Source organism: Vigna umbellata, chromosome 8 (genome assembly GCF_029865625.1).
Source record: "Vigna umbellata cultivar VRB3 chromosome 8, Vumbellata_1.0, whole genome shotgun sequence".
Taxonomy (NCBI): domain Eukaryota; kingdom Viridiplantae; phylum Streptophyta; class Magnoliopsida; order Fabales; family Fabaceae; genus Vigna; species Vigna umbellata.
This window is the reverse complement of record NC_142172.1, coordinates 22,749,484-22,821,572: the sequence shown is the minus strand read 5'-3', so window position 1 is coordinate 22,821,572 and position 72,089 is coordinate 22,749,484. Positions and strand designations below refer to the sequence as shown.

General features: G+C 33.7%; 6 protein-coding genes across 6 annotated transcripts; 3 read left to right on the top strand and 3 right to left on the bottom strand.

Moving 5' to 3' along the window:
- Positions 1-7,591: 7,591 nt before the first annotated feature.
- Positions 7,592-16,144, bottom strand: LOC124819507 (transcription initiation factor TFIID subunit 13). Its single transcript, XM_047291039.2, has 7 exons — positions 16,024-16,144; positions 11,548-12,040; positions 9,410-9,619; positions 9,290-9,327; positions 9,079-9,138; positions 8,918-8,992; positions 7,592-7,887 (listed from the first exon to the last, which is right to left on the bottom strand). The coding sequence occupies exons 3-7, from the start codon at positions 9,510-9,512 to the stop codon at positions 7,753-7,755; spliced, it is 411 nt and encodes a 136-aa protein (XP_047146995.1). The 5' UTR covers positions 9,513-9,619; positions 11,548-12,040; positions 16,024-16,144; the 3' UTR covers positions 7,592-7,752.
- Positions 16,145-38,438: 22,294 nt separating this feature from the next.
- On the top strand, positions 38,439-41,994 carry LOC124842393 (phospholipase A1 PLIP2, chloroplastic-like). The gene is made up of 5 exons (XM_047318866.2): positions 38,439-39,340; positions 39,905-40,390; positions 40,569-40,628; positions 40,778-41,194; positions 41,287-41,994. Exons 1-5 carry the CDS (start codon positions 38,756-38,758, stop codon positions 41,863-41,865), a joined length of 2,127 nt encoding a protein of 708 aa, XP_047174822.2. The 5' UTR covers positions 38,439-38,755; the 3' UTR covers positions 41,866-41,994.
- Positions 41,995-49,809: 7,815 nt separating this feature from the next.
- On the bottom strand, positions 49,810-50,712 carry LOC148194286 (uncharacterized). The gene has a single exon (XM_088097170.1). The coding sequence runs from the start codon at positions 50,710-50,712 to the stop codon at positions 49,810-49,812; it is 903 nt and encodes a 300-aa protein (XP_087953296.1).
- Positions 50,713-54,090: 3,378 nt separating this feature from the next.
- LOC148194285 (proteasome subunit alpha type-5-like) lies at positions 54,091-59,436 on the top strand. Its single transcript, XM_088096427.1, has 9 exons — positions 54,091-54,227; positions 54,339-54,420; positions 54,534-54,614; positions 55,150-55,263; positions 55,339-55,440; positions 55,824-55,882; positions 58,100-58,202; positions 58,951-59,016; positions 59,119-59,436. The coding sequence occupies exons 1-9, from the start codon at positions 54,214-54,216 to the stop codon at positions 59,209-59,211; spliced, it is 714 nt and encodes a 237-aa protein (XP_087952553.1). The 5' UTR covers positions 54,091-54,213; the 3' UTR covers positions 59,212-59,436.
- Positions 59,437-60,598: 1,162 nt separating this feature from the next.
- LOC124842412 (uncharacterized) lies at positions 60,599-62,846 on the bottom strand. The gene is made up of 3 exons (XM_047318888.2): positions 62,558-62,846; positions 62,134-62,353; positions 60,599-61,010 (listed from the first exon to the last, which is right to left on the bottom strand). The coding sequence occupies exons 1-3, from the start codon at positions 62,746-62,748 to the stop codon at positions 60,795-60,797; spliced, it is 627 nt and encodes a 208-aa protein (XP_047174844.1). The 5' UTR covers positions 62,749-62,846; the 3' UTR covers positions 60,599-60,794.
- Positions 62,847-67,282: 4,436 nt separating this feature from the next.
- On the top strand, positions 67,283-70,838 carry LOC148194284 (phospholipase A1 PLIP2, chloroplastic-like). The gene is made up of 5 exons (XM_088097783.1): positions 67,283-68,184; positions 68,749-69,234; positions 69,413-69,472; positions 69,622-70,038; positions 70,131-70,838. The coding sequence occupies exons 1-5, from the start codon at positions 67,600-67,602 to the stop codon at positions 70,707-70,709; spliced, it is 2,127 nt and encodes a 708-aa protein (XP_087953909.1). The 5' UTR covers positions 67,283-67,599; the 3' UTR covers positions 70,710-70,838.
- The last annotated feature ends 1,251 nt before the right edge of the window (positions 70,839-72,089 follow it).

The window sequence follows — 72,089 nt, the reverse complement described above, 5'->3', positions numbered from 1 at the left end:
CTAAACTTTGACTATTCGGATTTGAAAATAGAAGTCTGTACTTGGAGAAATAAATCCTATAAGTTTGAGTAAATTAGTTACCCCTGTAATTACTAAGTTGTCTCAGTAAAATATAGAATTCTGACCTATTTGACCGTTAGATCAACCTCAAAATTTGATATAGAATCCCTAAGACATATTAATACACTGTGACCGATCGGATTTGAAATTGAAGGTCTATGCTTAGAGAAAGAAATTTCGAAAGTTTGAAATATTTGATGAACAATGTGATTCTGTTCTTAAGTTATAATGGTAACAATTTCATATATATTCCATTTACCGTTAGATTGAGCCCAAACTTTAGTATGGAGTTCATAAGACATATTAGGTGATCTTGACCGTTCAGATTTGGAATTAGATGTCTGTGCTTAGAGGAATTCATTCCGTATTTTGAGTTTAACCGAGAATCACTTAAATTTCTGTCTCTGAGTTACCTCGGTAAAACCTTCATATCTACTTAGTTAACCGTTAGATTAACCTGAAACTTTAGTATGAGGTTTCTAACAGATAGGAACATACTTCGACCGTTCGGATTTTAGATCGGAGGTACCGATTTAGAGATATTAATTTTGTAACTTCTCAGGGATCTCAATATTGCTTAATTTATGTTTTTGGATCATTTATAAAAAAATTGATGATTTCCGCCTCATTAACTGTTGGATTGGACTGAAAAGCTTACCATATGATCTAAACATGTTGTTGATTATTTTGATTGGTTCAGATCGTCGATAAATAATATGTTGAAAAAGGTAATTTGGTTAATTTGTGCTACTTTGGTAAGTAGGCATAATTGAAACTGAGATATGTTGATTGGTTATTATGTGCTTGTTGAGCATGATTGGTTTGGTATTAGTGGTTGAGATGACATGTGATTGGTTATGAATGATATGTTAGGAAAATGTAATTTTGTTAATTTATGCTACATTGGTAAGTAGACAGAAGGGAATTGAGAAAAGTTCACCGGTTCTCTTATGTTTGTTGAATATGATTAGTTTTGGATGGGTTGTGGTTGATTATGAATAATTTGTTGAAATAATGTAAATGATGTTGGTTTGCGCTACCTTGGTAAGTAGGCGAGTAGATGTTGGGTCTGCGTTACTTTGGTAAGTAAGCAGGGTGATTTGCGCTACTTTGATAAGTAGGCAGGATGAGATGATGAATGAAGAGATAAAGAGAATGATATAAATCGGGCTACTTTGATAAGTAGGCAGATTAACTATGTGAGTATTGTCTTGCTGCGCTACTTTGGTAAGTAGGCAGAAGATCTTGTTTTATGCTACTTTGGTAAGTAGGCGAATTAATTATACCGTACTGCTTTGGTAAGTAGACAATAATGTCTTGCTGTGCTGCTTTGATAAGTAGACAATATTGTCTTGCGGTGCTACTTTGATAAGTAGAGAGAATAACTTGGTTTGTACTACTTTGGTAAGTAGGTCGGATGAGGTGAAGTTGTAACACTTTGATAAGTGGAATAGTAAAATTGTTGAGCAATGATATTGTGATAATATGTTGAGTGGGTGTGCTTAACTGTATTGAATACTGTGGATGTATTATTAACGGATTGTGAATGGATTGTATGCTTGTTTCAGTTAGCTCACCCTATTGTTTGTGTTTGTGTATGTGAATGCAATGATCGTATAATGTGTCATATTATACGGGAGCATAAACTATTTCAGATGAATTAGCATATGGTTCTAGACTTGCTTAGAAGATGAGAGATCTGTGAAAAAAAAAAAAAAAAAGAGACATGGGGGATTTCTAAATAAATATATTTTGAAATTTCAAACTGTGTGGAATTTTAAATTTAAGAAGTTTATGAACTGTGTGAAATTTTATTTTAGAAGACTTGTGTTGTAATACAACACTTAATATTTTGTTGGTGTTGAAAATTGTTAAAGAAAAGTAATATATGCATTTTTGTGGAAAAATAAATTGTAACGCCTAAATCGGGGTGTTACACTATTGGGTATCAGAGCAATGGTTTTCGAAAATTCATATCTCTTTTGTAAGTAATCTTTTGGTAAATAGTCTTTGTTTAAATAAATAATTTTCGAGGACGAAAATAATTGTTGTTGGGGAGATTGTAAGATCCTTGAAAATATTTGTAAGTTAGATACTAGATAAAAAATAAAAAAATAAAAAAAAAATAAAATTATTTTTGGAAAGGATAAGTGTTACACGTAGCTTTGAGATCAGAATTCACCAATTTGCAAATAAAAAATTATTTTTGTAGTAGTAAAATGAATAAAAAATGAATAGTACAAATGAATAGTAAAAATGAATAGTACAAATGAATAGTAAAATTTTTTACTATAAATAGCCAAGGGGGGAGGCTGAAAATTTACACCAAAGAACTTAGAAAAATGTTGAGAGAAGAGAGTTGGAAGAATTTCTAACTGCAAAGGGGATATTCTGGAAGTTTTCAGAGAGCGAGGAGATTAAGTCTGTAATAGAGGTAAGGGAAGCCACTCTTATACTTTGCTTTTCTCTAATCCTAAATCTTGAATATGTAGTATTTTGTTGCTGTATGGTCTTGAATTTTGAATGAGAACATTTATTTGTTTCTTTTGTATTTTTGGAAGGACGAGAAGTTGTCTAACCGGCTCTGCCAGATTCAACTTCTTGTTTCCCCAAAACTTTGGTTGTTTCTTATATCTTTATATTGTATTTTTGGAAGGACGAGAAGTTGTCTAACCGGCTCTGCCAGATTCAACTTCTTGTTTCCCCAAAGCTTTTGTTGTTTTTTTTTTTTTTATATCTTTATATTGTATTTTTGGAAGGATGTGAAGTTGTCTAACCGGCTCTGCCAGATTCAACTTCTTGTTTCCCCAGAAATTTTATTGTTTTATCTATTCTTTTTATTTCATCTTTGTGGAAGGATGAGAAGTTGTCTAACCGGCTCTGCCAGATTCAACTTCTTGTTTCCCCTGAATTTTTATATTAATATTATTTTGATGGTAAGGGCAACTAATTATTTTTGTATGAATTTATAAATATACGAATGTTGAACTGGTGTTCTCTTGCGAAACTGTTTTATGACTTTTATTATATTGGGTGTTATAACTGAAACTGTTAAATTATTGTACATGTTCTGATGTGATGAATTTATTGAATGAGTTTGTTGGCTGAAATTGATCTTGTTAGAAGGTCTGGAGTAAGGGTTCTGTAATAGCTTATATATGAGTATTAAATAGATATACAGATACTGTTTGAGGTTGTTGTGAGAGGAAGTAAAAATATTAAAATTAGGCATTTTAGATTTAGAGCATAAGACAACAAGGTAGATAAATTAAATAAATAAATTGATTAATTATTGAGGGCCTCCCTTTGTTGGTAGGATAGAGGAACCTTAAAAACCTGAGTTGGCACATCCCTGATCATAGAGCAGCCCTGGTCTGGTTCAGTCAGTTGTGACTAGTCATATGTGCTGGCGTCGAAGGTGAGTTTGATGCGTTCAGACATCTGGGTCCTCTCCGGTGACCAATTGGGGTAAAGAAAAATCTCTACTAGGATGAAAATAAAATAAAACAAGTTGATTGTAGATGCATAATATTATCATGGTAAAAATTTCATATATATTTTATTTATCATTACATTGAGCCCAGACTTTAATATGTAGTTCCTACGATATGTTGATATATTTTGGTTGATCCATGATCTTTGTTTGGTGAAAATATGTTGAGTTATACTCGTTATGGGCAAAATGAGTTTATAATATGAAGCATGATATATGGCAATATGTTTAATTTATTGATACCAAAACGGGTTATTATGAATTCATGATTAAAGAATGAACATGATTGAGTTAGGTGGATAAGAGGGTATGAATTGTTGGTTTTATGAAATGTTGGAGTGGATATGAGAAATCATTACTTATGAAATGATGTTTACTACCGGGAGTAGTATGTTCGAGTTATACCATGAGAGTTTGGTATGAGCAATGTAACACCTGAGGTTTATGAAAGCAGGCAGAAAGTGGTCTGACCATAAGGCTTTGACATAAACATATGATTCGTAAGTTATATAGAAGCAGGCAGAGAGGGGTCTGACCATAAGGCTTCAGAAAGTAAGACATAGTATATAAGTGAGGCTTAAGGAAGCAGGCAGAGAGCGGTCTGACCATAAGGCTTCATGAGTAAGCATGGTACACTTGTAAGATTTATGGAAATGGAAAAGATGATTTTGATAATGATGAATTAATGACATCGGAATAATGATATTTTATCAATTGCAGAAATACATGATTATAATATTTTTATTACAAGTTTAATGATTTTATGATATGGTTGGCTTACCCTTATTTGTTTGTACTATGATCATATAACTCATGTTATATGTGATTAGATAATGTTGCAGATGCGGTTGAAAAAGCTTAGAGATGAGAGAGATGCGGGGAAAAACTTTCAGGGATTTTTGTAAAAAGAATAAATTTGTATTGGGAAGATTATGTTGTGTAAAACTTATAAGTTGAAATTTCAATGGTGAAGACTATATTGTTTAAAGTTTGTAAGTTTGGTACTGTACTTTGGAGTAATTGAAATAAAGTTTGATTGTTTATATGAGATATCAAATTAATTTAGTCTCTACTATTAGTAATACCCTTTAAAATATTAGGGTGTTACATTTACTAGGAAAACCGAACGGTCAAAGACCGTTCAGTAACGCTCTTACGTTATCATAGGGAAAGTTCATATTCAAATTCATTTGCATTCCAATTCATTTCTCAATATACAACTTCATAATTCCATACGTCCATATTATAGTACATTTCTTATTCCTCATACAATCCATATCATGTAAGTTTCATATATTTCATACATTATACATAACTCAGCCATATTTCATTTTCACTCATTAAATCAACGAACGTTCATTCAATCCAATCATATCAACCATCATGCATCAAAATCATTCAGTCAAATAACGAACGTTCATACAATACCACAACATACAAATTAAATTAAATAAGCTTCCCTTACCTGGATACGTGATTGAACTGCCTAAGAGTAGGTTTTTGGTTCGCCCGACTACAGCTTTCTACCCTCAATGATCACTTAACTCTTCCAACTTAAACTGAACAACATCAGAATCACAAATAACTTAGACTACGCCCCTGCATGCAACCAGAACTTGGTTTGCATGTAACAAAAGATGAACGACTAAGGACAGATACGCTTACCCGCTTAAACTTGAAACTCGTTCGGTTCAAGATGAAGCTTAGGACGTCGGGAACGCTCCTACGGTGCCTGAACGTTGATCGGAGCAGAGAAAAGATGAGTTAACTTAGAGATAAGGGAGGGTTTTCTAGAGAGAAGAAGGAGAAATGGAAGATCAGAGTTTGGAAAGGAGAAGGTGCATGCAGAAGAGAGTGGGTACGAGTTTTCAGAAAATCACTTTTGTTTTCCCCCGTCCAAACGGACGTCCGCTCTCCTGCTGACACCTGCCTTCCACTATATGATTTTCGAAACTTCGCTGGTTGACACCTGACGTCCGCTCAGAGGGGTTTTGGGTGCATTTTTAATGAGATTAGACATGTGGGGTTTGGGTGGGTTTTTCCGAGGTCTGACACAATACATATTTATTAACAAATTGTTTTCACTTTTAGTTTTATCTTTTTATGATTTCTAATTATTTATTCATTTAATGAAATAAAATTTAAAGAAATACATTTTACTTTTTTCTTAAAATCATGTTATTTAAAATATAATATATATTTATTAACAATACAAATTGTTTATATTATTGTCTAAAGAATTATTTTATTAATCAATTGTTTATAGTATTTTTTTATTTTAAATTTTTTATATGATTTCTAGTTACTTAATAATTTAATAAATTATTAAATAATAATTTTATTTTCAAATTATCAATATTTTTATACTATTTTTTTTATTTTTAATTGTATCCTTTTATAATTTCAAATTACATGTAATAAAATTAAACTAAGAAAAAAAAATTCTTATATCTATTAAAATAATATTATTTAAAAAATTAACACATACTAATTATTTATAGAAATTATTTATATTGTCATAAAAAATTGTTATGTAATAATTCTTTTTTACAAAATATTATCAATAAAAAATTATGTTTATCATTTTTATATTAAATTACGATATTGTTAAATATTCTTCATACATTTGTAAAAATTAAACTAATATCAATTAATAAAAGATTACCATGAATATATATATATATATATATATATATATATATATATATATATATATATATATATATATATATATATATATATATATATAATTTCGTATAAAATTTTAAATAATTATATTTATGATAAAATAAATTAAAATATTATACTTAATAATTTTTAAAATAAACATTTATGTAAAAAAACCATACTTCTTAATATTATAATTTTTTTTATATTTATAACTTTAAATTATTAGAACATACATTTTATTAAGATCGAATAAAAATATAAAAGTTAAAAAATTAGTTATCTTAAAATATATTTCTAATTTATTTATATTATTATTAAATGAATTTAAAAACAAATATTATAAGTATATTGATTCAACGAATCTAATAATAAATATTAGAAATATAACAAAAAGTATTATATAAAATAATTTATATTTAAATTATTAAATATTTTATATTATTTTTTTACTTTTAATTCTTCTCTTTTATGTTTTTTAACTTACATTTTCCACTTTTAATTATTTATTATTTAGTAAAATAAAATTTAAACAAAATATACTTTTTTTTATTTTTTTAAAATAATATCATTTAAGAAACAACATATATTTATTGATAATAAAAATTGTTTATACTGTCATATAAAAATATTCATGTAATAATTTAATTTTACAAAAAAATTATCAAGAAAAAGGATATTTGGGTTTTAAGGTTTTCAATATGTACGTAAAAATTGTATGTTCTAGCAAATTTGTAGCTATTTTGCTACGAATCAACTACATTTCTTATTTACTGATAGTTTTATTAAAAATGATTTTTTAACATATTACATAATATTAATCTATGTTTTGTTAATAATAACTTTAACAACTAAATTTTAATATAAATATAAATTTTATTCCAATTAAAAAAAATCAAATGTATAAACAATATTAAATAATATATTCATTTTAAATATTTTTTTTTTTGATAAAAAATTTATACTTAATCTTATAAAAAATAATTAACAAAATGTTAATTAACAATATAAAATAAAATAATGTTAAAAATCACTTTTAATAAAAATATTTACATTTCTACAAATAATAAGTTATCTTAATTTAGAAAAATAATAATAATCCGCTTTAAAAAAACATTGAGACTAAATTAAATAAAACAAATCAACATAATAACACTACTTTATCACATATCATGCTAAAAACCCGTGACAAGTATTTTTATAAAAAAAGAAAAAGATTAAAAAAACTAAAAAAGATTAAAAATTGAAAATAAAAATTTAAAAAACAAATGCTATTAGTAATTTGTTTTCAAAAATGACCTTCTTAGCCTTTCCCAAATTAGACACAATTAAAACTTTTTTAATAATAGGGATCAACTTGACACACGTAGAGACCATATGAATAATTAAGTCAATATTATGCAGATTAAATTTAATTTGTGCAAGAAGATATTCGATCATGGGTTAGGAGGCATTAATTTAAAATCTACATCATCAGAAAAACTAAACATATTACAACCAACATTAGTGCATTTTTCAGTAATATCCGTTACTCATCCTTCCACTGCCTCGTCCACCTCAAAAACTTTCCTCAGTTTCTCTTCGTCTGATTCAAAAACCTTTCTTGCTTGTTTCAGTTCTTCATTCATAGACAGTAGTTCTGTACAGCGGTTAAGTTTCGGCAAATCCTGCAGTATATAGTTATGGATATTAGACAAACAATAAATATGATAGTAGTGTGATCTCTGGCGTTTATAATGTACATCATATTAACTTATGACAGCCTAAAGCCATGTTAGCTATAATCTACTCTACGAGGGCAGAAACTTTTAGGCTTTTCTTTGTTTGAACTGCGTTCTTGGCTGTATAAGACAATTTCAAATTTCTTAACTACTATCTCCGAAATGAGGTCATCCAGAAGGTTGAGGTCATTTTTTCCTTCACTTGTTAACAAATAATTAGGAGGTAGGTAGTCTTCACCAGTTTTTTATAATATCACGCTGCTTTTGCTCGACTTAATGAAAAGTGAGGTAACGTTCATGCAGGAAGCGTTTCTGCCAGTGCATGTTTAAGCCTTTGAGGAACCACAATTAGCCTCTGCTAATGTCAGTAGGGTGCTACTTCTACAATGTATGGTACTAACTGACTCTGTTAACTAAGCTTAAAATGACACATGTAGGTCTAATGCCAATTATTAATTGGTCCCATCGCCACAAAACCAAGTCTATAATTACATTCATCAGTGGCTCTCTGCAGACTCGTATTTATAAGTTGATCACTAGTCTAAAATGTTGGGAGTTGGTTGTATATAGACATCAAAATGTCAGACTCCTTAGCTCTACAGGTTAATAAAATGCTAATAGTGGTAATGTTAATTGTTCACATGCTGATAAAGGTAGATTGGAAAGTATGATTGCTAGATAGCTATTGTATTGTGAAATTCTGATTCTCAATAAATTAAGAAATAAACACTTATAAAAAGACGGATAAATTAAGGAGGGTGTTCTAATACATTCAAGTGTTGTAGAGAATTTTTCCGTTAGTTTAAGCAGGATTCCTGTTTAATTCATTTGTTGAGTTTTGTGTTTCTCTTTGAATACATAAGATTTTAACATAAATATATGCCTCTAGAAGAATGATAGTTATATTAGAATTCAAGTTTCCCAGTAACATTAAATCTTTCATAATAATTATTTGCCATATTTTAACAAAGAGTACCTTGCGAATCAAATAGAGAAAATCCTCAACTGATAGCTTCCCCCTTTGAGATCCGATATCTTGGGCTTTATGAACCTTGGCAGACAAATTAAGTATAAGGACAACCATGTTTACTAGATCACTCAGACGGAATTGAACAATTCAAAAGTTAAGAGTATTACCAGTTCTGTGACATATTCCACAACAATGTCCTCCATAAGAGCCACACTTTCAGGAAGCGGCTAATTGAAACAGCAAAAAAAATTATAGACATAATTCTTTAAATTATAAGAAAAAAATATAGTTAACGTTACATAACAAAGACAGTACAATGCAAATTATGTGTGCGTGGGCACATGAGCCGAAGGATAAGGGTTAACGCTTAACACTCACATTAGGATCATCTCCAAAGCCATACATCATGTGCTGCACTAATGTATCCAAAAAGAGAATATTATTACGAATGAGAGGAAACTAGACTAAAATGTTAAAAACTTAGAACAAAATTCTCACATTCTTTTTGGAAAACTCCTCTTTTGCGCTTGGATGAAGTTTCTGATGGTTGTGAGGAAGCTGCTCTTGGTTTTGATGAGGTTCCAGCAGCAGAGCTGCTCATTGCTATAGGTCAATGCTTATACTGTTATCTTCAGGGTATCTGGAGTTAATGAATAGGAGAGGTTGAAGATACTTTTGGATCTTTCAATGCAGTTTGTAGGTTCTATCCTGCAAACAGAATACCAGAGAATAAAAAACACAAATAATGAGAGGAATCAAATTAAGGAAAGAATGAGAGACATTGGTCTTAGCAACTGCACACCCCTCAAATGAACTTCCAACTGTCCCAGGCTAACCCCCACCCAACCTACCCCACTCCGTGTAACATCCCAATCTTCTGGGTGTCACTAAACCGCATCAAAGTTTGAAAGGCAAATGAAAAAAAACACACTTTTGTTCAAATGAACTTCCAACTGTCCCAGGCTAACCCCCACCCAACCTACCCCACTCCGTGTAACATCCCAATCTTCTGGGTGTCACTAAACCGCATCAAAGTTTGAAAGGCAAATGAAAAAAAACACACTTTTGTTCTCCTCCGAATTCGAAGTCACACCCTTCAGTAACATACACAAAGCAAAGCACACAGGCCACTAGACCAATCTCTTTTCTTGATATTATATCCATTTTATTTCTATTTAGACCATCTTATTTGGCACATTCCCATTTTAACTTAATAATTTCTTATTTTATTTTATTATTATTATTTATTTATTTATAAATTTATTTATTTATTTATTTTATTTTTTTATGATACCTAGGCATATTAAAACCTCAGGGTCTTACACTTAACGCAGCTACAACAGCCCAAGGACACTGCCTACATTGAACCCAATCTGTGCTAAACCAACTAGATTCAAAAATCTGCATAGTTAACTACGGAACATATACAACATTGTCCTAGAATGTAACCCTATTATTGGTCCATTTTCTGGTGCTTAATCTGGTCAGCTTGAAACAGAGAAAAACAGCCATTGGATATTTGCCTATTTGAACCGTAAAAGTGCTAATCTGTACATTTCCAACTGCAAAGTTCACCTCTGTAAAAATACTATATTGGGTCTTTTTCTTTTCTTTTCTTTTTCCAAGGTCAAACTGCATAGGGTGGTGAGCTGCAAATATAAGCCTAAAAGCCTACTATGTTGGTTCACTACCATGTCATACTAGACAGAGTTGAACGCTGCAGTATCAGTTCTAGAAGCTCACTACATTGTGCCACTTTAATACCAATGTGAGCGAGGTTGCAAGCTGTAGAAAACCAGCAGGACACACCTAAATGTTGGACCATCTTGGACTACCCTGTGAAGCTAAACTAGGCACTTAGTTCTGCAACAAAGAACCTTGAACATGACAATTTACTGGAGTTATCTTGGACAAATAACAATGCCAAAGAGCCACTCAAATCCTGTTGCAATGGACTCAATTGATACAATTCAGACATAGTCTACCCCTGCACCAAATTCATCTCCAAACTCAGGAAGACATCTCGGTATGTCGGTATGTCATGCTCATTATGGATTCATGTAATTCCCTAAGGAATTTCAACTATGTGGACATAGTCTAAATCAGATTTTTTTTAAGAATTTACAAAAGCTAAAAACAATATTTTTTTTAATCGTTGAACTCAACTCTGACTCGAGAAGACATCTCGGTCATGCACGCCCACCTTGGGGTCGATTAATTCCAAAAATGAATTACAGTGTGCAGAGCTACGAGTTCAACTCATTTTCAAACCAACACACATAAGAAATGCTCGCACGTCATCGATCAAGAACACAAAATTAAAGGAAAAAAATCAAGATAACAGAGTCACCAAACATACAACACATAACATCAAGAACAATAGTATTATTAACGAGAAACAAGAATTACAAGAACAATTACTGAACAGAAACGAGCAAGAATACGAGAACTCAAATCGTCTGAAAATGCACTAGAACCCTAAGCTCTCACGTTTGCTCTATTTACTCCTAAAAATGTAAAAATGAGAAAATTTGTGTCTAGTGTCCGTGTAAAGTCTCTTATTTACATGGTAAAAACCCTTTTTATAGAGTGGAAAACAAAGAAAATGAAAGAGTAAAAAGGAAAGAAGAACTTGCTCGTGACGCGTTGTGCTTCCCAATCAGACGGCTACCGTTTATATGCTTCCTTGCTTTACTCTGACCGTCGATCCTATCCAAGTGGCAGCTCCGGTCAGCTCTTCTTCTCCACTGGTCAGTGACGTTTGGAGCACTAGGCAAGTGCTGGAGCTCCTCTTCCTCTCTTTGCCCTAGCTCGAGTATTTTGCAATTGAAAATGAGAGTAGGAGACCCCTAAGGCAACTGCTGTCAAGACGCACCAAAATGACGTCGTTCCACTTAATTTCATTCCAAACCACTTTCAGACCTCAAAACGGCAGCGTCCCAGTAGAACCTAATATTCAGCCAGTGGCCCAAACTTCAATCTGCAGTAGCGACCCAGTTCTTAAATCAGCATCAGCTCCAAATGGCAGCAATGCACAGCAGCGGCCCATTCTTCTTCAATCAACATCAGCCCGTGCTTGCTGCAGCAGCAGCGTTCCAGGGGTCTAGTGCGATCTCAGTGGCCCAATTTCTGAAATCAGCCCAATTATTAAGGGCCCATTCTCCACCAAAAAAATCAATCCAAAATTATAGAAAAAAAAAGGAAAATTAACAACTACAAGAAAAGGATTTTTATCAAAAAGATTTTCCAAAAAAATATTAATAACCTAATTATTTACAAACACTAAAAATTATATCTAAAAACCTATTTTTAACTAAAATTATGCAAAACTAAAGAATTTAAAAAAAAACCTAAACCTAATCTAATTCTACAAAATTAAAGACAAGAATACAGGGAGTTATCGTTGTGTCTTAATGCAATAAGGTTAATCAGGCATTTAATTTTGTGCAGTCAAATGTGGAAAATGGTGTTGGCGCTTGTCAGGATTGTAATACTATAAAACTTCCAAGACTAATATCTTACCTTAATGATTGGATCGTGACATTGTTGTTTCCTCTTAATGGGAAGAAAAACTAGGGCGATAGGAAGACACCACAGCTCGTGGGGATTGAGACATATATGGATATTTGTTGTTGGGAGATATTCAAGTTATGCTTGCAGGAGTCTTTGAAGTTTCACGGCTCTTGGTGTATGCCCCGGAACCTCCTACAAATTGTTCAGTTTGTTGCCAGAGATTTACTGTCACTGCTAGAAGACACCTGTATTAGTTTAGGAGAAGTTATTATATCCGAAGAAAGGTTTAAACTGTATGGTACCGCTATTGATTGTGTTTCGTTGGTATTCTTGTCGCATGGTGGGTTGTCAAATAAAAACTTGGACTTGTGGGTTGAGACAGCCAAGGTGTTGCTTGATCTTGTGCTAAAAACTTATAACAATAGCCTTGATGACAGCAATGTCGGTGTCCTTGCACAACGCTTTTTGTGGTCAGTGCTTATGCCATTCTCTAAGTTGAGTGTCCAACGAGCTAAGAAAGGATTTCATAATTTTGTGGATAAACTTCTCGAGCCGCAATTGCATTTATCTAGTGAGTTGCATCTTCGGGTTAATAGAAGTAATCCCATTTGGATGTCGGGATTAAAAAAGGCAGTGGAAGAAGTTCTTTCTCATGGCTTTTTTTATCAAGTGCATATTTCTGATTTTTTAAGCCTACATGGTTCACTAATACAACAAGACCGAACGCTTAAGATCGAAGCTTGAGAATACCGGGTCAAGATCGAACGCTAACTATCACTGATACAGCAAGATCGAACGCTTACCAACTAAACCTCAGAATACCCGATCCAGGTCGAACACTAACGATTACTTACAGATATCAAAACCGACCGCTCAAGATTACTATTTGAGGATACTAAATTAAGAACGAACGCTTAATTACTAATACACCAAGACTGAACGCTTAAGATTCAAACCTAGGAATCCAAATTAAGACCGAAACGCTCACAATCACTATTACACCAAAACCAAACGCCTAAGATTCAAACCTAAGAATCCAAATTAAGACCGAACGCTTACAATCACTATTACACAAAAACCGAATGCCTAAGATTCAAACCTAAGAATCCAAATTAATACCGAACGGTACAAACTAAACCTGAGAATACCTCATCAAAATCGAACGCCTACAATTAGTAATACAGAATCAAGACCGAAACGTAAAGATCACTCTCGGAGAATACTAATTTAAGGATGAACGCCTACGATCACTATCTCACGAAGACCGAACGCTCAAGTTTGAAACCTAATAATACCAATTTAAGAACGAACGCTTAAGATCACCATCTGAGACTACCAAATTAAAACCGAACTCTACAATCACTATTACACCAAAACCGAACGTTTAAGATTCAAACCTAAGAATATCAGATTAATACCGAACGCTCATGATTGAGACCTAAGAATACCACATGAAGACCGAACGCTCAGGATTAAAACCTCAAAATACCAATTTAAGAACGAACACTCAAGATTGAAACCTAAAAATACCAAAATGAGAACGAACGCTCACAATCACTAATCTACCAAGACCGAACGCTCGAGATTGCTTCATGAGAATACTAAAGGACGAACGCCTAAAATCACTAATTCACTGAGTTGAGTACTTTTGGACGAACGTCTAATATATTACTAACTTTTGTCCAAGGACGAACGCTAACGCTCGTTACCTTAGAACACAAAACCAAACGCTCAATTTGGCCGACCACAAATTGGTCGAGCACTGTTTGGACCAACGTGCGTTTCTGCAGAATTCTGCAGAATCGCACCAGATTTTTTTCAGAAACCCAGAAAACCCCATTTTCATCCCCTTCTTCCCAGATTTGCATCAAACACAGTATATTTCAACAATCAAACAAATAGATCTAGCTCCCCTTACCTCTTTCTCCAGCAAAGGTTGGTTGGTTCCTTAAGATTTTCAGCCCTTACGTTGTTGATCTAAGTCTTCTTCTTCCTTAGTTTCTCAACTTCTCCGGCAACACTCCAATTTCAGATATCCCTCCCGTTCATTCTTTCAGTTCTGGCTATTTTTTTTTCTTTTCTTTTCCTAATGAAATCCTACGATTTATTAGAAAACAGACGGTCCCTCCATTTCCAGATAGGAATCATGTTGGTCACTAGAAAAAGGATAATATTGGTTCTTAAGGTCAAAATTTCGTTCAATGTTTCCCACAGAGTCGTTTCATGATGAAAGTTTTGTCTTATTGTGTGCACTTAAGAAGATATTGTGCTATGTTTACACAAAAAATGACCCCATGGTAAAGAAAATAGACCATAACCGTGAAGAGTGGAGAAAGCAACAACAATAAAAAAAATATAATCAGATGAAGTGGGGGAAAAGATTGGTCATGGTTGAAGGAGAAAAGATTCATGCTACTCAATATGGCCCTTAGTATGCACGAAGATAAATTCTTCACGTGGCCAGTGTATATACATCATAGTTCAAGCTTTTTGAACAAAAAAAATAAATGAAGAATTAATTATAATGATAAAAGACAAACAAACAAAATAAAGAAAATTATGAAACTTTGGAAAGAAGAAAAATGTTAACGGTTTTGCAGAGAAGTCAAGATGGAATTGTAAGAGTTCTAAGTAAAAATACTCAATTAATAATACACAAAGAAATTATCATACATTTTGGTGACACATAACAAGTGATAAAAATTCAAAGTGATTGAAAGTCACTTGTTCAAGAAAGCACAGAAACAATTTACTCATAACTAAAGATCAAGTTTTACAGAGTCCTGAAGCCATTTAATTCAATAACCATGATAATTTACCAAAGTAAGTAATATAATAGAATTACATCTTAAACACTTAAATACACAATTACCATCACACAAAAAATAAGAAATTCTTACTAACTAAATATTAATTGCAAAATAAATTATCTTATAGTATTAATTTATTTTTGGGTCTTACACCACCAGCATCTATAAACCATTGCCTCTTGTCCAGTTAAATGATCCAAGATCCAAGATCCAAGGTAACCTAACTATCTCCTATTTGGCTTATAATCCCCCCCTTATTACGTGCAAGACTACTAATCTGCCTACTGGTTTTGTCACAAGCTCAGTACACCTATTTCCTTTAGCGATTCTGCAGTAAAACAACAGGGAATTCTCGTTCCCGAACCATAAAACCTCTCTCCCCTTACCATACCTCTCCAAACCAGATTAATCTAGGTTTCCTGTTACCAAATCTGCACTAAGTCAGCCACGACCACCCACTCTGACTCGGAAAGAATCAAATGGCACCAAGTTACTGTAACCTCCCAATTAATTAGGGGATCCTAATATATTATGCTAGCTGCAAAGTTGCTTACCGGAGGAGGTGATAAGGAACCCAAATTACGTAATGCACCAGGAAAAACTCCAAATCAGACCAATTTTCACAACATCACATACAGATATAACCAAACATAACCCCAAAATCTTATTCTAATCAAAGTACACGTCAAATTGCATTCATCATACAGTTATTAGAAAGAATCACTCACCCATTCTATAATCATAACACCAAATTTCACAGAATCGAAGGTAATGTTTAGCCCCTCATACCTTGGGTTCCTCTCAATTTCTTTTCCTTGCACCACCAGAATTCTCCTATAACCTTGAAAATTTCCAGCAACTTGTTCACCTGTTCTCACAAACACTCTCTCGACCAAGTGGTTCTAGGCACTCTAATTCCTGCAGATTAAAACTCCCGTGCCTCCTTATCTTATACTTCTGTATATTTTTATTGTTAATGAAATAAAATATTCAGTAAATTATCCGTATCAAACGAGAAAGCCATAAAAGTATATTAAATTAAAATTATGACATGATAAAAGATATAATTAAAACGAGCTTCTAATATATTGATAACCATGAATATTATTTGTATCTATATATAAATATAAAAAGAAGATTCCTTTTTGTATCTATATTTATCTTCCAATTTTATCTTTTAAATTAAAATGATTTTAAATTAAAATAAATATTTTATCAATTTTATCTTATAAGTGACAGTTTTTTTTTTAATTTAACTGTTTTTAAATTATAATTTTTAAAACTTAACCATTTTTATAAGGCTTGTAAAATTAATAAAGGGTCTTCGGGCCTTACGTGGGACATCCAGGCCCATCAGATCAAAGGCACATCACCTTAGCAGGGGTCTTTCTCCTAAGTCAGTTTTCTGCCAACTTTTCCTTCTTTCTCTAAAACCTCATTTTCTAAATATGGTTCTGCATTCTCTCTAAAATACCACCGAACCGTTCAATTTTTGAATAGGTGGTGTTCACCGCGTAAAGTCGTTAAGTAACTGACTGAACGGGTTCTTGTTCCAACCAGTAACTTTCTCCTTTTCTCCACCGTTTCTAGCACCTAGGGCATTGCTATTTTACTGAATGCATGCCACTAGAAGTGTTCTACTTCAAATTTGTGGTAATTTCTAGCCTAAAAAGCTAATTCTATCACCATTGGGTTATAGGGTGTCTTTGAATTTTGTTGTGAGGAGCACTATTTAGATCATCCCTGTCAAGTAAACTGTGAAGTTTTCGAGGTAAGGGGAGCTAATTATTTTTGTATGAATTTATTTTATACAAATATATGCAGGTTGAATGTTGAACTAGTGTGTTCTTGTAATTTTTATTGGATAATTATAATGTGGAATTGTGCTTAAATAATTTATGCTTTGGTGTTGAACTGGTACATGTGGCAATTATGTTTGTAAGTGTCTCTGTTGAAATTAATCTGTTTTGGTTGAAATTGTTCTGGTTGGAGGGTTTGGAGTAAGGGCTCTGTGATAGCATGTATATGGGCAGGTACTGTTTAAGGTTACTGTGACGGGAAGGGTGATATATATAATTGGGTATTTGATGTCTAGAACACTGTTAGATAATTAAATCATAACTTGTTAAAAGCCTTTCTTTGATAGAGGCCTTTTACATTACCGATCGTCCTTAACGCTCGTCATCACTGATCGGCTCTACTCTCGGACGATCGGTTTGATAGTCATCCTTTTCATTACCGATCGTCCTTACCGATCGTCACCAGTGATCAGTAAGGACTCTCACACGATCGGCTGTACCGTTCGTCAGGTTTTGTTTACTTCTCGTTACTGTTCCTGTTGTCTTCTCTCTACCGATCGTCTCTACTCTCGGACGATCGGTCGTATCGATCGTTAGGTCCAGACAAGAATGGTTTGATACAGAGAAAGCTCTTTCCAAATTATTTGAAGACGAGTATAATACTGAGATACAGTGGAATCACCTTGTTTGCAAGAGTGAAGAGCTTCTTGAAGATCAGCAATACGAAACTTATCACCATGAGAAAAACGTTGAAGGAGATCAGTCCAAATCTCGTAGGCAGATTCCATCCACATAACGGATTGTTTTATGGGAAGCTTCATGGATCGCGTCAACCATGAAATCACCATCTTGTTGCAGCGTTTCCAGGCTTGGTGAAGGACATCATCAGCAGGAGGGCAAGAAACAGTACCAAGAACAAATTTTTCTTTATTCTTGGTTTCAAGAGCAACGAGCATATCATGCCGCCATTGTTGATAGTTGTTGTCAGAAAGGGGAGGAGTGACAAGAACAAGAGCTGGGTTCTCACCGGGATGGAGAAACAGAGGATTAGCAGGGTTAGAAAGATAATCGGTGGTGGAAATGGAGAAAGCCATGAGAATAGAATAGAAAAGTAACCGATCGTCCTAGAGAGAAGACAATCGGTAGTGAGAAGACAACTGAACCTGTCGAACGTTACGACCGATCGTCCGAGAGTAGAGACGATCGGCAGTGAGAAGACAACAGAACCTGACGATCGATACGACCGATCGTCCGAGAGTAGAGACGATCGGTAGAGAGAAGACAACAGGAACAGTAACGAGAAGTAAACAAAACCTGACGAACGGTACAGCCGATCGTCTGAGAGTCCTTACCGATCAGTGGTGACGATCGGTAAGGACGATCGGTAATGAAAAGGATGACTATCAAACCGATCGTCCGAGAGTAGAGCCGATCAGTGATGACGAGCGTTAAGGACGATCGGTAATGTAAAAGGCCTCTATCATTCTTTGTTGGTAGGATAAAGGGACTTAAAAACCTGAGTTAGCACATCCCTGATCATAGAGCAGTCCTGGCCTGGTCCAATACTTTGTAACTAGTCATATGTGCTAGCGTCGATGCGTTCAGACATCTGAACCCTCTCCGGTGACCAATTGGGGGAAAGTAAGATCTTTACTATGATGAAAATTAGACAAGTAGTTTACCAAATAAGAACCATGGATATATATATATATATATATATATATATATATATATATATATATATGTATATTATTAAATGTTATAGAAATATAAGTTAGGAAAGCATGATATATATTATATTAACATATGAAACGTATGATAATTAAATTGTTGTTCTGTATAACTGTATGGAGCTTTGAACTGGTATGTCTATCCCTACACTCGAAGCATTGTTCATGCTCAAATAGAGGAGAGCAGTGTAAGTGGTGAGAGTAGAAGGAGGTTCTTGTCTATAGTCTTAGAGTTTAGACATAGACAGATGGAGGATTTACCTTGCATAGTGTTGCGGAGTGTCAGCTGAACTACGCAAGTGCAAAGACGACCAATAGTTCGACAATTATACCAATCCGAATGAGTCATGTGAGTGTTTGAGTCATGGTTTAAAGTGGTATGCCTTGATTGTTCTTTATATGTAGCTAAGCACGATGATATTTATTGATTGAACTATATGATTACTGCTTGTTTATCTAGCTCACCCTTGCTTCTTTGTTGTGTGCTGCTTGTGTATGTTTTCCTTTGCGATGATCATCCACTTGGATGGGAGCAGATGTTGTTGAGGAGGTTTCCTTGGAGCAAGAGTTGGAGGATGCTGATGATGCAGTATAGTATTTTTAGGATTTCTAAATTTAAGTTGGTGTTATTTTGAAGTACTATAAGCTGTTTAAGTTTTAAGTTCTGTCCTTTTGCGGATGACTGTAATATCAGCTACTGAACTACTCTTCTACTCTTATATGTGAACTTCTAAGTTATATGATTGTGGTTATTATATATTTGGGATGCTACAATTTTTTAATTAAAAATTACATGTAAAATACATAGGTATTTATGATAAAATTATAAAAGTTATTTATATTTAATTTCTCATAATAAAAAAGTATTATTTTTTATTAAACATGAATATATATATATATATATATATATATATATATATATATATATATATATATTAGTAAATAGATCTATAGTAGTGAATATTTTCACTAATATATTATAATTATATTTAGTTTTTTTATCTTTATTTTCACCTCCACTCCAAAGAGGAGTTGCATCCTTTAAGAAATTGAATATGTCAATATTCATTGACTCTATATACAATTTCTTTATTATTATTCATTTCTATTGATTACTCTCTTTTTTTTCTAGACACTACTTATCCGTAAAAGTAATTCAAAAGCTTATCGTGATATTTGAATTTTTTCACTTTGATCTTATATGGTTCTTTTAATAGAGTGGTGTCTTTTTACCAAAACATTTTCACTTAGAAAGTAAAGAGGAACAAAATAAATTTTTAAGATTTTCGATAAAATTCCTCTAAGAATATGATTTTGGGAGAATTTCGTATTTACAGCACAATATTTTTGAGATATCTTAATGTGTCAAATTACTTCAGTCTGCTTTTTCAAATATTTTAGGATGAGATTGATAAATTTAAAGCACATGAGTGTGCACTTATATAGCAAGAAAGAATGATTGTAGATGAGGGTTTCGGTAAAAAAAATTGCTGGAAAATAAATACAGAGAGTGAGTAATTTGATTTAAAGTTAATAATACTTTAAGATAAAATATTTAAGTGCCTTAATTCTGGGTGTGTGTTTTTTTTCAAATCATTAATCTTCAAAATTAAAAAGAAAATAATATCTCAGTTACAAAATACAGAGATAATAATAAAATATAATTTTTTTACCCTTTGTTAAAATATCTCATAGATTACAAGATCAATTAATTAAATTAAAACTTCTTAAAAGACTTGGCCCAATTATTGTGTCGGCGTATTTTTATAAACATTTTGAGTATTTTATCCATCTTCGAGTGTCGAGTCAGATCTCAAATAACCAGAACAATATACAAGTCTTAACCTTGAGGCGAAGTGTCTGAGGTCCAAAGGCTAAAAAAAATTGTTAAGGACATTCTAAATACTTTATTGTCAGACTTTTTCCTCTCAGTGCAGAATTGGCCTTTAATATCACCGAATAAACGTTTATCCACAAAAACTCCAACGTAAATAATTGATCGATGGCATATCTGTAAATAAGTAGGACTGTAGACGTCGGTTCTGGAGGGGGACGGATGTCTATAATATTATAGACGTCGGGGCCCCTCTAACAAACGTTTAAAAGGCTGAAGCAATGAACTCTTCAACTTCCCTGTCAGCAACTTAGACGTCCGTTCTGGATGGGGCCGGACGTCTATACTTCAACTTCCCTGTCAGCAACCTAGACGTCCGTTCTGGAGGGGGCCGGACGTCTATAGACGTCCGGCCCCCTCCAGAACGGACGTCTAGGTTGCTGACAGGGAAGTTGAAGAGTTAATGGTGTTCAGCCTCTTCAACGTCCGTTGTGAGGGGGTTCGGACGTCTATAATATTATAGACGTCCGGCCCCCTCTAGAACGGACGTCTAAGTTGCTGACAGGGAAGTTGAAGAGTTAATGGTGTTCAGCCTCTTAAACGTCCGTTGTGAGAGGGGCCAGACGTCTATAATATTATAGACGTCGGGGCCCTTCCAGAACGGACGTCTAAGTTGCTGACAGTGTAGTTGAAGAGTTAATGGTGTTCAGCCGCCTAAACGTCCATTCTGGGGGCCCCAAGCGTCTATAATATTATAGACGTCCGGCCCCCTCCAGAACGGACGTCTAAGTTGTTGACAGGGTAGTTGAAGAGTTAATGGCGTTCAGCCTCTTAAACGTCCGTTGTGAGGGGGGCGGACGTCTATAATATTATAGACGTCGGTGCCCCTCTAACGGACGTTTAAAACCCCCCGCGAATATCAATAAGAGACGTATACCTTGTGTCATACATTGATGGGTAGGTGTTGTTATATGTAAAAGTTCATTATTAAAGTTTCCTTAATTACTTAGTTAAATAACTATTTGTCCTTCGTGATAGGTCGCACTAGCAGCTGATGGTCATCATTCCCAAACAATGTAAAATTATATGGTTTTGTTCGTTGCACAGAAAGATGAAAAATGACTTGAGAACCATGCTTCAAGGGTAAGTGTTTCTCCAAAAATGACTTTGAATTTGATGTTCCCCTTAAACTTTTATGATAAATATAGTTATGATAATTTTACTTTGTGTTTTTAATATGTACAGAGTTATTGGTAAATCTCGAGGTCAACTAGTTCAAATTTTATATCCAAAGGTTAATTGTCATTTATAGTTCTAATTCATTTTCTATGTTATTGAATGATCTAAATTATTGACGATTTAGTGCATCATTTTAGTGTAACCAGTAGCAGGATTCATGGGAATGTGGCTTCTATGTCATGTGTTGGATTAAGACCATCATTCGAGCTGTCATTACAGATGACTGGAATGAGGTAATGATGCATACCTTGAATACAATACAAATCAAAATCATTTTTAAACATATATGAAACCATAATGAATCTTTCTTCAATTTTGCAGCGCTTCAAGAGTACATCTCCTATACTAGAGGAAACGATTAGGCAAATAAGGCAGGAGTGAACAACTTATCTTCTGCAAAGATGGAGTTAGGAACAGTTTTATTTGTTGTTGAACATTGATTAATTTTAGTTTTATAAGTTTATATATTAATAGTTTTGGTATTGGATTATTTTGTACATTAAGTAGAACTTTCTTTATATGAAACACAAATATACTATACTATATATTGTTCTGGGACGATTTTCTGTTTTTCAGGTGTGGTTTTAATGCAAAAATAAATTGATTTTTTAAAAAAAGAACGCCCAATAGACGTCGGTTAGTGCACAAACGGACGTCTATAGACGTCTGGCAGTGCACAAACCGACGTTCAAACCCGTAATCCCTAAACAACTCGTTCAGCCATATAGACGTCCGGGGTGGCTTCGTCGGACGTCTATATAGACGTCCGGCCTGACACAACAGACGTCTGACTAACGTCACCCACAAAGACGTCGGGTGTAGGTCGGACGTCAAAAAGCCAAAAGAACAAACGTCTAAAGCCCTTTCTGCACTAGTGCCTTTTCTAACTAGTTCTCTTATTTTGTTAGTTTTAAATTTGATGTTGTCTATTTACACGTAGAAGCTTTAGTTTTCACTCTACTGCTCCACTTTATCTCATGTCATCTTTAGGTATGTTTATCCCTTTTTGTTAAATTCAACGTTTGCCTCTATTTGCATAATAATTTATGGCTTGATTTATTTTATCTGCAAAATAAATAACTTCTTGTTTTGTTGACTCAACCATGAGTCATGTTGGGATTGATTTAAACTAACTTTTTAGGCTAGTTCCTAGTCGAGATAACTTGGTCGCTTTAGACGAGTGTCTCTGCCTCTCAAGTTGAGCTTAGAGTTTCTAATTAGCCTCTAGATCAAACAATTTGCCAAAGTTTGCTTTGAATATGCTTCTCGCAAACGCACTGCAAGCACTTAGTCGAAGTTGATCTCATCAAATTCTTTTTTTGGATTTAGGTGATCATGTTAATGAACCCGTCATTTGTCAAGTATACAAACCCTTTCAATCAAGCGACTTTTTCTTTTTTTTTTTACATAGTCGCTCATGTTTTGCCTAAGCAACTTTAGAACGAGCATGAGCCTCCTCAGAATGTTGGCATACTTTTTTTCTCTCTCGTCTCAACTCTTGAATGGATTGCAAAATCAACTGCATAGTTAGACGGTTGTCCTTTTCATCGTTGCCTTGATGATTTACATTCCTTGAATTCTTCATTATTGTAGATCTTAATAACATGTGAGGCTAGGAATGATTTTTACTAGGGCCTAGAGTCGATGCCATATTGTTCCAATGAAAAGTTAAGTGTCTTAAATCAAATAACAAATATAAATAGTGTACTATATGAAATATATCGATCGGAGTTAATGGTCATTTATGGGCAATTATCAGGTAGATTACCTTACGCTTTACAAATATACGGTATTAATTATTGATTATTGGGTTTGATTTCCTAAAAATATACTAATAACTAATAAAAGGACTTGACTGCCACAAACTCTGTAAATAATATAACTGATGTTAGGTACAATCATCTTTTACTATCCCAATAAAATATAGACCTCTTTATGAAACATATCTGACTTGAGCGTCGGAGTGTCTTCTGCAGGTCAACAACCCATTGGAGTGTCTTATGCAGGTCAACAACCCATTGGAGTGGATCGCGTTCTCGGAGAGGATTGAAGATCAAAAAAGAGCAGAGCAAGGAAGGACGACCGACCCTTGGACCAATTCAACCGAAACATTTTGGCGCCCACCATGGGGCCGAGCGACATCCCCATGAAACCACGAGGAACCAGACGTGTAAACGTGCGCTCGGCCTTGACATTGCTACTTCGGATCAATACCAGGTTTTGTAACAAGAGTACAAAATTCCATAATAATTTATAAAGGCATGTCTTTTGTTTTGAGAACTTTCAGGAACGTTCAGCCCTACATCCAACCTATTTTTGTGAGTAAAAATATCCTTCACAAGAAGGTTCAGAAATGCGTTCAACTTGGTTAGGTTCTACCAACTCTTAATTTTAAATTATAAAATATTATACACATGATGGTTCAAAGTTGCGTTCAACCTTGTCAGGTTCTACCAACTCTTAATTTTAAATTATAAAATATTATGCACATGATGGTTCAGAAATGCGTTCAACCTTGTCATGTTCTACCGACTCTTAGTTTTAAATTATAAACTATAAAATATTATGTGCAGGAAGGTTCAGAACTCAACTTGGTCAGGTTCTACCAACTCTTAATTATAAATTATAAAATATTATGCACAGGATGATTCAGAAATGCGTTCAACCTTGTCAGGTTCTACCGACTCTTAGTTTTAAATTATAAATTATTATGCACATGATGGTTCAGAAATGCGTTCAACCTTGTCATGTTCTACCGACTCTTAGTTTTAAATTATAAACTATAAAATATTATGTGCAGGAAGGTTCAGAACTCAACTTGGTCAGGTTCTACCAACTCTTAATTATAAATTATAAAATATTATGCATAGGATGATTCAGAAATGCGTTCAACCTTGTCAGGTTCTACCGACTCTTAGTTTTAAATTATAAATTATAAAATATTATGTGCAGGAAGGTTCAGACCTCAACTTGGTCAGGTTCTACCAACTCTTAATTTTAAATTATAAAATATCATGTGCAGAAAGGTTTAGACCTACCTTCAACTGTGTCAGGTTATAATGGCCGCTCGAGGGAAGTCAGAAAAACGACTTCAGAAATCCCCGCTTAACGCAGAAAGTCAGAAAAATGACTCATGACTCAAGACCGCTCGGGAGAAGTCAGAAAAATGACTTTAGAAATCTCCGCTCAACGCAGGAAGTCAGAAAAATGACTCCTGCCTCAAGCCGCTCGGGGGGAAGTTAGAAAAATGACTTCAGAAATCCTCGCTCAACGCATGAAGTCAAAAAAATGACTCATGCCTCAAGCCGCTCGGGGGAAGTCAGAAAAATGACTTCGGAAATCTCCGCTCAACGTAGGAAGTCAGAAAAATGACTCCTGCCTCAAGACCGCTCGGGGGAGTCAAAAAAATGACTTCAGAAATCCCCACTCAACGCAGGAAGTCAGAAAAATGACTCCTGCCTCAAGCCGCTCGGGGGGAAGTTAGAAAAATGACTTCAGAAATCCCCACTTAATGCAGGAAATCAGAAAAATGACTCCTGCCTCAAGACCGCTTCGGGGAAAGTCAGAAAAATGACTTCAGAAATCCCCGCTCAACGCAGGAAGTTAGAAAATAACTCCTGCCTCAAGCTGCTCGGGGGAAGTCCGAAAATGGGCTTCAGAAATCCCCGCTCAACGCAGGAAGTTCGAAAAAGAACTCTTATATGTCAACTACTCAACAGGTTCAGCTTTGTGAGGTTTCAATGCCTTTTCATTATAAAAGTAAATTATAAAATATTGAAGCGTTTACTTGATTTTATTTAAAAGCATATTTTTTGGAGCGAAAATCTCTTGCACAGGAAAAAGTGTCAAATAGAACTCTTAGCATTTTCTGTTCAGTCTAGGGAACAAATCCAAAGAGAACTCCTAGAGTTCGCCGCTCGGTACAAAGAGCAATGAAAACTTAAAGCATCGAAGATAGACTCCCTAAATACAACGTGAGCGACCTCTTTTAAAGCTCATAATAATCCCTACGCACCTCTTTCAAATAAAAGAGCTTGCTTGGCTTTGGGGGCTTATGTACTATATGAAATATACCGATCGGAGTTAATGGTCATTCATAGGCAATTATCAGGTATTAATAGGTCAACTTACCTTACGCTTTACAAATATACGATATTAGTTATTGATTATTGGGTTTGATTCCCTAAAAATATACTGATAACTAATCAATGAACTTGACTGCCACAAACTCTATAAATAATACAACTGATGTCAGGTACAATTGTAAGATCCTTGAAAATATTTGTATTTCAGATACTAGATTAAAAAAAAAGTAAAAAGTGAATAGTAAATTGTGAATAGTAAAAAAAATATATATATATATATTTTTGGAAGGGATAAGTATTCCACGTTGCCTTGAGTCATAAGAGATCAGAATTCATCAAATTGTAAATAAAAAATTATTTTTGTAATAGTAAAATGAATAAAAAAATGAATAGTTAAAATGAATAGTAAAAATGAATAGTAAATGTTTTTGCTATAAATAGCCAAGGGGGGAGGCTGAAAATTTACACCAAAAAACTTAGAAAATTTTTTAGAGAAGAGAGTTGGAAGAATTTCTAATTGCAAAGAAGATATTCTGGAAATTTTCAGAGAACGAGGAGATTAAGAGGTAAGGGGAGCTAACCTTGAGTATTTCGTTTTGTATTATCTTGAGTCTTGAATATGCAATATTTTGCTTTTGTCTGATCTTAAATCTTGAATATGAAGTATTTTGTTTCTGTATGATCCTGAATTTTGAATGAGAACATGCTTCTGTGTTTAAGACCCAAGTATGATAGTTGTAAAATGTGATGTTGATTATGTTATGCCTTTTGTATGTTATTAGTTGTTTATCTTTTTTGTATTTTTGGATGGATTAGAAGTTGTCTAACCGGCTCTGCCAGATTCAACTTCTTGTTCCCCAGAACTTTTATTGTTTCTTATCTCTTTATATTGTATTTTTGGAAGGATGAGAAGTTGTCTAACCGGCTCTGCCAGATTCAACTTCTTGTTTCCCTAGAAGTTTTATTGTTTCTTATCTCTTTATATTATATTTTTGGAAGGACGAGAAGTTGTCTAACCGGCTCTGCCAGATTCAACCTCTTGTTTCCCCAGAAATTTTATTGTTTTATCTATTTTTATTGCATCTTTTTGGAAGGATGAGAAGTTGTCTAACCGACTCTGCCAGATTCAACTTCTTGTTTCCCCAGAAATTTTATTGTTTTATCTATTTTTATTGCATCTTTTTGGAAGGATGAGAAGTTGTCTAACCGGCTCTGCCAGATTCAACTTCTTATTTCCCCAGAAATTTTATTGTTTTATCTATTTTTATTGCATCCTTCTGGAAGGATGGGAAGTTGTCTAACCGGCTCTGCCAGATTCAACTTCTCATTTCCCCTGAATTTTTATATTAAGATTATTTTGATGGTAGAAGAGCTAATCCTTTCTTACATATAATATTTATACATATTATGATCACGAATATGAGTTATGATCCTTTTGGTAATGGTAGTTATCTGTGTAAATTTAGTTTTCATGATTTTAATTTTTCTATGTTCGAATTTCAGTGGTAAATCGTTCCTCTTAATTGTTTTTATTGTTAGATTTAGCTAAAATTTTAATATATGGATCCTAAGACCTATTTCTTTACTTTAACCGTTTGAATCATTAATTAAGAGTCTGTACTTGGAGAAATAAGTTCGGCATGTTTGAATAAAATTGTATTACTGAGTACTCTCGGAAAAATATAGATTCTATTCTAATTGACCGTTGAATCAATCTGAAAATTTGATATATGATTCCTAAGATATATTACTATAATTTGACCGTTAAGATTTGTAATTAGAAGTCTATGTGTTGAGAAATAAATTTCGAAATTATGAAAAGTATGATGAACACTATATTTTTGTTCTTAAGTTATCATGGTAAGAACTTCATATATATTTCATTTACCTTTACATTAAGCCCAAACTTTAATATTTAGTTCCTAAGACATGTTGATGTATTTTGGGTGATATATGACCTTTGATTTGTGAAAATATGTTGAGTTATACTCGTTATAAAAAAAAATGAGTTTATAATATGAAGAATGATATCTGGTAATATGTTTAATTTGTTGACACCAAAACGAGTTATTGTCAATTTGAGTAAAGAACGAACATGATTGAGTTAGGTAGATAAGAGGGTAGGATTTGTTGGTTTTTATGAAATGTGGAGTGGATATAAGAAATTATTACTTATGAAATGATGTTTACTACTTGGAGTAGTATGTTTGGTTTATACCATGAGAGCTTGATATGAGCAAAGTAACACCGAGGTTTATGAAAGCAGGCAGAAAGTGGTCTGACCATAAGGCTTTGACATAAATATATGGTCCGTAAGTTTTATAGAAGTAGGTAGAGAGAGGTCTAACCATAAGGCTTCAGAAAGTAAGACATAATATACAAGTGAGGCTTAAGGAAGCAGGTAGAGAGCGGTCTGACCATAAGGCTTCGTGAATAAGCATGGTATACTTGTAAGATTTATGAAAATGAGAAAGATGACTTTAAAAAAAATGATGAATTAATGACATCGGGATAATGATATTTATCAATTGCAGAAATACATGATTGAAACATTTATATTATAATTTTAACGATTGTATGATGTGGTTGGCTTACCCTTATTTGTCTGTGCTATGATCATATAACTCATGTTATATGTGAATAGATAATGTTGTAGATGCGGTTGAAAAAGCTTAGAGATGATGAGAGAGATGCGGGGAAAAACTTTCAGGGATTTTTGTAAAAAGAATAAATTGTATTGGAAAAATATGTTGTGTAAGACTTATAAGTTAAATTTCAAATTTATGTTAAGTGGTGAAAACTATATTGTTTAAAGTTTGTAAGTTTGGTATTGTACTTTGGAGGAATTGAAATAAAGTTTGATTGTTTATATCAGACTAATTTAGTCTCTACTACTAGTAATACCCCTTTAAAATATTTGGGTGTTACAACAATCATCTTTTACTATCCCAATAAAATATAGACCTCTTTATGAAACATATATGACTTGAGCGTTGGAGTGTCTTCTGTTGGGACGACCAACCCTCGGACCAATTCAACAGAAACAAATAGTAAATAATTTGATTTAAAGTTAACAATACTTCAAACTCGAAAATTCAAGTGTCTTAGAATTGGATGTGTCTTACTATTTATAAATAAAGTTGTTATAAATAATGTATCTTCCAAATAATAAGATAACATTTCAGTTAAAAAATACAAAATAATAATAAAATATAAATAATTTATTTTTTATTAAAGTATCTCCTCATTTACGAGATATATTAATTAAATCAAATTTCTAAGTTTGTAGACATTAAGTTGGTCTTTAGACATTTTATTTACCATCAAATTGAGGTTCGACTCGAAACATCTAAAAAAAGACCACGAGTATTAAGAATATGTTGTTCCACACCTCCTAATAATTGTGGTAGAGGTTAAAGAGGATGTGATGAAATGATGAATTTGATGAATGAAAATTTCAGCAGAAAGTAAAATCTAGGCTTAATACCCTATTTTGTCCCTAGTTTCGTTCGAAAATGTCAAATTAGTCCATCCTTTAAAAAATGCGTCAATTAAGTGAGGACGTAATTGACAAATTTTTTAAAGGATGGACTAATTTGACATTTTCGAGCGAAACTGGGGACAAAATAGGGTATTAAGCCTAAAATCTACTGTAGATTTAGACGGTTAATTTAGTATAAATTTTTACAAAATTTGTTCAAAGTAAAAATACCCATAAAATAATAATAATAGAAAAAAACTAAACTACATGATAATTATATGTTTTCTTTATTCATTTAAAACCTACAATAGTGATGTCAAAATGGATTGAAATCCCTAAGTTAATTCGACCCACTATAGGTTTTCGTCAAGTTGGGTAGAAAAAAATTTTAAAATTTCAATATGGGCCAATTTTGAATTTGACTCACTGGAAACCTATCTTACCTGAGTTGAACTTGTGGTGAGCCGGGTTCACTCATCAATTCACCTAATTTTTTTAATAAATATTTTTTGTTGAGTTAGTGATTTTACAAAATATTGAAATAGAGACTCGATTGAAATTATTTTTGTATGAAATAATTAGACAACATGAAAAATTTACAAATATATACTTAGTAACTCAATTTTTATGTTGAAACAAATTTGAATATGTATGAAGTCATTAAAAATTTTGTTAAGGAGATTTTGTAATATCAAATCTTATGTTTGATGGATCATAAATCTAATTTAAAATTATTTCCCTTTGTTTATATTTGAATTAGAAAATTTTTGTTATTATTTTAGTAGAGAAAGAAAAATTTGTAATTAAGTGAAAGTGAGTCAATGAACAACCTCGTTTAATCTACCAACCCGTAATGGGCTAAATAGTGCGTCAGGTTGAATTTAAATTTTTTTACTCATAAATAAGTCAAGTTAAATTGATTCACTAGTGGCCAACGAGTCCGATTAGGCAACTCATTATGACTATTCTAATTTTCAGTATAGTTATAATTCAATATAATCTTTAAAAAAGAAACTATTGAATGTTTTTTTTCTCTTTTTTTGAAGTGTTGAGGTTGTTGTTAGGTTTGATTGGAATAAATAAGTTTGTGACCACCGTTTTTGCTGATGTAAAGTCCAGCTCTCTAACTACTTCCTCAATTATTATAGTTATGGAAAATTAGTGGTATGCTATGTTTTTCAATAGATTTTGGTATCTGAAGTATCATGGTGGAAAGTCGGCATTCTTACATTTCTATATATGGAATATAGAATGAAATACACTGTAATATTTAATCACGTAAAAATGACACTCTAACCATTAATTCATTTGTTTTATTATAGGTTTTATTGTTATTATTTAAAAGTAGGAATTTATTAACAAAACCTTAGCTTGAAAATTATTTATCATACAATTTTTTTTTTCTCAAAGTGTCTTTCTAATAAAATGACGGAATTTTTCATAGTTTGAGGGGCTTTCGCCTCCTTAATTTTTTATTATAAATAAATTAATATATAAAATTAAATGATTTATTTTGATTTTAATATATTTTATATGTGTAAAGCCTTAAAAGTTTTGTATATTTATTTTAATATCTATAAAAGTATTTATTAAAAATCTGTCATTAACTTCTTCTAATTTGATAAATATAAACAAAGTCAATAAATTTTACATTCTTATAAATTTCTGATTGGCAAAAATTGACACTAAATTTTATTTTAAATATTGACTAGTCCATTAAATCAACTTAATCTTAGTCTTTTGAATATATGTGTAAAGAAATTCTAATTCATGAAATCACAAACTTTTTTATAATGTAATTTTCAATACACTTTTTTTCCTTTTCCCCTTGTATCGCGATTTTATCTATTATATATTATAATATAAAAAAATACTAGTAAATTTATCTTATTCTTCATTTATTTTATTAACAAATTTTTAAAAAGTTAGTTTTTAATCATTTAATATTTTTAATTTTTTTATTCATATTTATTTTGCTGTCGTATAAATTTTTTTATATTTTTTTATTTATTTTATTTTTTAATTTCTCTTTTATTTTTATTTATTTTATTATCATATGTATATAAATTTTATTTTATCTTTTTATCCATTTATTTTATTTTTAAATTAATTTGTTTATATTATTTTTCATTCTTAATGTTATCATTTTATAACTTCTAATTAATTGGTCATTTAATAATATAAATATTCTTGTTAAATATTTTTAATAAAGATTAAATTGATATTTATTTAATGAAAAAATCTAACATTAATTATATATAAATATAAATTGACATAAAGTTTTAAATAATGTTTGAAATAAATAAATTAAAATATTATATTTAATAGCTCATTTTAAAGATTTAATTTAAATATTTGTTTTATATTCTTTTAATTTAATTTTTACTATTTTTAATTTGAAAATATAGAGTTTAAGAATTTAGTAAGATCCAAATAAAAAATAAAAAATTAACAAACTAATTATTTTAAAATATATCATTAATGTATTTAGACTGTCATTACTTGAATATAAAAATATATAGGGTTTAAATATGTTTTTTATCCTTCAACTATCAAGAGTTTTTATTTTTAGTCCATGTTCCAAACTTTGGTATACTTTGATCTTTGTCCTTAAGAAAACTGTAATTTTTCGTCCTCCATAATTAACAGCGTTAATTTTTTCCTAACCTGGCTAACGGTATGCCACCTGAACTGCCATTTCAAATTTTGTTTCTGACTCTAATTAAAATTAAAAGAAAAAATATTAAATTATAGGGTCAAAACTGAATTTTTTTTTTTGGAATCATCATTCTCTTCATCTTCATCAAGAATCCCTTCTCCTTCCCAGTCCCCTCGCCCAAGGCAAGAAGCTTAGCAACCTTAGGCAAATCATCTTGATTATTAAAACTCTCAAGTGCCCCCGTCGACGAAGATGCCAACAGCAGCGTTGCACTCTCATCTTTCCGTTGAATTAGAAACTCAGAAGATCCAACTTGTTGCTCTAATTTAGTCCCATTCCTTGGAAACAATGTCATCTTCAAAGGGACAACAAGCGAAAAATGGTAAGGCTTCGCAGGGTCATCACCAGTTGCCAGCGTACAGGGCCTAACGAGAAACATCACACTTAAGCCTATAGTAGGAGTACCAAGGGCAAGAAACAACAGGTACTTAGAGAAACTGTTACGAAGCAAAATGCTGTAAATCTCTGTCAAAATGGCATCACTAAGTCCCTCATAACCTTTCAGAACCCCATCGACAGAGCCTCTACTAGTAGGGAAGATTCCCAGTTTCTGCAAGAATCCCCTATCCTTCCCAGTCACAACTGAAAAACAGGATCTTGATCGAAAACCAGGATCTTGATCAAAAACCAGATCTTGCACGAACAAGATGAAAATTTGCCAACAACCTAGAAAAAGGATTAAAAAAACAAAATAAAATTGAGAAGAGTAGAAAAAAACCTGAAGCACGGAGAGGTTCTCCGTGTAGAAGTCAGGAAAGGTGTTGACCATGGCTGTTGAAGATAGAGAAGAAAAAAGTACCCGCTGAACCAAGAAAAATAAAGGATTCCAGTTTTGACCCTACAATTTAATGTTTTTTCTTTTAATTTTAATTAGATTCAAAAACAAAATTCAAATTGGCCTTCCACGTAGTACATTCTTAGCCACGTCAGAAAAAAATTAACGTCGTTAGTCATGGAGAACGAAAAATTACAGTTTCCTTAAGGACAAGGATCAAAGTATACCAAAGTTTAGGAGAGGGACTAAAAATAAAAATGCTTGATAGTTTAGGGACTAAAAACATATTTAACCCAAATATATATTACTTGTACATTGATTATATGAATTTAGCAACACACTAGACAAATGTAACAAATATATATATATATATATATATATATATATATATATATATATATATATATATATATATATATATATATAAGTTTAACAATGTACATGTTACACGAGTTTCTACATATATTGATTAGACGAATATAACAAAAATCATCAAACGAGTCTAGCAATACATTATAAAAGAATTTTTCCATACATTAATAAGATGAATATAACAAAATATATTAAATAAGGTATTTCATACATTTATATTAGACAAGTCTAAGATGATTAGACGAGTATAACAAAAATATAAAACGAATTTATTAATGCATTGATTATATAAGTTTAATTGTATACATTAAATGAATTTGTTCATAAAATCACTAGTGGTGGCGCGACACTGGTGGCACGATGTTGGTGGCACGACACTGGTGGCACGATGCTGGTGGCGCGACATTGGTGGTTGTTAGGGCGACGATGGAGGCTGGTGGCGGTGGCGCAACACTGGTGGTTGGTGGTGTGCAACGCTGGTGGCTCTGCGTGTTGTTGGGTGACAGTGGTCACTACATCACAGTGGCTACTAACGGTGGAGGTTTGACGGTGGAGGTTTGGTGGTGGAGGTCTGTAGGAGGTAAGTCTGTGTTGAATGATGATGAGTGCATATTTATACCCTTAGTTTTTTTACTTTAATAAAATATTTTAATTAGGATTTTTTAGCATGAGATACAAAAACATGTTAAAATAACTTTTTAGTTGCATAAATGTTCTTTGGATATTTTGATGTGTGTTAGTGCAGCTGCAACTAAGTTGAGCTCATTGAGGTGTGAAAATAAATTGATTAAAGTTTCATATCACCTTAAAAATAAATCCAAGAATGACAAATAATCAAGACCACAAGAGTTAATCCAAGCATAACATGAAAAAGTGAAGAAATTTGACTAAGCCAAGAAGAGGGAAGATGCAACAAAAATTGGATATTGCGATTTTCTCTACTTTTTTTATTAAAAGGGCTTTGATAATTGATAAATGGTTATGATTAAAATAATTTGAGAAAAATATATCTTAAGATATTTTATTTGATATTGTTAAATAATTACCTTATTTAACTATATAAATAAATATCAAAAGATAACATTTATCAAATCTTTTTTAATCTAGCATATATCTTCTCAAATATTTTTAGATCTCCACAAAAATCAAATATATTTTGAAGATATTAGATTATTTAGAAGATAATTGGAGGAAATTACATTATTATAAAGAAGATTACAAGAACAGAAAAGCCTGAAACAAAGTCCAATCCAATTTCTATATAAAGATATGTAGGGAAACACATTATATGAGCTTAGGAACCATTTGGGGGGTTCACATTTCTTCCACCCTCTCTTCTCTCATGTTCTCCACCCTCTCTTCTTATATTTTCATGTTATTAGAACATTCCATGGAGTGCTAAACTTCTAGGGTTGATTCTGCTATAATTTCTTAATTTGATTGTGAGGTTACATGAATAAATTTGTTTGTTCTTTTGATTCTTGTTGTGATTTATTTTTATCTATGTCTTTTGTTTCTTAATCAAGTAAAAGTAATGATTTTTACATTATAGAAATTTAGCATGATGTCAAATCTACATAACATATCAATCATATGAGTCTGAGGGTTTTTAATTTTAATTGAGAATCTACTTTGATTAAAGTTAGAATATTTCATATGATTCAATGAGTTTTTGCCAATAATTGAGAATGTACTTTGATTAGTGGTAAAAACTTTAACAAAAATTAATCAAGAATGTACTTTGGTTAATTAGCTTTTTACTTGATATAAGAGGTAAAAGAATAAACATGATTAGGCATAGTAATATTTAATTGAGAATGTACTTTGGTTAAATTTACTATGATTAACCTACAAAGTTCTTGCTTTTAATTAAGAATGTACTTTGGTTAAGAGTGAGAATGCCAACAAATTAATTGAGAATTTACATTAATTAATTTGAAAATCTAGGATAGTAATTAATTGAACAATAATATTTAGAAGCCAATGATGAATCCTATTTTGAAAAAACACTGAAATCAACCTATTTTCTTTATCATTGTTTTTTTATCTTTTAAATCTTTTTATAAATTTATTTCTTTCTATCTTTTGTTATTTGATTCTTTAATATTTTATTTTCTATTATTACTTCTATTATTTTATTTGACTAACCCCTTTTGAATAATTTTTATAAGAACTAATTTGTTAGAAATCAATTTTGTGTTCATTGGGAGATGACTTAGGGTTGAATTTACCCTTTCTATTTTGTTGGCTACTATCTTAGCAATACTAAAGTTGTTATAGTTTAGTAGTATTAATTTGATCACGTCAACAACAGCGTATCTAATGAATTACCTTCTTGTTTTGGTTCTAAAATTTGTTTAATGGATTGTCTTAATGATGTTTGCTGCCAATTTGGAATTGGTTTAATGGATTGTCTTATAATGATGCTTCTTGCCAATTTGAATTTGGTTCTGTTTAGATATGTTATTACAATGATGTTTGCTGCCAAATTGGAGTTGGTTTAATGGATTGCCATAGCTAACATCTGTTTTAGTAGTAGCTCTAATAGGTTTGCTTTTCATAGCTTTCTGCATTTTGGTGCACATTATATGAATTATACATTAGTCATTGTAATTGCAATCTAAACTCGTTTCTCACGATTTTTTCTATTGTCGAGGGTTCGTGCTTGCTACATCTTCGTCGGGGGAGAGTTTGTGGTTGTGCAGAAGCCCTAAACTGTTAACGGCCTCACAGACCATCGAGGTAAGTTCAAAGTCCTTCTTTGTTTATATTTGAGTCCTTCTATTTAAGTGCTCAAGGTTTAGGTTTCTATTTAACTGACGCACCTAAACTTTTAAATATTGAGGTAGTAGATAGAAATTGAGCAATATATATTCATATATATTGGGCTAGTAGATAGAAATGGAGCTTCATATTTTAGTGGAGCAACCCAATGAACGCAAGCGAGCGACCCGACGAGCTGCATATTTTAGTTCAGCTTCATAACCATCACAACCATCATTATCTTTTTGGTTGTCATCTTTCATTTTACCTAGGCCCAAAATTAACATTGAACATTATCAAATCCACCTGTTTGAATTTCATACTTGTTACTTTCCCAGGAAAACCATTCATTAAATTTAGTATGATCTGTTGTGTTTGCATTCCAACCACTTAACTTAGAAGAATCTTCTTGAGTGACAGTTTTCCCCTAAAAAATCACCTGGGCGTTTTCAGATCTTCTTTCATTTGTTATAGCTTTGTTACTTACCCAACCATTGCATGTTCAATCATTCAGTACTTCAAGATTTCCTTCGAAGACAACCTCAAAACTAGAGTTATATGGTGGGAACATTTCCAAATCCAAATTTTCTTCTTCCAACAAATCATCAATATAACCAAACAAGCATCAATTTCTTCTTCCCCATCAGTCCGACATTTAACCATTTAAAGAAAACTATAAACGTTAATCCCTTTAATTTTACTTGATCTTATTTGCAATTATACATAAACTACAAAAGCTCATCTAACTTTATGTGATAAACTTTTACAACCTAACAGTGAAAACTTGAGTGATGATTGTAACTAACTAATTAACTGATAAAAGGATCAGTCCAAAATAAGTGAGTGTAGTGGAGAGTTCAATGCTCTAATTAAGGGTGCTCAAATTGATACTAAACAAAACTACTGTGAATATGATGTATAAGTTGAAGATAATATTAACAAACACCACTTTGTCTTGGTTGGTGAACATATTTAGTACAAGTAAGACATAGGTTTAGATGCTTATATTGAATTAATATATCAAAAATTAGATTTGAATTTTATACAAAAGATGGATCTCCATATATGCCTGATTGTCTGGATATGGATTGTTTATTGTTTTGTACATGTTTGATGATTATGTGAATGTGGGATACATAAAATACAAATTGCATTGGTCTCTGCTTGACACTTACTTACGGATATATCCTTCGATAATTATCAACGGTTACATCTTTTGATAATTACCGATGGATATAGGTTGTCGATAGTTACCGACGACTTATATCCGTCGATAATGGTTACTGAAAACGAAATTACCGACAAATTTTTAATCGTCAGTAAACCGTCAAAAATTGTCCATTACCGATAGACATTGGTTGTTTTCGACGAATTTTGTTCGTCGGTATTTTACATTTTTTTTTGTAGTGATATATTGATTAAACAAGTTTAACATACATATTAAGCGAGTTTGTTGATTTATTGATTAAACGAAAAATAAAATGCACATCAAAGAGTCTTTGCATACACTAATTAGAAAAATATAACAAAAAAATTGGACGAAACTATTCATAAATAATTAAACGAGTATAATAAAAAATATTAGACAAGTCATTTCATATGTTGATTAAACGAGTATTAAAAAATTATTACACAAGTCTAGAAATACATTGATTAAATGAGCAAAACAAAAAACAATAGACGAATTTGTCGATACAATATACATTAGATGAGTTTGTTCATACACGTATTAGATGAATTTATTAATAGATATTAGACTAATCTATTCATTTTATGATTAGAAAAATCTTACAATATATATTACACAAGTTTGTTTTATATATTTATTAGATAAATATGTTCATATATGAATTAGACGAGTCTAACAATATAAATAAATTTGTTAATTCAAACAATATAAATAAATTTGTCAATTCATTAATTAGACAAGTATAACAATATAAATTAAATATATATTTTTTTATGATTATTTATATTTTTAGTAAATGATCAGATAAAATCTGGAAAGATCGGATATTTGTATATGAATAAAAAAAAAGAGATGCTAAAATGAAAATTGACTTGTAGATCATCATTGTTTAAAATATGCGTTTTCAACATGAAGAATGTTAATGTGACGGGTATGGTGTGGCGTTTAGTAGCAACCGATATTACCCGTGACGCACAGTACCATCCTCTATAACACAATCCATTCTAAGCAAAGTTTTCCATGATTTACCGACACGTCACCGGATATGTACGCGTGCACTGCATCAACACATGTGACGTGGCACTTTGATCTAAAAGGTTGGAGCCTGTCAGAGATTCACGCGCTTTTTCTACGAACTTGCCAAACAAACCCTCCTAGATCGCAATTCCCAAACCGAAACGCGAAACCCCTTCCTTCTGAAACGACGCCGTCGCCTCCAGAGAATACTATTTTGTCTATCAAGACCAAGATACGTTGTCGTTTCACCCCTCATCACGCAACCGAGTTAATTGTGAGAAGTTGGGTCACCTGTTTTTATTTTTTATTTTTTATATTATTTGCGCCTTTTTCTCTTCTGCCCTCTTTAAATGCTCCCTCGTATTTCTTTGCGTCTCTCTTCTCGCGTTTTGAAGAACAATAAACAACAGTGAAGCATTAAGCAAACTGCATAACGTTTGAAGTTGAAGAAAACAAATAAATACAGAGAAGAAACCGTCGTTGTTGTGAACATTGTGTGTTTGTGTTTTCAGAAGCAAATGGAGGCTGTGTGTTTAAAATCTGGGATGCTTCCCACGATCTCTATTGGTGGGTCGCTGGACGCACGTGCCAATCATTCTCAGGTGAGCACGGTGGGGCGTTCCGCTGGGGATAAACCGCCGCAAAGGTCGTTGTTTTCGAGGTTTTCCTTTCGGTATCCTTTGGAATCTCTCTGGCATCGGGGAAACAACAGCAAGCACAAAGGGCTTGCCATCGACGACGCCGTTTTGGCTGATAACGCCGAAGCGAAGGCCATTAGAGATGATGGCCAGGGTGACGAAACGGAACGCGGAAACTGGGTTTTGAAGATTTTGCGCGTGAAGTCCGTGTGGGAGGGGAAACAGCGCCATGAAGAGGAGCTCGCGGTTAATGATCAGACTCAAAGCAATTACGATGGGGAGGAAGTGTGTGAATGTGATGCTTGCGGAGTTGGGGAAGATGACAGTTACGGTGACGCAGAAGAGGCTGAATTCGATAGAGGCTCCTTTTCCAGAATGCTCCGGAGGGTTTCGTTAGCAGAAGCTAGGTTGTATGCTCAGATGTCACACTTGGGGAACTTGGCTTACGATATACCGAAAATCAAGGTACGAGGCTTTAGATCATTGTTTTGTGCTCTGTTTTTAATTTTGATAAATCGTAGGTTTAAGTCCGTTTCGTACTTCTTTTAGTTTTTGTTTCTGCTTTTTGATTGTTTTGAGCGATTCATAGATTTTTATACCTCAGATCTATCTGATCTGGATCTAGCACACTTTGCTTGCTTGAAGATTCTTTTGTGTTATAATTTCTCTAACTTTTCAAAACCTCGTGCAAGGTTTAATTTTAAGAACCTCATGAAGCTTTCATCTGCAATGGAAGTGCCTAGTTACGATACACGTTTCATTTAGCTATGATTACTCATTATTTGTGTCGTCTGATTGATCATTGTTGTTGGGCGTATGGTTCTGCCAGGAGAGATGTAGATGGGGCTGTGTTATTTTACCATTTACCTAATTGTATAACTCTAACAAAGAACATGTATCCGTGAAGCTCTGTTATTATTTTTTCAATTAAAATTAGCATGTTCTGGAATTGATTGATAACTCTAGGACTTTGATTTTCCTCAAAATGAATACAAAACACTAATTTATATTTTGGCTTTGAAAATTTAGCCCGGGAAACTCTTAAAACATTATGGTTTGCGCCTTGTAACTTCATCAATAGAGAAGAAGGAATTGGCAGCAATAGCTGAAAACGATACCCAGAAAGTTGAAACTGACGAGAAGGAAGAAGAAGTAAAAAAAGAGGATCCGAAGCACAGTGGGTACAACATAAGTGCAACTGCTGCTTATAACATTGCCGCCTCTGCTGCCACATATCTGCATTATCAGACTAGGAGCATATTTCCATTCAAATCCTCAAATGCAGTGACTGGTGAAGCATCACTCGGTGGAAGCAATGAGAGCTTAGACAATGACTTAATAAACTCAGAGGTGTCATCTTTGATGGCCACAACTGATTCAGTGACAGCAGTGGTTGCGGCAAAGGAGGAAGTAAAGCAGGCTGTCGCTGATGATTTAAACTCTGCACATTCATCACCGTGTGAATGGTTTGTCTGTGATGATGACCAGAGTGGTGCAAGATTTTTTGTTATTCAGGTAGGAAATTTTGTTGAAAGGTTTCTGTTATTTGCGAGAATTTATGAGCTCAAATATGATAAATTAATTATTATTGTGGTTCCCATTATTTATCTGCGTGATATAGCATATTATAATTTAGAGTATCTGTAGTTCCCCGTCAATCTTTCTCACTGTTTTATTTTCAATAAAAATGTAGGGTTCAGAGACAATGGCTTCTTGGCAAGCAAACCTGCTTTTTGAACCGATTAAATTTGAGGTAATTGTCAATATTGTAGACTTCGTTCTGCTTGTTAAAGGAAATTTCCATTTTTTAAGGGTTATAAATAAATACTTTTGAATCTTTGTTAACGCCTGCTGCCAACTATCTATCCTGAAATTGACATAATATTGTGCTTTTCTTCCCAGGGGTTAGACGTCCTTGTGCACAGAGGTATATACGAGGCTGCTAAAGGGATGTATGACCAGATGTTGCCAGAAGTACATGCTCACCTAAAATCTCGAGGTTCTCGTGCAACTTTCCGTTTCACTGGACATTCTCTTGGTGGAAGCCTGGCATTACTAGTAAATCTTATGCTGTTGATTAGGCAGGAAGTGCCTATCTCCTCTCTACTTCCCGTGGTAACATTTGGTTCCCCATCCATCATGTGTGGGGGGGATAGTCTGCTAGAAAAATTAGGTTTGCCTAGGAGTCATGTTCAAGCAATTACAATGCACAGAGACATTGTTCCTCGAGCATTTTCTTGCAATTACCCTAACCACGTTGCAGAACTGTTGAAAGCTGTCAATGGGAACTTCCGTAGTCATCCTTGTCTCAATAAACAGGTAAAAATCTGGTTATCTAAGTATTTTAATGTAGATAAAGAAATTTCTTTTATTTGAAATCTTACGGACTTCTGTGTGAATGTTTACTGCAGAAGGTACTATATACACCAATGGGTAATCTGCTGATTCTGCAGCCAGATGAGAAATTTTCACCAAGCCATCATCTCCTGCCTTCAGGCAGTGGTTTATATCTTCTGTGTTGTCCTTTGTCAGAATCCAAGGACACAGACAAGCAGCTCCGAGCTGCTCAGACGGTGTTCTTGAACTCACCTCACCCACTTGAGATATTAAGTGACCGTTCTGCTTATGGGTCTGGAGGAAGTATACAAAGAGATCATGACATGAATTCCTACTTAAAGTCTGTGAGAACTGTGATTCGCCAGGAACTTAACCAGATCCGTAAAGTCAAGAGGGAGCTACGGCGGAAGGTGTGGTGGCCTCTTGTGTTACCACGTGGAATGGATACCAGTAATGTTGCTGGGAGGTCCATGATATCAATCAATGTAGGTCAACGTCAGTCACCCTTCTCTGGCATGATACAAACAGGTAGACAGTCCCTGAAAAGGTTCAGGAGGCTTGTTACATCCCAGCATATACATTTGTTTGTGCTGCTCTTGTTCCCTGCTCGCTTGTTACTCTTGGGAACATACAGCCTAATTAGCCTTAAATGAATTATAATATGATTCATTATTAATTATGGGGGACAATTGTATAGGGCGGGGGAACTTTCTTAGTGGGACATTACACTTAGATGATTCTTTATTCATTGATTTCAAAATTGAAATATTACGTTCTTATGAGTCCTTGCATGTGGAAGAATGTTACTGAAAGATTAATTAATATTTAGAAATTTAATTGTTTTTGTATTCAACTTAAGCAATTTTCTGGAACGGGTCTTCTTGAGTGTTTGGTTGGACTAACAAAAAAAATATTTCTCCAATTCCTGCCGGTTGTCGCAACCGAGTGAAGTAAAATATTAGTTTGCTTGTCCTTCGAATGGAAGATATTAAAGACGTCATTGGTGGACCACCATTAGCTGAATCCTCATTGATCAACGTGTTAATCAAGCAACAACGTGCTCGTATCTAAAATCGCACATAGCGCTAGAAATTAATTACTCGTGTTACGCTCGTATCTAAAATTGCAAGTAGTTGTTACTTGAAAAGGTGAAAGATGGAATGGTTGCTTTGTAAGATAGGTAGACAAGGAATGACAGTGCCACTTCATGAAATTAGTCAGATTCTGCTGTTTCCTTTTGATGTCTAGTTTTAAGCACATGCGGATTCACATGCCAGACCAAATATAGCCGACAAACTTTGGAACCAGATTCTTTCGTCTACTCAACAAGTTCTAGTCTGCATTATACGGCTGGTGTTTTTCACTCACAAACAAAAACGGAATAGTCCAAACCACTCAACCAAGTGGCTCCATTGTCTATCCATCCAACAAAGCAAAATTGAGTCACTATTATACGTCTTGGACCTCAATTTTTCCAAATGTTCGCGTTTTTGGCAGCATCATTACTCGACTACACGTCGATTTGGATATGGTTATACAAAGCCATTTTTCTTCTCATCATTTTCTTTTGGCACCAAGCCAGCGGTGAGCAAAAGTATTTGATTTGGGTTACAAAAATAAAATATAACTCCCAATAGAAGGGCGAGAGAAATTAACCGATCAAAGTCCTTTATAAGAGAACTCGCAAGTCATGAGCATAGAGGATAATAGATATTATGAGTGACTTTCGACATTTTTTCTTGTTCCTGTTGACTGATGCGTGTGGTGGGTCACTACGCACTGCTTATTAGCAGTTAGGATCCATAAATATGGATGACGGTTGGATATTTTATTCCTGGGGTCAATCAAGTAGTTGTATAGATTCAAAGTATTCATGATTTCACTGCTTCGTTATCCAAAGCTGTCTTTCAACACAATTCATTGCACCATTATAAAGATCTATTGATTTTCCATGGGTCTACCACAAAATTTTGTGTAAGAAAATTGTATTGTATAAGATATTAACCGAGCAGTTGGTGACTAAGATCGATCGGTCCATCCATTCAGGTCAAAGATTGGGCCGCAATTGGGTCAGCGCTTAAGCTATTTTTGGGTCAACAGTCCAGCAAATGATAAAATAATCAAAGAATATCTAATTAAAGATATTGATCAAGCAGGTTATAAACAACCAACCAGATTTTCAGGTAATCTGTTTATATTTTATTCTGTTTATATTTTATTGGACTTATATCAGCTCAGGATCCATGAGATAAATTATAAATACAAAGTCAGGGCCGAAAGTCAGGTATGTTCCACTTACGCATTATTCACTCTACGCTACTCTCAAATACTCAATAGTGATAATCATTCACTAAATACTCAACCAAGAGCCGAGGCTCTTCAAATCACACGCCTAACTTGAGCGTCTGAGTATCTTTTGCAGGTACATCTCCCTCGTCAAGAAGGAGACCGATCAGTTCGTGCTTATACCGATCGGTCAATAGTAGGATTTTGGAAATAATATAAAAACTTGTCATTGAGGTTTGTACGATCGGTTTTACTAAGCAATATGTCGTACAATATTAACTAAGGTCGGAATACGAATTTAGTAATTAACTATGAGATTATCATGATAAACAAGATTAAAATGTATTTGAATCGTTATTAAGTTATTATTAAGGTAAATGACACACAAAAAGGCCTACAAATATTGTTTGTAGGTAAAATATTTAATACTTTTACATTTATTGTATTTATTAAACTTGATTTAACTGAGCACTAACTTGAGCGTTAGAGTGTCATTAATGGATAATCGAATAAACAGAGAGAACCAAGCGACAAGGGAGGCCGAGGCGAGAAGAAGATTAGATCAAACAGGCATAAAAAGGGTAGCTTGAATACCCTTAACTTTATGTGCAAGAACATTTTGACACCCACCGTAGGATTTGAGGAAAGAAAATCCATATGGTAACCATTAGGAATATGACAAGCAACATAGTATTGGAGAAGGCATACGAAGAGCAACACCTGAATCCAATGGAGATGATTAGGAATATGGAAGAAATGAAGAAGAAACACAAACAGGAACGCAAATAGTTGCAGGCTCTACGAGAAGAAAACACTTTGATAAGACAACAAATGAATAACAAAGGTCCAACCCCGTCAACTCCAACCCAACAAAGGTTGCCTAAACAGATTTATGTGAAAACTAAACGGACAATCCAAGGAGAAAGCGATAAGGCTAGTAGAGATAATAACTCGTTCGTCACTACCACAGTACACACAGTCAAAGTACACCCTTTCACACTAGGAATCATGGATGTTCCACCACCTGAGAGTTGAAGATGCCTACGTTCAACAAGTACGATGGAACGACATATCCAGATGAGAATATTAGCATGTTTGTGAAACATGTGGCATTCTATACGACCAATAATGTTGTTTGGTGTAAGGTGTTCCCAACTTTGCTAAAAGGGGTAATGTTGGGATGGATCACCTACATGCCTATAAACTCTATTGATTATTTTGTCATGCTTAGAAAAAGTTTGGAGTCTAGTTCGCTACATGCCGCCAACACATGATGCCATGAATTGTGTTGGTCAATATTAACAAGATAAAGGAGAATCCCTTCGGACCTTTGTGGTCCAGTTTAGGAAGGTGGCTCTCCAGATTAAAAATCTAAGTCCTGAAGTGGCCATGCATCACATGGTCACCGTGTCAAGATCTGAGTTGTTCGTTGATAACTTATGAATGCAATCGGTTTCGAATATGGATGAATTAAGACAGAGGGCGACAATGTTCAAGCAACTGGAATAATAAAGATATTTCAGGAAGCACGTTAGAACAAAAGAGAATTTGGATAAGAAGAATTCTAATAAAAAGCACCGCTAGAAAATCCTACTAGTCTGGTTAATTGTCCAGGGACCAAGCCTAGGGTCCTTGGTTTACCATCTATGCTCCCCTCAAAGCCTCACGATCACACATTTTAAATAAAGTCCTTAGATTCAAACTTGTACCCCTTTTTAGAAAACATAGAAACCCATCAAACATTAATGGAAGTGAACACTACTAGAACTATCATAATCCAGGATACAACATAGAAGAATGAATAACTCTAAAAGATAAAATTGAAAAATTAATACAAATTAAGACTTAAAGAAATACATTGATATAAGCAGGGAACACATGGACAATAGATTGTGAAAGCGACCTAGACCAAAATGAAGCAAAAGTCGTAGCCATTCGAGAAGCAGGGAAAGGCCTTTGAAAGGCACAACTCACGCAATATCTAGTGGGTTCATGGGCAGTGACCATACTTTCTCTACCCAAAAGTGTCACATCCAAGCTTTGTGATTGATAAATATGGTGGAAAGACCTAAAAGGATTATGACAGTCATAACCTTCACAAACAACAATTTTAAGGCACCAAACCCCAACCAGGGAGACCCCATGGTCATATTGATTGAGTTAACCGATTTTTGTGTGGTGAAGGCTCGGTAACATCCTATAAGAAAAAATTTTCTCGAAGCTAGGCATTTTTGAAGGCTTGATAGTACCATACACCAAACAAATTGTTGGCTTTTTCTGGATAAAGAGTTTACACAAAAGGCTACATAGACCTTTGTACAAGGTTTGTAGGTGAAGATTGATAGAGTAAAATGATTAAAGTATGATACCTACTAGCCGAGGTAAGTACGTCCTACAACATAATGTTTTTATCCCTGAATACTTTCTAAATGATCTTTTCCATGTCATACTTAGTAATAAAGTTTTCACAAATAGAAAAGACTTGGTGACAATGCATATTGATCAGAAAATGGGTAGGAAATGTTATGCGGTAGGACTAAAAGTTACTCATACCAACCTCTCCCCCTCGGGAGTAAGAGGAAGGAAGTAATGGCTATGGTAGACTTGGATCCCTGATCAAACACAAGCGACCGCATTGAGCCACGAGAAAGAACGACGGAATGGAGATTGAAGGGTCCTGACCAATGAACCAGATCAGTGGATAGTTAACACCAGAACAACACGATCTTTTAACAAAAGTCCTAGACGAAAATAAAGATTTGTTTGCATTGACATCATCTGACATGCTTGGCATATATCCGAGCGTTATGTCACATAAATTGTCAATATGCAAAGATGCCCGATCGGTGACACAAAAAATGGAGGAGATTAGAAGAAGAAACAAGGATAATTGTCAACACAAAAGTCATGAAATTGCTCTAGGTAGGTTTTATTAAAGAAATCAAGTACACCACCTGGTTGGCAAATAATGTATTGGTGAAAAAACCAAGCGGGTATTGGCGTAAGTGTGTTTAAAATTGAATATTATCAAAGCACAGTTCTAGCTTTAAAAGCTTACTTTATTTAATGTAGTAAATGGCATATAACCAATACAGTAACTAATATAAAAGAAAGAGATACCACATAAACATGGCTAACATTTATTAAATGAACATAATTGAACGTGGCTAATTTTATGGAACAGAAAAACTAAGCATCCTATTTCTAGGGGATAATATTTATTAACAAATAACTAAAAGGATTGAGTCAAAACATGGCTAACATTCCTCCCTTAAACTGAACTGTTATTTTTGTTAAATACAGTCAGTTTATCTCCTCAATATGGCATATACCAAGTCCTTCTCTTAATTGCATAAATGCTTCCAACTTCAAGGCTTTGGTCATGATGTCAGCTAGTTGATCCTTAGTTCCGCAGTATACAAATTCAACTTCTCCTTGGTTTGTCAACTCTCGAAGAAAATGAAATCGAACATGAATATGCTTACTTCGACCATGCATGATTGGATTCTTTGAGAGTTTAATTGTTGAGCTGTTATCACAATAAATGATACATTTCTTTTGCTTAACCCCCAAATTCTCAAGTACACGCTTCATCCAAATACTCTGAGTAGCACAAGCTGCTGCAGAGATATATTCAGCTTCGGTGGTGGACAATGATACCACAGGTTGCTTCTTAGAACTCCAAGCAACCAATCCATTTGACATCTTAAAAACATACCTTGAGGTACTCCTTCGGTCATCACAATCTCCAGCATATTCACTATCACATAATGCTACCAACTTCTCTCTTCCTTCTCTTTTGTAAAACAAACCTAGTTCAGTAGTTCCTCTCAAATAGCGTAGGACCCTTTTTATTGCTTTTTGATGCATGGCAGTTGGTGCTTTCATGAAACGAGCTACTAAACTTACACTATACATTAAGTATGGTCTAGTGACAGTTAAATACATAAGACTTCCCACCATTTTCTTATATGTAGTAGCATCAACCTTCAATCCTCCAGCATCCTTTATGAGCTTACACCCTGGAACAATTGGATTTTTTACAGGTAAACAGTTTTGGAAACCAAATCTTTCAAGTATTTGGTTAGCATATTTTCTCTGACAAATAAAAATGCCATTTGAAGTATGCGTGACTTCCACACCAAGAAAATATCTCATCCTGCCCAAATCGATCATCTCAAATTCCTTTTTCATTGAGTTTCTGAATTCTTGAAACATTTTTTCACTATTTCCTGTAAAGATCATCTACATACAGGTTCACAATAAGAACATCTATTGCTCCTTCTTTCTTTGTAAATAACGTGTGATCACTCGTGCTTCTTTCAAAACCTTCCTTGAGGAAGTATGATTCTATCTTGTTGAACCATGCTCTAGGTGCCTTTCTCAACCCATAGAGATTTTTCTTCAGTTTATACACCTTGTCTTCTTCACCGATTACCTCATCCCTTTGGTTGTTCCACATACACATCTTCTGCTAACTCTCCGTGTAGGAATGCACTTTTGACATCTAGTTGATAAACTGTTCAACCTCGACTGGCTGCAATGGATAAAGTCAATCGAATGGTATCCCATCTGGCCACAGGTGCAAATACTTCATTGTAATCAATTCTAGCTTCTTGAGCATACCCTTTTGCTACAAGACGAGCCTTATATTTGTCTACTTCTCATTTTTCGTTTATCTTGGTCTTAAATACCCACTTCACACCAATTTTCTTTGCTCTTGTCGGTAATGTTGTTAGTTCCCACGTTCCATTTTTGTTAATCGTTGCAATCTCATTCTCCATTGCATCCCTCCATATCTGACTTTTGGATGCTTCCTCAAAGGTGGTGGGATCAATTGAATCATATGATGTGAACATGGCAAGTTGCTGCATCTCTTGAGTGAGTTGTTCCACTTCTCGTGCCATTCCTTCTTTGTCTTCTTCTTCTGACAGTCCAGCTCCAGATTCATAGTCCCTCATCCATACTGGTGGTTGTCTTCTCCTTTCTGGGAGTTTGGTTCTTTCATCTTCTGTACTTTCTTCTGCATGCTTATTATCTTCTTGATTTGTCACTGCTGAATCTTTATTTCCCTTATTTTCTTCCTCTTCTTCACTTTATTTCAAGAGAATTAGCTCCTTCTGACTTCTTCCAGTCCCACTTTTCCGTTTCATCAAAAACTACATCTCGGCTAATAATAATTCTCTTTGTTTCTAAATCATACATTTGGAAAGGTTTGGAATCTTCACTGACTCCCATATATACGCACACTTGATGCTTTTTTCATCCAGCTTCTTCCTTGTAGCATCAGGAACGTGAACATATCCTATGCATCCAAACACCTTGAGACGTGTGACTAAAGGTTTTCTCTCTTTCCAAGCTTCTTCAGGTGTCATATTTGGAAGGACTGAGGTTGGGCATCTATTCAGAATATGAGTGGCCAGGTTTGCTGCTTCAGGCCAATATTTCTATGGAACATCTCGTGCTGTGAGCATGCATCTCACCATATTCATCAAGGTTTGGTTTCTTCTTTTTGCCACTCCATTCTTTGTGGTGAGTAAGGCGCAGTGAGTTGCTTTTGATTCCATTATTACTACAATAGTCATTGAGTTCTGATGAGTTGAACTCTCCTCCTCTATCAGTGCGCAAACAGGTTATGTTGTATTTTGTTGCTTTTTCAATCAATGATTTAAACCTTTTGAATGTATCAAAGCTTCATGCTTGGCATGTAAGAAATAAGACCACATTTTTCGACTATAATCATCTATAAAGGTAAGGATATACCTTTTATGACTGTGAGATTCAGGAGTAATTGGACCACATATATCTAAATGAATGAGTTGTAAAGGTTTAGAAGCTCTCCAAGTGCTTTTCTGTGGAAAGGAAAGTCGTTGTTGTTTTCCAGTCATGCATATGGAGCACAACTTGGATTGATTCTTCAATATTGGCAGGCCTTGAACCATCTTCCTGTATGCAAGACTCCGTAGTCCTTTCATGTTCAGGTGACCAAACCTCTGATGCCACAAGCTTGTAATATTTTCAGAAGTTACATTTAAACATGTTGCCTTTGATATATTAGTATCAACAATAGGGATAGATGCCATAAGCACAAACATACGATTTGCATATATCATGGTTCGTATAATTAGACCTTCAATATTATGATAAATGCTACAACATCCATTCTTAATTAGTATAGACAAATTTCGTTCTTGAAGCTGACCAATGCTAAGCAAATTTGTTTTGAGATCAGGAATGTAAAATACCTCTGTGATGGTCACAGTTCGTCCTTCTAACTTCATTCGAACATTGCCTTTTCCCATGACATTCAATTAGAAGTCATTTCCTAGTTTAACACTATGTTTGAATGATTGATCAAGTTCAATGAACCATTTCTTGTCTCCACTCATGTGATTGCTACATCCAGAGTCCAGAAACCACATTTCATCTTGTTTGACTCCTTGCATTTCCACATATGACATAAGTAACATCTCCTTTCCTTTATCCAACTCTGTGTGTTCTGCATAGTTGGCATATGTGGGACATTCATATTGAAAATGTCCCAGTTTGTGACATCGATAACACTCATCTGTAGATTTATCAAAAGCTCTACCTCTGCCTCTTCCTCTACCTTTGTATCCGCCACACCCTCTACCTCTATTACTGAGATGTTCAGTAAGTTGTGGAGCAGAGTATTCTCCTGTGAATTTCAACGCTTGTTCATTTATTTCCTGCCTTTTTATCTTATGTTCATGTATAAGTAATGAACTTTGCAACTCATCTACCGTCATTTCATTGAAATCCTTAGATTCTTCGATTGAGCATACAATATAATTGTATTTGTCAGATAATGTATGCAAAATCTTTTCAACAATATGTCCATCCTCCATGGTCTCTCCTGCTCCTCTCATGTCATTTGCAATGATTATGACTCTAGAAATGTAATCATTCACGCATACAACGTTTTGCATTTCTAGAATTTCAAACTCCCTTCGAAGTCGTTGAAGTTGCGCGCGTTGAACTCGAGCATTCCCTTGATACTTTTGCTTCATTGAATCCCAAAGTGCTTTGGAAGTAGCTTTATTGGTGATGGTTTTCAAAATATTCTTGTCAATGGATTGAAACAGATAGTTCTTTGCTCGTAGATCGTTCAGTTTCTGCTCTTCTAGAGTTCTACATTCTGCTCCTGTGAGTGACTCTAGTATTTTGGGTTCTTCATAGCCTTGCTCAACCATGCTTCAGTATTCCTTGGATCTCAGCAAATTTTCCATTAACATGGACCAATGATCATAGTCTCCATCAAACTTTGGAATGTTGAGGTAGCTATTGCCGTCAGCCATATGTTTCTGCTCACCTCTTTTCTCTCATGTTTTGCTAATATATGTATCAGGCCCGTGAGTGAGCTCAGATACCAGTGTTTAAAATTGAATATTATCAAAGCACAATTCTGACTTTAAAAGCTTACTTTATTCAATGTAGTAAATGGCTTTATATAGCCAATACAGTAACTAATATAAAAGAAAGAGATACCACGTAAACAGAGCATAACTGAACGTGGTTGAACATAATTGAACGTGGCTAATTTTATGGAACAAAAAAACTAAGCATCCTATTTCTAGGAGATAATATTTATTAACAAATAACTAAAAGGACTGAGTCAAAACGTGGCTGACAATGTGCACAATTTTACTAGCCTTAACAAAGTTTGTTTGAAGGACGCTTGTCCTTTGCCTAACATCGACAATCTAGCATATGAAGCCTTTGGCTATGCCATGATAAGTTCTGTCCATCTCTTGAAAGCATCAATATCCATATTTGCATATAAATATGGAGTGTAAATAAAACATTCAATACTTTTACATCTACTATATCTATTGATATTTGCTTTAATTAAACATTAACTTGAATGTTATAGTGTCATTAACAAAGAAAATTGATCAACAAAGCAGACCAAGACAAAAAAAATATTAGATTAAACAGATGAGAAATGTAACTTGAGCAAAATGTGTTAATTTATATAACAATATTCGAAATATTATATATTCTTTTTTGATAATAGAAATTCTTTTGCACATGATATTATAATTAAATTAAACTTTTCTTTTTACAACGAATTAGATTAAACTCTGAAAAACTAAACTTAAAATTCAATACATAGCTTTATCTTATGGTAAAAGATAGAACGATGCATCAAATGCAACAAAGCATTTTGGGCTTCATGCATGATGTTTGTATTCCCGCCATATTTTATTCCTTTCCATTCTTTTCTTCATTAATTACAATCAAACAACACAAGATTAACGCTGTAAGAAGATAGGTTGAAGATTAACAGACCAGAGGTTCAATAGGAAAAGTTAAAAAGGAAAAAAAGGATGAGACTACGAATACATGAAACATCCATTGTTGCATTAAACATTGCGTATAATGTTTTGGTGTTAGACATATAATTTAATCCAATAAACGTGTAAAACAGTAAATTCATATTACGGAATTCACGACTCAAGAGTTTATAAAGTTTAAAACAAATTTAAGAATAAGATTTTTTTATTTATTAATAAAATCATTTATGATAACATGTATGATAATTTTATTTAAAACTTATTTTTAAAGTTTTTTGTGATAGAAAATTATTTATTAAATTGTTATAATTAATTTTATTTAAAATTTATTTTTTAATAAATAGTAAAATTAATCCGTTTAATCTTTCTTGAGACGTTGGTAATCTTAAATAAGTTTTCATTAGCTTTGAACACCTCATTTCAACTGAAATTATTAATTCTAGAATTGTTAATATTATTCTATAAGATATATATATTTGAAAAAATAAATTAAGAATATAAATTAGTTTATATTCATAAAAAAAATTTCTATCCTAAAATTTCCTTTAAAACATTTAATTGTAAAAAAAAAAATCAAATTCATCAAGTTCCAACAAATTATCTTGTTTCAAATATTTTTCAAGGTTAAATGTTTTTTTTTCAAATGTAATGTCTAGTGACTTGAATTGTTTAACACTAAATAACAAACCAAAAATATCTTGGTATATTTTAAGTTCAAATCTATTTATGTTAATTGTTTTATCTAATGTGTATAAGAAGTAATCAAATTATAAATTATTCTCAAAGAGATTTTATAATTTCATTCTCAACATTTTCATCAAATAACTTTTTCTACGATTAATACATTTTTTTACAAAAATTTCCGTTTCAAAAACAATTTTCTTGAGAGAGAGAGACAATTAAAGCTTCAACTCTTTTGGAGTTTCGAATAGTCTAATTCGTATTTTGTATGTGTATATATTTTTATATGAAATAAAAAATTATAATATATAAAACACAAAAGATAAGTGTATAAAAAAGAATGAGTTAGAACAATAAAATCTAGTCTAATTGTCAGGAAAATAAATTCATAGTAGGCTGGTAATATCTTAAAGTTTTAAGTCTCTTTCTCTTCTTTAGTAAATTCTTAAATTTAATTTTCAAGTTTTTCATAAAGGTGCACAATTTACTTTGAGATTAGTCATTAATAAAACAATTAAAAAAATTAAGAGCAATTACGAAGTTGATTAGGATTTGGAATAGAAGCTTAATAATAAATATAAAACTTATTTATACAATGAAAAAACTAATACAATATCATATTTAAGATCACTAAATTAACACTTTTTTAATAGAGAATGCAACTATAATTTAATAAAGAAACATGCAACTAGAGTCGGCTTAAAGCCTAAGCAGATAAATTAAGTGAATAATAATAAAATAAGTTTTAATTTTTGACTTTTAGCCTTTTATTATTGTCAAATAAAATAATTTCAATTAGCTCCTCCTACCACTTAAAATGAAAAATAATGAGACACATGCACAACTCATTATAAATGAAAATAAACTCATAAATATTAACCAATGTGTCAAATTAAACTAAATATTAATAATAAAAAAGAGTCAAGGAGTAGACTCAATATATGAGAAATTACGCAGAAAAAAAAAGAGAAGATAAAAGTCATATAACTGATTAATGAGAGAATAGAAATGATTAATATTTTTTTTTTCCTAAACAAAATTATGATTTTTTAAAAAAGTTGTTAATTTATTAAATATGATTTTTAGTAATTATAAATATTAAGCTTCGCTCGTAATATTTTAACTAAATGTCTAAAAATATTTTTTTGGGTTTTTTAAAGAGGCCTAAACTAAAATGGGTTTTTTTTTAAAGAGGCCTAAAGTAGCTTTCCTTGGTTTAAGGCCCTGCTTGCTACACTCCATATATTTTTCCCTGCACTCCATATTAAAAAAATGTTTACTTTGTTCTTTGTGATTGTAGAATCTGAAGTTGACAATGACTTTTCAATTATTTTTTTTTGAGAAAAAATACTTTGGAATTTTAATTAAATTTTTTTTTCATTTTTGATTTGTATAATTCAAAAAAGTGTTTTCACAATTAATTTTTTTTTGTATATATAGGAACAAAAACCTTTGGCGAATCGCCGATAAGGCAACCCAGTTTGTATGGGCTGGGCCGAATTTTGTATGGACCAGTGAGCCCATCACGATCTCGTCCTCCGTTCCAAGCTGAAAAAAAAAGGAACAAGAGAATTTTGGAGTCGTCTTGAGCAAGGTAATTAAGCTCAGTGAGGAGCGAGTGAGGAAGTAAATCAAGTACCTTTCGGTATCTGGCGACCTAAAAAAAGCTTCTCATTCTCCACTTGTCTCTTCAGTTCCTCCTTCTGAATTCTGAAGATGTTTCTCACAAGGTGAACACCCCACTTTTGCGGCAAAACTGCATTCCAATTTTGCTTCATTCAATGACGAAATGAATTAGGTTTTTTCTGTTTGTTTAACTGTTTATTGCGTGAATGACATAGGACTGAGTATGACCGAGGAGTCAACACCTTTTCTCCCGAAGGCCGTTTGTTTCAGGTTGAATATGCAATTGAAGCAATCAAGGTTTGTCGCTTCACCCCCATATATACATATTCCGTCATTTTTGTCCGTCTGTGACAAAAATAGAGTTTACAGTTGTTTCTATTGTTTGTAAATGGGTTTATATTGGATTGCAGCTTGGATCGACTGCGATTGGGCTGAAGACCAAAGAGGGTGTTGTCCTTGCAGTTGAAAAGCGCATCACTTCTCCTCTGCTGGTTCGTTTACTAACCTTTTATTTATGTTTCTGGCATTTTATGATCTTACTCTGACATTTTTATGCCTAAACGTGCTATTAATTATTAACTACCACCATATATACATCATGGAATAAAGTAAGAAACACATAAATGTGCTTTATATAAATTGTATTTTTGGGGTTTAGCTGTTTGCTTTTGGTTGTACTTCTGAATCTTGATTATTGATGCTAATTTTAGATACAACATGTGAACGTATTCATATATTTTGAAAAATAACGATGTTTACCGTGATATTGTTTTATCTTTGTATTCTTCATTTTTGTTTTGGGGGTGAAAAGGGATCCTTTTCTTTTTTGGGGGGGGGGGGGAGGAGTTGATTACGGCTTGCAAGATATATTTTTAGGTTGTGCACACGATAAACCTCTGGTCTCTACTTATATGGTAGCTGCACTTAGTTTATGTGGATTTTATTTGAGTTAGAGGCACAATTATCTTGTAGTTGTCACTTTTGCTTCGCACGATCATTGATTGCCCTCAAGAAATTGTCTTTCAGGAGCCTAGTAGTGTTGAGAAAATTATGGAAATTGATGACCACATAGGTTGTGCTATGAGTGGATTGATTGCTGATGCTCGAACACTTGTTGAGCATGCGCGGGTTGAAACTCAGGTATTGTTAACCTTGTAGCATATATTAGTTAGTTGATTAGGTAATGATTTATATATTTTGGTTTCTCGTTCACAGAATCATAGGTTCTCCTACGGTGAACCAATGACTGTTGAGTCCACCACTCAAGCTCTTTGTGACCTTGCCTTGCGTTTTGGTGAAGGTGATGAAGAATCCATGGTAAAGAGCTTCTCAGCTTTGATCTTCATGTCTATTTTTTATGCTTCTGTTTAGGAAAAATAATTTATGAGCGTTTCTTAGTAAAGTTGCTTCTTGTTTATGTATACCTTAGATGTATAGCCGTATATAGCATTTGACAGATGTTGATTGGAGATATAAGCAAGTGTTAGATACCTAAACAATTTTTCTATGCGCAGAAATCCTTGTATGCCTCAACTATTGAATGTTTGCCATTTATACTTAAATGTGCAATTCCTGTTGCAGTTTGATTCAGTACCATGTGCCAACAAACACTTATCTTTTGCACAATACTAAATCAGTATGTTCCTGTTGCAGTGGATCATGTATGTATTCTAACATGCCATTTCTTTTTTCTTTGGCAGTCTCGACCATTTGGAGTATCTCTCCTCATTGCTGGCCATGACGAGAATGGACCTAGCTTGTAAGTATTTATTTTGCCTTTATGCAACGGCTTGTTGTATGTAGTGTAATGGAGTTATTCTTTTGGTTCATTTTTCTGTGTTTAGTCAGTGATTACATTAAATGCTTGTTTGTCTTGAATCTGAAATATCAGTGATTGTTTTCAATTTGTCTTTATTCATATTATTTTATTATTTCTTTCTTTGGGGATTAGTGGAATTGCAAAGAAAGGAACTTTGCACAAAATTTATTTTCTTAAGAACAGGATTTTTGCTTAACTCAATATCGCCAAAACCAACATGCAAGATAAAGTTTGTATCCACATATATATTATTATTAAATTATATCTGTTATTGATGATGTTGGATATTCAACATGCCTCCTTACATCGAAGACTAGACATATTGAGTATGAGACTTTGTGGATATTCTGGTAGCGGTCTAATAGTGGGTGACATGAGAGACCCAACAACCTAGGTTAGAATAAAGTTTGATACTATCTTAAAAAGTGGATGTATGTCTAAGTTAACTTCAAAAAACTAACTTGTAAGTTGAGGTTTGTGTCTACATATTAGGAGTGTTCAGAAACAAACTGATAAAAAAAAGCTGACCCAAATTTGATAAATGAAAAAAATGAAAACTGTTGGATTGTTTTAAATTTTTTTAAAAAAAACTATAGGGTTCGGTTTGCAGTTTAGATGTTCAGAAATGGCCCAAACCGAATTAAAATATACCTTTAGAATAGTATTATTATTATTATTATTATTGTAAGTTATACATTTCAATCTAAATTTCAATATAAATACTCAATCTTACAAAGCTTCAAATGAACCAATGAATGTGGAGGAACATGAAGGTTTGAATAAAGAAGGATGCATGTTGAGAGAGATAAAAGTAAAAGAAAAACTGTAGAAGAACCAACATCTAATAATGATGCCGGAGATTCAGGCATCAAAAGACCTTGTAGGCCTACATCTTGGTGTTGGGATCATTTTTCAAGAATTGATGGGACCTTTAGAGCTAAGTGTAATTGGGGTAGTAAGGATTATGCCATTTGTTGCATAAATACCAAAAATAAAATGAAAAAAAGGTGGGAAAGAAAGTAGTATTGTTCTAACCAGTGTTCGTTTTGATGTTGATGCTTGCAGACAAACACTGGCTAGTACGATAATTGTGGATGAGTTGCCTTTTAAGTTCGTTGAGAGAGAGGGATTTCGTTATTTTATGAGTATCTTACAACCTAAATTTCCAATTTCGGGAAGGACTTTCATTGTTACGGATTGCTGGCGTATTTAGCTTAATGAAAACCATAAGTTGAAAGATTTGTTTAGTCATTCAAATCAAGGTGTAAGTTCCACGATTGATAGTCGGACATCGGAGCAAAATACAAGTTATCTTTGTCTTATTGCACGATATATTTTATAGTTTGCTTCAAGAATTTATTTCCCTCCCTTTCCCCACATGAGGACAAGTCCTCCTCTACTTTTCTCATTTAAAGCCTTTCTTTTTACTGTTCGCCTGTTTGTTTGAGCTTAAAAAACTGATATAAGATTGTGATAAATGTAAGTTTCTCTAGAGTTTGTTTTATAAGCTATTTATTACAATTTCTCCAAGTAACATAAAACCTGGCCTTTTTTAGATTCTACATTTTCTGGAAAAGCTTTTGGTTTACTCAAACATGTTAAAATATTTCAAAGGCGATTAAAAAAAAGACCCTTAAAGACGGCACTTTATATTTCGTCTTCCTTTCTCAAAGGAAGTAGAAACCCTGTCATTCTTTGAACTTATTTCATAGTCATGTTGTACTGTATTGGCTTATCACCCATTTTATGGTTTAAAGAGAATATTATTTTAGATTCAACGCGTACCTTTACCTTCTCTTACCATTGATTTGTAGCATGATTTTGTTGTGTTTCAGCCTTTTACCCTGCTAGTTCAACTCTCAATATGGTATTTTAGCTTGTGAATGGAAAGCCGTTCATTGTTACAACTAGCAAGTTTTTCTGTTAGAAACATTCGTGTGGTTGCGTATGGGTCACTTTCCTGGAACGGTTTACTGTTCCATTGTAAAGTGTAAACAATTTCGTGTTCTTGAATATCATAGACACACTAAGGCAGATCATGATATTCTGTTTTTTGTTGTCATAGGCAATATGTAGTTTTATATTGCTGCTGGGTTTTTTCCAGTACTCTTTCAATCTGGACTTATGTTTATTGAATTGATATGTTCCAATTATTAGATATTACACCGATCCATCTGGCACCTTTTGGCAATGCAATGGAAAAGCTATTGGTTCTGGGTCAGAAGGCGCAGACAGTTCTCTACAGGAACAATTCAACAAGGTACCGACAATTTAATCTTCATTGTTTCTGAACCTTATGTTTATAATAGTAAACTTATAGTTCACTAGGGTAAATGAACAAAGAGTGAAAAAAAACAGAAATGAGGAGACCTCATTCTCATCACTCTTTGACAGGACAGGTGGAGTAGAATGAGAACATGGTAAACAATAATTACCTTCCATTTTAAATAATGTATAAAAAGTAATACTATTCCATAAATATCTGTCATTTATCTGGAAACAAAAACTTTCAACTTTACCTTCTTCCAAATTTACCTAATTTGTAGTTTACTTACTGAGAAAATAAAACAAACTCAAGCTAGTAATATGCAGAATTTTTTTTTTTTTTATTTAATCCTATTTTTATTCCTTTCTTACCATGTAATTGAGTATACTTAAGTTAACTAACTATTCAGTTTACATTGTTTCCTTTCTTTTTCCTTTCCTGTTTACATTGCTACGAAGCATAATGTCTTGTTCACCATATGTGTATTATCTTGGAAAATGTTCAACTAGCCAATTTCTGATATTTTGACTGTCAAATTAGTGCAATGCCGTCATCAAGTCGTTCCTCAATTTTTTTTTGTCTATGAACTCCCAATGTTGCTCTGAAAGATTATCTCTCAATTGTTTTTGTCTTTTAGCTCAGAATGTTCTAAATAGGTGATTATTATTCCAAAATTACGCTGAACATACGATAGATGGGTTTAAAACAATGTAATTTGGTGTTAATCTTTTATTTTGTGCAGGACCTAACCCTTCAAGAAGCCGAAACCATTGCTTTATCCATTTTGAAGCAAGTTATGGAAGAAAAGGTACGTTGCCTGTTACATTTTTATGGGAATTGATTGGACGCCCCACCCCTGAATGGGATGGAAAAAAAATTTATAATTCTTTCTTTTGTATTTTCATATTAGGTCACTCCCAACAACGTTGACATTGCCAGGGTAGCTCCAACATATCATCTTTATACCCCCTCTGAGGTGGAAGCTGTGATAAGTCGTCTATGATTTTCTTTTCGTGATTTTTCCTTATTTTTAAGTATTATGCGGGTACTTTTTCGTGGGTGATGCTACATGTGATGCTACACTTGTGGCCATGTACGCTGTACGAGATTCTGGTGTCTTATTTGCTGCATTCAGGATGAAATTGAGAACTAGAGGAAGGATTACAAGGCGAGGAAAAACGAATTGAAAAATATGCTATTAAAAGAATTTAAGATTTATTTTTAACGATTTTTTAGTCGTCGTTGTCGAACAAAAATTACTGAGCTTGATCAATTATATCATCATAAATACAGTTTGATGTTAGATAGTTCAAAAAATTATCCTATCGGGTTTTATTATAAAACATTATAAACTATTTATATTTACATATATAAATATTTCTCTTAAAATTGAAATCTAATTATGATAAAAATTTAGAGATTTACATTATTATGCTCGAGATAAATAGAGGTAAACTGGATCGGTTCTTGTTTGATGTTCATTTTTTTTTCCTTTACCGTTTTGGAAACTTCGATAGGTATCATTCTGAAGGATTAACCATATTCCTTAATTAACTGTCATAAGCAGTGTTAGTTCAACTATATGATAATTATTTTTTACGTGAATGTATAATTTGTTTAGTGCTTGGTCCAACCTCTTTCCAAAAGATGGTAGCTAAATATCTACTTTTTTTAGGTAGACGTGATTTAACACGTTTGAAATGTGTCTAAAGGAGATGGGTATGCAAAGGGACGATGCTGCTGTGGCCTCGTTTGTTAAACATACACGAAATCATGTCGCGTAAAAGAATCTATGCATCGCTGCATCATGAAGAAGAAAAAGAATTTGGTTGTAAGCGTTCGTCATCCCGATTAAGCATGTTTCAAAACTGATTTGCGCAGAATATAGAGGCTCACGAATTATATCATCCAAAAGTATATGTGCACCTTAAATAGATGCATGTTTTCAAACCGTTAGCAGTCTGGTTTTGGACACTAGTTTTTGTGACAGTAATGTTAACAGTCCAAAAAACATAGTTGTTGTACTTTATTGAGGGTGGCTCAGAAAACTGGATTTTCACAACCAAGCTCTGCAGTTGATCTGAAACAATAGCCATCGAAGAGGCTTGTATAGTTTGGTCAAGGGTGGACAACCTAGCATCTCATAGTTTTTTCAGAAGCATGTGCAGTGGTACAAGACAAGCACAACACCTTCCCTATAATTAAAATGACATACCAACGTGATCCTTTTCTTTCGGGGAACGTCCATTTTTAACGTATATAAATGGATTATTTGTTTAATTTTGAACCCATACATTCAAATTCAAAATTTTATCCAATTCATCCATTCCACACCCCTATTTTGAACTAGAGAGTGTAGCTGTAAACCCTCTCAAGTTGCCAACAAAAAGTGAACAAGGAGCAGATACTGCTAATTTTATTCATGTGAGGAGGCATCATGTTTCCATTATACAGACATGCTAGACTTATTTTGCTTGACAGTAAAACAAGTGGAAGATAAAGGGAACACTAGGATCCTCACTTATATTGTTCTTCAGCAGGAGTTCATTTGTCTTTAATAGAATAGAATTGGGGGCACAAACTGAATCAAAGATCAATTTTTCCTGCCAAGTACCAAGAGTGTATTGCTAGACTCCCAAAAGACATTATATTGGCAAGAGAGGATAATCCATGAATCATACCAAATTTCTTATTCATGGCTTTAAGTTTTGGGTTTGACTTAGCAACTTCCACATTTTTCGACCACCCAACTTCCTCCCCTATACTGTTTTCTCTCTCCACTTTATGCCTTTGCTTCATCATCTGCATCAGAAAAACAAAACGCTCTGATTCATAAACTAACAAATAGTATAGTATAATGAATGTTGGCAGCTTAACAGCATAAAATGTTGACATGACTTAGATATTAGTTAGAACATACTGCCATTAATGCGACAGGTGAAAAAGAATTAACCTTTAAAAAAATCAAGGAGGAAAACTGGAATATAACAGTTACTGTGCGAGCAGTAGAAGAAATAAGAGATTACAAACCTCTACAAATTATAAAATTTAATCATGATTGTATAAAAAAAATGTGATTTTTAATCACGGAACACTGCTCAATAAATAAAAGCAATATTAAAGCAAAATATGAATATCCAAAATCCTTGTGGAAAGACAGAAAAAACTTGTAATCAGCACTGATATTGATGATAATAATAAATGAAGTCAGAATCAACATAATGACAATAAATTAAGCTCAGTTATAGATCTTTTAAATAAAAAATGGGAATGGTAAGAAACCGGCAGCCAACTTATCAAATTTAAGATGAACATAAGTCATACATTTGACTGATTTAGTTGGCCTTCATTTAAGCCAACTGAAATTTCAGCACACCTTTTTTTTTAATCAACAAATTTTAGTTGTTAATACAATAGCTTTTGTCAGTGAAAATTCAAACTCACAATCCATCCCTTCCTCCTTCTACTCTTACCACCACGTCAACCTCATATCCCCTGAAACATTAGTACAATTAACATTCCGACAAATGCCTAGTTTCCTTTTGCAAATTTATAGACACATTTAAAACTTATAAGATCTTAAAATGGAATCAAGCTTCTTTAACCACTGACACTCAAGGCTTTACATATTTAGCGAGAGCTAAATTATTGAAGGTGCATGAAATTTAAAAACACACATCTTGACTTTGGCAAACTGATTTTGCTATGCATGCATATAAAAAATAATACACACATACCAAGAGTTCGGTCTTTACTGTAAAAACATAGTCAGAGTGATAGTTTATACCAATCAATCTGCCATTTTAAGTTTCCACTTCCAATCAAATTATTCTGGTCATTGTAACAAATAGGGAGCAGCATTTAAAGACCTGGTTTGTTTTACTTGTGAGAACGATGAATCCATCCTAATAAAGTTTTTCTTTACCTCGATGGTCATAGGTGTGAAGACAAACAAGTTGGTAAGGTTGAACGCAAAGGAAGAGAGCAAAAACCCAAGCTGGTATCTCTCAGTAGTGGAGGAAGTTTTCCACGGGTGAAGGTAACCAAAGGAGGCAACCGATACGGCGCAACAAGCCCCCACCATCGAGAAATACGCCGGAAACATCTTGCTCTGCAGGTTCCCAAACTGATGCCTCGGCAGATTCCTGAATCACAAAATTCAACAAAATCATAACCAATTTTCACAGCCACACAAAGAATTCATAAATTGCCAGAGATCCCAAGTCATCTAGTCACGCTCAAAGTGAAGTATATAAGGAAAGCCCCAAGCCTCCTAAGGTGAAATTGGACCCAAACTCAAATTTCTAAGAATGATTGAGAAAAAGAAAACGGGTGATAAAAATGCGTACTTAAACATGATGATGCCACCGATGAAGGTGACCCATAGAGCGGCGCCGAATGCGGTGGAGAAACTGAGGAGGTGAGCGAGTTTGAGGTAGGTGGAAAGATTGGGTGATTTCGAACCCAAAGTCTCCGGTGAGAATATGACTCCGACGGCTAAGAAAGCCACGGCGGTGATGAACCGACTAAGCCAACCCATGCAGCAGAAGAAGATGAAAGTGTCTGAGTAATTAAGTGAATTGGTAATTGTGATTCTGCTTCTGCCAAGGGACCAGAACACTGAACGAGGTGGTCAATAAGTTGAAGCAATAAAAGATGCTATTAAATCTTTCTCTACCTACCAAACCGAACCCGACCTACTGGTCCTTGTTGAAATTAAAATCCGGTTTACTTAACTTCAGCCCATTTCTTCATGCACCCCTAACTTTTAAAATTCTATCCTCATGAAAAATTATTAAAATTAAGAAAATTATTAAAATTAAGAAAAATTATTAAAATAATGAAAAAATTATAAAATAAAAAAAATTAATTGTCTTCTTCTCCTTACTTCAAGCACTTCCTTCATCCCTCACTTCTTTAGTGCATTTTATTTTCTTCACTTCATCTCTTATTGTCTTCATTTTGATCTAACACTTTGTTCATCCCAACAATTAAGAAGAGGTACAAGTTTGTTTTATGACTTTCATGATTGGTTGATAGGAGAGTGGGGCAGTGGATTCTTGTGTTTGGGTTTTTTCCATCATATTTCAGATTAGATGATCTGGTATGTATGAAGTCTTTATCGAGAAGTATGAAGTTGAAATAATACTAAATTGGGCAATTCGGAATAGAGTACCATATATTACCATATATTGGGAGACCATTTGAATTGGGTAATTTGGTATGTATAAATAAGTTTGGATTGAATAATTCANACCCTCTCTTCTTATATTTTCATGTTATTAGAACATTCCATGGAGTGCTAAACTTCTAGGGTTGATTCTGCTATAATTTCTTAATTTGATTGTGAGGTTACATGAATAAATTTGTTTGTTCTTTGATTCTTGTTGTGATTTATTTTTATCTATGTCTTTTGTTTCTTAATCAAGTAAAAGTAATGATTTTTACATTATAGAAATTTAGCATGATGTCAAATCTACATAACATATCAATCATATGAGTCTGAGGGTTTTTAATTTTAATTGAGAATCTACTTTGATTAAAGTTAGAATATTTCATATGATTCAATGAGTTTTTGCCAATAATTGAGAATGTACTTTGATTAGTGGTAAAAACTTTAACAAAAATTAATCAAGAATGTACTTTGGTTAATTAGCTTTTTACTTGATATAAGAGGTAAAAGAATAAACATGATTAGGCATAGTAATATTTAATTGAGAATGTACTTTGGTTAAATTTACTATGATTAACCTACAAAGTTCTTGCTTTTAATTAAGAATGTACTTTGGTTAAGAGTGAGAATGCCAACAAATTAATTGAGAATTTACATTAATTAATTTGAAAATCTAGGATAGTAATTAATTGAACAATAATATTTAGAAGCCAATGATGAATCCTATTTTGAAAAAACACTGAAATCAACCTATTTTCTTTATCATTGTTTTTTTATCTTTTAAATCTTTTTATAAATTTATTTCTTTCTATCTTTTGTTATTTGATTCTTTAATATTTTATTTTCTATTATTACTTCTATTATTTTATTTGACTAACCCCTTTTGAATAATTTTTATAAGAACTAATTTGTTAGAAATCAATTTTGTGTTCATTGGGAGATGACTTAGGGTTGAATTTACCCTTTCTATTTTGTTGGCTACTATCTTAGCAATACTAAAGTTGTTATAGTTTAGTAGTATTAATTTGATCACGTCAACAACAGCGTATCTAATGAATTACCTTCTTGTTTTGGTTCTAAAATTTGTTTAATGGATTGTCTTAATGATGTTTGCTGCCAATTTGGAATTGGTTTAATGGATTGTCTTATAATGATGCTTCTTGCCAATTTGAATTTGGTTCTGTTTAGATATGTTATTACAATGATGTTTGCTGCCAAATTGGAGTTGGTTTAATGGATTGCCATAGCTAACATCTGTTTTAGTAGTAGCTCTAATAGGTTTGCTTTTCATAGCTTTCTGCATTTTGGTGCACATTATATGAATTATACATTAGTCATTGTAATTGCAATCTAAACTCGTTTCTCACGATTTTTTCTATTGTCGAGGGTTCGTGCTTGCTACATCTTCGTCGGGGGAGAGTTTGTGGTTGTGCAGAAGCCCTAAACTGTTAACGGCCTCACAGACCATCGAGGTAAGTTCAAAGTCCTTCTTTGTTTATATTTGAGTCCTTCTATTTAAGTGCTCAAGGTTTAGGTTTCTATTTAACTGACGCACCTAAACTTTTAAATATTGAGGTAGTAGATAGAAATTGAGCAATATATATTCATATATATTGGGCTAGTAGATAGAAATGGAGCTTCATATTTTAGTGGAGCAACCCAATGAACGCAAGCGAGCGACCCGACGAGCTGCATATTTTAGTTCAGCTTCATAACCATCACAACCATCATTATCTTTTTGGTTGTCATCTTTCATTTTACCTAGGCCCAAAATTAACATTGAACATTATCAAATCCACCTGTTTGAATTTCATACTTGTTACTTTCCCAGGAAAACCATTCATTAAATTTAGTATGATCTGTTGTGTTTGCATTCCAACCACTTAACTTAGAAGAATCTTCTTGAGTGACAGTTTTCCCCTAAAAAATCACCTGGGCGTTTTCAGATCTTCTTTCATTTGTTATAGCTTTGTTACTTACCCAACCATTGCATGTTCAATCATTCAGTACTTCAAGATTTCCTTCGAAGACAACCTCAAAACTAGAGTTATATGGTGGGAACATTTCCAAATCCAAATTTTCTTCTTCCAACAAATCATCAATATAACCAAACAAGCATCAATTTCTTCTTCCCCATCAGTCCGACATTTAACCATTTAAAGAAAACTATAAACGTTAATCCCTTTAATTTTACTTGATCTTATTTGCAATTATACATAAACTACAAAAGCTCATCTAACTTTATGTGATAAACTTTTACAACCTAACAGTGAAAACTTGAGTGATGATTGTAACTAACTAATTAACTGATAAAAGGATCAGTCCAAAATAAGTGAGTGTAGTGGAGAGTTCAATGCTCTAATTAAGGGTGCTCAAATTGATACTAAACAAAACTACTGTGAATATGATGTATAAGTTGAAGATAATATTAACAAACACCACTTTGTCTTGGTTGGTGAACATATTTAGTACAAGTAAGACATAGGTTTAGATGCTTATATTGAATTAATATATCAAAAATTAGATTTGAATTTTATACAAAAGATGGATCTCCATATATGCCTGATTGTCTGGATATGGATTGTTTATTGTTTTGTACATGTTTGATGATTATGTGAATGTGGGATACATAAAATACAAATTGCATTGGTCTCTGCTTGACACTTACTTACGGATATATCCTTCGATAATTATCAACGGTTACATCTTTTGATAATTACCGATGGATATAGGTTGTCGATAGTTACCGACGACTTATATCCGTCGATAATGGTTACTGAAAACGAAATTACCGACAAATTTTTAATCGTCAGTAAACCGTCAAAAATTGTCCATTACCGATAGACATTGGTTGTTTTCGACGAATTTTGTTCGTCGGTATTTTACATTTTTTTTTGTAGTGATATATTGATTAAACAAGTTTAACATACATATTAAGCGAGTTTGTTGATTTATTGATTAAACGAAAAATAAAATGCACATCAAAGAGTCTTTGCATACACTAATTAGAAAAATATAACAAAAAAATTGGACGAAAACTATTCATAAATAATTAAACGAGTATAATAAAAAATATTAGACAAGTCATTTCATATGTTGATTAAACGAGTATTAAAAAATTATTACACAAGTCTAGAAATACATTGATTAAATGAGCAAAACAAAAAACAATAGACGAATTTGTCGATACAATATACATTAGATGAGTTTGTTCATACACGTATTAGATGAATTTATTAATAGATATTAGACTAATCTATTCATTTTATGATTAGAAAAATCTTACAATATATATTACACAAGTTTGTTTTATATATTTATTAGATAAATATGTTCATATATGAATTAGACGAGTCTAACAATATAAATAAATTTGTTAATTCAAACAATATAAATAAATTTGTCAATTCATTAATTAGACAAGTATAACAATATAAATTAAATATATATTTTTTTATGATTATTTATATTTTTAGTAAATGATCAGATAAAATCTGGAAAGATCGGATATTTGTATATGAATAAAAAAAAAGAGATGCTAAAATGAAAATTGACTTGTAGATCATCATTGTTTAAAATATGCGTTTTCAACATGAAGAATGTTAATGTGACGGGTATGGTGTGGCGTTTAGTAGCAACCGATATTACCCGTGACGCACAGTACCATCCTCTATAACACAATCCATTCTAAGCAAAGTTTTCCATGATTTACCGACACGTCACCGGATATGTACGCGTGCACTGCATCAACACATGTGACGTGGCACTTTGATCTAAAAGGTTGGAGCCTGTCAGAGATTCACGCGCTTTTTCTACGAACTTGCCAAACAAACCCTCCTAGATCGCAATTCCCAAACCGAAACGCGAAACCCCTTCCTTCTGAAACGACGCCGTCGCCTCCAGAGAATACTATTTTGTCTATCAAGACCAAGATACGTTGTCGTTTCACCCCTCATCACGCAACCGAGTTAATTGTGAGAAGTTGGGTCACCTGTTTTTATTTTTTATTTTTTATATTATTTGCGCCTTTTTCTCTTCTGCCCTCTTTAAATGCTCCCTCGTATTTCTTTGCGTCTCTCTTCTCGCGTTTTGAAGAACAATAAACAACAGTGAAGCATTAAGCAAACTGCATAACGTTTGAAGTTGAAGAAAACAAATAAATACAGAGAAGAAACCGTCGTTGTTGTGAACATTGTGTGTTTGTGTTTTCAGAAGCAAATGGAGGCTGTGTGTTTAAAATCTGGGATGCTTCCCACGATCTCTATTGGTGGGTCGCTGGACGCACGTGCCAATCATTCTCAGGTGAGCACGGTGGGGCGTTCCGCTGGGGATAAACCGCCGCAAAGGTCGTTGTTTTCGAGGTTTTCCTTTCGGTATCCTTTGGAATCTCTCTGGCATCGGGGAAACAACAGCAAGCACAAAGGGCTTGCCATCGACGACGCCGTTTTGGCTGATAACGCCGAAGCGAAGGCCATTAGAGATGATGGCCAGGGTGACGAAACGGAACGCGGAAACTGGGTTTTGAAGATTTTGCGCGTGAAGTCCGTGTGGGAGGGGAAACAGCGCCATGAAGAGGAGCTCGCGGTTAATGATCAGACTCAAAGCAATTACGATGGGGAGGAAGTGTGTGAATGTGATGCTTGCGGAGTTGGGGAAGATGACAGTTACGGTGACGCAGAAGAGGCTGAATTCGATAGAGGCTCCTTTTCCAGAATGCTCCGGAGGGTTTCGTTAGCAGAAGCTAGGTTGTATGCTCAGATGTCACACTTGGGGAACTTGGCTTACGATATACCGAAAATCAAGGTACGAGGCTTTAGATCATTGTTTTGTGCTCTGTTTTTAATTTTGATAAATCGTAGGTTTAAGTCCGTTTCGTACTTCTTTTAGTTTTTGTTTCTGCTTTTTGATTGTTTTGAGCGATTCATAGATTTTTATACCTCAGATCTATCTGATCTGGATCTAGCACACTTTGCTTGCTTGAAGATTCTTTTGTGTTATAATTTCTCTAACTTTTCAAAACCTCGTGCAAGGTTTAATTTTAAGAACCTCATGAAGCTTTCATCTGCAATGGAAGTGCCTAGTTACGATACACGTTTCATTTAGCTATGATTACTCATTATTTGTGTCGTCTGATTGATCATTGTTGTTGGGCGTATGGTTCTGCCAGGAGAGATGTAGATGGGGCTGTGTTATTTTACCATTTACCTAATTGTATAACTCTAACAAAGAACATGTATCCGTGAAGCTCTGTTATTATTTTTTCAATTAAAATTAGCATGTTCTGGAATTGATTGATAACTCTAGGACTTTGATTTTCCTCAAAATGAATACAAAACACTAATTTATATTTTGGCTTTGAAAATTTAGCCCGGGAAACTCTTAAAACATTATGGTTTGCGCCTTGTAACTTCATCAATAGAGAAGAAGGAATTGGCAGCAATAGCTGAAAACGATACCCAGAAAGTTGAAACTGACGAGAAGGAAGAAGAAGTAAAAAAAGAGGATCCGAAGCACAGTGGGTACAACATAAGTGCAACTGCTGCTTATAACATTGCCGCCTCTGCTGCCACATATCTGCATTATCAGACTAGGAGCATATTTCCATTCAAATCCTCAAATGCAGTGACTGGTGAAGCATCACTCGGTGGAAGCAATGAGAGCTTAGACAATGACTTAATAAACTCAGAGGTGTCATCTTTGATGGCCACAACTGATTCAGTGACAGCAGTGGTTGCGGCAAAGGAGGAAGTAAAGCAGGCTGTCGCTGATGATTTAAACTCTGCACATTCATCACCGTGTGAATGGTTTGTCTGTGATGATGACCAGAGTGGTGCAAGATTTTTTGTTATTCAGGTAGGAAATTTTGTTGAAAGGTTTCTGTTATTTGCGAGAATTTATGAGCTCAAATATGATAAATTAATTATTATTGTGGTTCCCATTATTTATCTGCGTGATATAGCATATTATAATTTAGAGTATCTGTAGTTCCCCGTCAATCTTTCTCACTGTTTTATTTTCAATAAAAATGTAGGGTTCAGAGACAATGGCTTCTTGGCAAGCAAACCTGCTTTTTGAACCGATTAAATTTGAGGTAATTGTCAATATTGTAGACTTCGTTCTGCTTGTTAAAGGAAATTTCCATTTTTTAAGGGTTATAAATAAATACTTTTGAATCTTTGTTAACGCCTGCTGCCAACTATCTATCCTGAAATTGACATAATATTGTGCTTTTCTTCCCAGGGGTTAGACGTCCTTGTGCACAGAGGTATATACGAGGCTGCTAAAGGGATGTATGACCAGATGTTGCCAGAAGTACATGCTCACCTAAAATCTCGAGGTTCTCGTGCAACTTTCCGTTTCACTGGACATTCTCTTGGTGGAAGCCTGGCATTACTAGTAAATCTTATGCTGTTGATTAGGCAGGAAGTGCCTATCTCCTCTCTACTTCCCGTGGTAACATTTGGTTCCCCATCCATCATGTGTGGGGGGGATAGTCTGCTAGAAAAATTAGGTTTGCCTAGGAGTCATGTTCAAGCAATTACAATGCACAGAGACATTGTTCCTCGAGCATTTTCTTGCAATTACCCTAACCACGTTGCAGAACTGTTGAAAGCTGTCAATGGGAACTTCCGTAGTCATCCTTGTCTCAATAAACAGGTAAAAATCTGGTTATCTAAGTATTTTAATGTAGATAAAGAAATTTCTTTTATTTGAAATCTTACGGACTTCTGTGTGAATGTTTACTGCAGAAGGTACTATATACACCAATGGGTAATCTGCTGATTCTGCAGCCAGATGAGAAATTTTCACCAAGCCATCATCTCCTGCCTTCAGGCAGTGGTTTATATCTTCTGTGTTGTCCTTTGTCAGAATCCAAGGACACAGACAAGCAGCTCCGAGCTGCTCAGACGGTGTTCTTGAACTCACCTCACCCACTTGAGATATTAAGTGACCGTTCTGCTTATGGGTCTGGAGGAAGTATACAAAGAGATCATGACATGAATTCCTACTTAAAGTCTGTGAGAACTGTGATTCGCCAGGAACTTAACCAGATCCGTAAAGTCAAGAGGGAGCTACGGCGGAAGGTGTGGTGGCCTCTTGTGTTACCACGTGGAATGGATACCAGTAATGTTGCTGGGAGGTCCATGATATCAATCAATGTAGGTCAACGTCAGTCACCCTTCTCTGGCATGATACAAACAGGTAGACAGTCCCTGAAAAGGTTCAGGAGGCTTGTTACATCCCAGCATATACATTTGTTTGTGCTGCTCTTGTTCCCTGCTCGCTTGTTACTCTTGGGAACATACAGCCTAATTAGCCTTAAATGAATTATAATATGATTCATTATTAATTATGGGGGACAATTGTATAGGGCGGGGGAACTTTCTTAGTGGGACATTACACTTAGATGATTCTTTATTCATTGATTTCAAAATTGAAATATTACGTTCTTATGAGTCCTTGCATGTGGAAGAATGTTACTGAAAGATTAATTAATATTTAGAAATTTAATTGTTTTTGTATTCAACTTAAGCAATTTTCTGGAACGGGTCTTCTTGAGTGTTTGGTTGGACTAACAAAAAAAATATTTCTCCAATTCCTGCCGGTTGTCGCAACCGAGTGAAGTAAAATATTAGTTTGCTTGTCCTTCGAATGGAAGATATTAAAGACGTCATTGGTGGACCACCATTAGCTGAATCCTCATTGATCAACGTGTTAATCAAGCAACAACGTGCTCGTATCTAAAATCGCACATAGCGCTAGAAATTAATTACTCGTGTTACGCTCGTATCTAAAATTGCAAGTAGTTGTTACTTGAAAAGGTGAAAGATGGAATGGTTGCTTTGTAAGATAGGTAGACAAGGAATGACAGTGCCACTTCATGAAATTAGTCAGATTCTGCTGTTTCCTTTTGATGTCTAGTTTTAAGCACATGCGGATTCACATGCCAGACCAAATATAGCCGACAAACTTTGGAACCAGATTCTTTCGTCTACTCAACAAGTTCTAGTCTGCATTATACGGCTGGTGTTTTTCACTCACAAACAAAAACGGAATAGTCCAAACCACTCAACCAAGTGGCTCCATTGTCTATCCATCCAACAAAGCAAAATTGAGTCACTATTATACGTCTTGGACCTCAATTTTTCCAAATGTTCGCGTTTTTGGCAGCATCATTACTCGACTACACGTCGATTTGGATATGGTTATACAAAGCCATTTTTCTTCTCATCATTTTCTTTTGGCACCAAGCCAGCGGTGAGCAAAAGTATTTGATTTGGGTTACAAAAATAAAATATAACTCCCAATAGAAGGGCGAGAGAAATTAACCGATCAAAGTCCTTTATAAGAGAACTCGCAAGTCATGAGCATAGAGGATAATAGATATTATGAGTGACTTTCGACATTTTTTCTTGTTCCTGTTGACTGATGCGTGTGGTGGGTCACTACGCACTGCTTATTAGCAGTTAGGATCCATAAATATGGATGACGGTTGGATATTTTATTCCTGGGGTCAATCAAGTAGTTGTATAGATTCAAAGTATTCATGATTTCACTGCTTCGTTATCCAAAGCTGTCTTTCAACACAATTCATTGCACCATTATAAAGATCTATTGATTTTCCATGGGTCTACCACAAAATTTTGTGTAAGAAAATTGTATTGTATAAGATATTAACCGAGCAGTTGGTGACTAAGATCGATCGG

What these genes read in the sequence shown, in the direction of transcription:
- LOC124842412 (XM_047318888.2), bottom strand. Translation starts at nt 62,748, where the DNA reads ATGGGTTGGCTTAGTCGGTTCATCACCGCCGTGGCTTTCTTAGCCGTC. An exon ending in GGTGGCATCATCATGTTTAA is followed by an intron (nt 62,354 to 62,557) that starts GTACGCATTTTT and finishes TTTGTGATTCAG; the next exon opens with GAATCTGCCGAGGCATCAGT. An exon ending in TCACACCTATGACCATCGAG is followed by an intron (nt 61,011 to 62,133) that starts GTAAAGAAAAAC and finishes TTTCTGATGCAG; the next exon opens with ATGATGAAGCAAAGGCATAA.
- LOC124842393 (XM_047318866.2), top strand. Translation starts at nt 38,756, where the DNA reads ATGGAGGCTGTGTGTTTAAAATCTGGGATGCTTCCCACGATCTCTATT. An exon ending in ACGATATACCGAAAATCAAG is followed by an intron (nt 39,341 to 39,904) that starts GTACGAGGCTTT and finishes TTGAAAATTTAG; the next exon opens with CCCGGGAAACTCTTAAAACA. An exon ending in ATCCTTGTCTCAATAAACAG is followed by an intron (nt 41,195 to 41,286) that starts GTAAAAATCTGG and finishes TGTTTACTGCAG; the next exon opens with AAGGTACTATATACACCAAT.
- LOC148194285 (XM_088096427.1), top strand. An exon ending in ATGCAATTGAAGCAATCAAG is followed by an intron (nt 54,421 to 54,533) that starts GTTTGTCGCTTC and finishes ATTGGATTGCAG; the next exon opens with CTTGGATCGACTGCGATTGG. An exon ending in AGCAAGTTATGGAAGAAAAG is followed by an intron (nt 59,017 to 59,118) that starts GTACGTTGCCTG and finishes TTTTCATATTAG; the next exon opens with GTCACTCCCAACAACGTTGA.
- LOC124819507 (XM_047291039.2), bottom strand. Translation starts at nt 9,512, where the DNA reads ATGAGCAGCTCTGCTGCTGGAACCTCATCAAAACCAAGAGCAGCTTCC. An exon ending in AGGAGTTTTCCAAAAAGAAT is followed by an intron (nt 9,328 to 9,409) that starts GTGAGAATTTTG and finishes TGGATACATTAG; the next exon opens with TGCAGCACATGATGTATGGC. An exon ending in TTCTCTATTTGATTCGCAAG is followed by an intron (nt 7,888 to 8,917) that starts GTACTCTTTGTT and finishes TATATACTGCAG; the next exon opens with GATTTGCCGAAACTTAACCG.
- LOC148194284 (XM_088097783.1), top strand. Translation starts at nt 67,600, where the DNA reads ATGGAGGCTGTGTGTTTAAAATCTGGGATGCTTCCCACGATCTCTATT. An exon ending in ACGATATACCGAAAATCAAG is followed by an intron (nt 68,185 to 68,748) that starts GTACGAGGCTTT and finishes TTGAAAATTTAG; the next exon opens with CCCGGGAAACTCTTAAAACA. An exon ending in ATCCTTGTCTCAATAAACAG is followed by an intron (nt 70,039 to 70,130) that starts GTAAAAATCTGG and finishes TGTTTACTGCAG; the next exon opens with AAGGTACTATATACACCAAT.
- LOC148194286 (XM_088097170.1), bottom strand. Translation starts at nt 50,712, where the DNA reads ATGGTTGAGCAAGGCTATGAAGAACCCAAAATACTAGAGTCACTCACA.